Source organism: Solea senegalensis, unplaced genomic scaffold, assembly GCF_019176455.1.
Source record: "Solea senegalensis isolate Sse05_10M unplaced genomic scaffold, IFAPA_SoseM_1 scf7180000015355, whole genome shotgun sequence".
Lineage (NCBI taxonomy): Eukaryota > Metazoa > Chordata > Actinopteri > Pleuronectiformes > Soleidae > Solea > Solea senegalensis.
Window position 1 is genome coordinate 66303 of NW_025321306.1, and position 68922 is coordinate 135224.

Consider the following 68922-nt stretch of genomic DNA (forward strand, 5'->3'; position numbering starts at 1 on the left):
AAACCAGTTTAGGACAAGTACAGACAGGCCACTTCAGTTAGTGATCCACTTTATCAGACCAAGAGCTCACATCACTGGGTCATCAATGTGTAAAGAACATAATCATATATCAATATCATAAATGATCATGTGTGAGCACTGCGCGGTCTCATTTTGTCCATTTCACTCAGCGTTGTCCAGGGAACGACAAATAAATATACAGTGACTGTGTGTGGGTTGAAAAATGAAAAAGAGGGTGAGAGAAAAGTTCCACATCAAGTGAAAAACACGGTGACGAGAAGAGTGCGGCAGTGACAGATGCCAGTGTTCTCCTCTGGGATGAAAAAAACTTTGTGGCCTCTGCTCCCTGTCTCTCAGCCTCCTCTGTTGTCATTTCCCCTCTTTGTCACTCACATACTGTAATGTGTTCCTCGTCGCTACTATGCATCGGTCTTGCCAAGCTGTTCCTCTCATACAAACAGAGCGGAGTGAGGGTATCCCTCCTCCTCCTCCTCCTCCTCCTCCTCCTCGCCCTCGTCTGCCTCTGCTCCCGGTGATGGGAATGCCTGCCCTGTCAAAAGTGTGTGTCTTTAATGGCTTTTCGTGCGATCTCGTGCAGTCTCTGACCAGAATATGACTTAAAAAGAACAGATAGGAGAAAAGTTGAAGGAGAAATTAGCAACAGAAGGCTAGAAGAGCCATTCTAGGGAGGAGGTGGGGGTGAGTGAGGGGGTCTGACCGGGACTACATCGCCCAGCAACTGCACCGCAATGTGGCTCGTCCTGATGAATTATCTGTTCTGTTGCACGACCAAAGAATCCCAGTTCTAACTTCTGTATATGCAATAACGTTCACTTGGTTACTGTCTGATGAACAAAAGATAAAAGATATATTTAATACGTGCAGCTATGATTCATCACCATTCACTCCTGTCTGGAGAAATAATCCTGTGCATATTCCTGAATTGTAACATGCGTTTGTTTGTATATGTTACATTTCTACATCTGTCTTCCTTTTATATTAAGCTAAAATAATACCATTGTTACCACTGCTCCTGAGCATCAGCTACTCGGTCCAGCTACATTCTCTGTTATAGGTTTTAAATTTGGTTGTGCAAACATTGTGCAACATTTCGACGTTTTAAAGGAAAGGATAAAAACACATGGGGCTACGCGTGCATTTGGTTCACTGGCCACATCTGTTTCGATCTACATTTGGACATAATGATTTTTATTCCATCAGGATGTGTTAGAAGTTAGACCAAATGTCTACATTTGCAAGCCCATCCCCACAGTGAGACTTTTGGTCCGGTGGAGGGAGAGTGATGTGGTTGGACTGTGGTTGGATGGCTGGCTGGTTGGCCGGTCAGGCTACACTGGAATGCGGGGTCTTTTGTTTGTCTGAGAGAGGAGTGGGTCAGGGGGAGAATGCCATTGATGATTGTAGAGAGGAAGAATGAACCTCCAGGAAGTGTTTCTCTCTCTCTCTCTCTCCCCGCTCCCCCACTCTCATTCTCTATCTTTTTCTGCGTGTGAGAACCTTCACCGTGTAGAGCCTCTCTCTGAGGCCTCAGTCCCCAGGCACAACCACTGCTTTGTCTTGCCCTGTGAACACACACCCCTCCTCTACTGGGCGCCTACGTTTGCCAGGGCCAGTGAGACACAGGGCCACTGGTCCTATTCTTATCCACACCGCTGCTCCTGCATGGGTAGCATGTGTGTGTGTGTGTGTGTGTGTGAGAGAGTCACTGCTGAATGGAGATTTACTTTATAATAAATGTATGCATTTGATAATAGTTTACTCTGTTTGGTCTGTGTGAGTAGAAACTGTCAAGCAACACTATCAGACCTGACTGAGGTAGTGTTTGTGTGTATGTAACTGCAGCACAGGTGCGGCCACTTGATGCTGCTGTGTTTGTTTCATTCCCATTCTATTCCAGAGTCTGATTAAATTTGACCTGTTTTTTATTTAACTCTTCTTTTCTTTGAAGGACGGTGACTTTGATTTTTTCAATCCCAACTTCCTCTGGTGATCAAATAACTCATTCATCTCTGGAAATTAGTCAAAATATTTATATTTTTTGGGTGAAATTATAAATAAACTAAAGGGAAAAGCAGCACCTGGGGAGCACTCAAACCAGCAACCCTCCAGTTACAAGCCACGTTCCCTTTCCACTGGCCCATAAAATGCTTTTTATTTTATTTTTTTATTTATGAAGTAGAATTCTTGTGACTCTTCTCAGGGCCAATTCTCTGTGTGTTCACTCGTAGTACAACCTGTGTGCAGCTGTTTCTCTTCACAAGTGCACACAATGCGGTAAGACAAATCCGTTCCTGCTCAATTAGCATTGTGCGGACTCATTTGAAATGGTTTAAATTTAATGGACATTTTATATTAAACCCTTTAAAGCCTCAAAATGTCCATCTGGAATTGTTTTTGTTTATCTTAACCAAGAAAACATCCTGTAACATAAGTGCTTTTGCCCATTTTTCCAGAACTACGTTCAATATCTGGCAGTTATTTTCAATTTACTGCATGTTCAAGTAGTGCATTAATAATTTAAAGTGCAGAAAAACCAAAAACCAAAACATATTTAAAATAACATTTGGTTTACTTTGTCTCAATGTGCAAAAACAGGGCAAAACATAAATGGAAACTTCTTTATGTACAGGCGTTTTATTCCAATTCTCGTGACAAAGACGCTGATTCGCCGGCTTCCTGCGACAGCGTGAGTGAAATTACCGTAATAACCACATGTTGGCGTTTGACGTGCAACTTCTTAGCTTTCAGAAACCACTGGAATTCCACCGATGGCACAAACGTAATTGCGATAATGCAAACGTGTCGTCTGCAATACGCTCGGTGATAAAGGGTTAAAATGTACGCACTACAATTTTAAGTACATTTTTATACCAAATAGAGACGATTTTGTTAAATTTAAACAGGATGCCACTGTGTCTTACTCATGCTCATCTGGACACGACATAAGAGTGCAAATATCTGTCTACCCTCTCTAAGGGTAACAGCCGGACTAAAAATGGAATAAAGCAGTAAGTGGATAAGAATTTAGCCAGTGGCCTCCTCTGACCAGTGGCTGCCGCCTCCCGTCACATTGCTCATTCCCCCTCTGTGTCAGAAGGCTGCGAAGAGCTGCAAATGGCCCTTTCAAAACACACGACAGCTGGAACACAGGGCAAAGGTGACCGAGGCAGTTGGGGGAAGCACAAGGAGGGACAAGGGGAGGGAAGTGTGTGTGTGTGTGTGTATGGGGTGTGTGGGGGGACATGAGCAGCTGCAAACCCGCCCCTGTTTCTCTGCACTGTGCCACCATCTCTAGCTTTAACAATTAAAGAACAAGCTCTCAGAACTCTCTGTGTGTGTGTGTGTGTGTGTCCCTGTTTCTGAGGACAAATTTAGGTTGAAAACAATTGCTGGGAGGACATGTTTGCAGGTGCTCATAACTTTTAAGGGCATTTTTGAGGGTTAAGACTACACGTGTACCATTCAAACGATTCAAGGTATGCCTCAGTATCTCAGCTGAAAATCTTTATTGATTGATACAAACTGTCACCAACCTGTCGAGGGGCTGGATGGATTCATAATCGCAGAGGAAAATCGAAGGCTGGGCCGTTTAAGTGCTTCGTTCATTTTCTGAGCGGAAGTAAGAGGCTACGGGGAATGCATTAGGTCCACTAATGTGCGTGTTATCAAATGTGTGTCTTTTGAAATGAAAACAAATAAATCTTTTTCTTCTCCATTAAAATCTCACAGTCTGAGGACAAAAAAAGGGGGCTCTGGTTGATTTGGATGGTGGAATTGGAAGAAGAGCAGCTCTGAAATGTTATCAAGATGCCCTGGAATTTATCATTGTTTTATGCGTCATGTATGCAAATACAAATTTTAAGTAAAAAAAAGAAAAAGAAAAAGTATTTCTTTCATCCATAGCTGCAGCAAAAACCACAGGCAACATTTTTTCTTTTTTAAATAAAATTAATCCCATTTTAAAAGCTGGATTTGAGCCTAGATAGGAGTCAAAGTTTGTTTTAAATGCTTACAAATAAGTAGTAGTGTGGGTAAAAGTTTAAAAGTTTGAATAACAACAGCTTCTCGTGTCACAGGGACAGGTGTTTTACAGCCACTCTTGATGTGAGTCCCCTGCACTACTACTCTGCTGCTGCTGCTGCTACTTGCTGCCGCTGTGTGAATTCACGCAGTAGTGCCGAAGTTGTGGCGGCGCGCTATCGCGAGACTTGGGCCATTATCAACCTGCTTGACACACAGCAGCAGCGGCAGCGCTGAGTGCAGCCTGCTTTGCCAGGGTCGGACTGGAGCTCAAGAAACGGCGAGGAGAGAAGCGAACATCTGGACGCACATCATGAAAGGAAAGCCGAGCTCGTAGAGAAGGGGGCGAGAAACGGACGACGATAACGGGCGGAAGTGAATGTAAGTGTCGCGTTTTCTTTGATGTGAAAGAACCAGGGAAGCGAAAGTTAAAGTGTTCTAAGCCTCGCCGCTTCGTTTCAGCGCAGTTTTTTTTTTCCTGCTGTGCGAGTTCCTCCGCTGTTTAAAAGGATCCCAGTAATGCGTTTCCCAACACGGACACGGAGCTCGGTTTACTGCGCCCTCGGCCCTCCTTGTCTCCTGATAACAAGCACTTTTCTTCTTCTTCTTCTTTAGTCCGATAATCGAAAATGCTCCTCGCGCAGTAAGCGACACATACTTTTTTTAAAATCTTTTTTTTTTTACACCATCAAACTTAAACATTCTTTTTTTTTTTACACCTTTAAACTAATCCGACACAGTTGTTGTGTGCGTAAAAAGTCGCTGTACTCACACCCGTAGATAAACTGATTTTATTATTTATTTATTTTTTTAAAATATTTTTTTTTTTAAAGTTCTCATACATGTGGACGTGTGATGTTTTCAGTGACAGGTCGTGTGAGTTTTTGGTGTCTTTTGTGGACCCGAGTTAACATATGGCATTAAGGGTAGCACAGCTGGAGGTAGCGTTTCCATTGCGGTGATGTCAGAGCAGCTGACTCCACAGCTTGCAGTGTAATTAGCAAACAGAGCAGCAGTTTACTCACTCCGTCTGCGCGGCTCTTATATTTTTTTTTTCTTCTTTCACGCCGGCCTCCCTCCCCTCTCCAGCGGACAGGCTGCTGCTATATCTAGTCTCGCCTGCTTGTTCTGTAAACACCGCTGCTGGTGTTGGTGTTGCGCTCGGAAACGCGCCGGTGCGTCGACAGCGTTGGGCTACATTTTGGAGTGAGAGAGCGAGAGCGAGAGGGAGAGAGGGAGAGAGAGCGCAAGACGCGGACTTCTTCCAAAAGCGAGCACTATACGTGGACCAGCGGATCCGTTTACACCGGGACACACGATGGGTGGGTGAGCAGCAGCAGCAGCGTGTCCTGCATCAATGTCGGTGCACGCAGTGTTTGTTCTCAACTTGGATAAAGTTGTTGGTGTGAATCGATCTTTAAAAACCATGTGATTTTTTTCTTAAACACTCGCTGCTTGATGACACTTTAAAAATAATAATGTTGGCTGAAGTTATTTCTCCCATTCTCTGTTGTGTTTTTCCGCGACTCGCCTTTTACCCCCTCTCTCTCTCAATCTCTCTCTCTCTCGCTCCACTTTGCTCATCCAGTATCCTGTTTTTCCTGTTTTTGGTCAGGTTATGAAGGAAGAATGGAGTTCCCGGACCATAGCCGCCAGTTGCTGCAGTGTCTGAGTCAGCAGCGTCACCAAGGTTTCCTCTGTGACTGCACTGTTCTCGTCGGAGAGGCTCGATTCAAAGCGCACAGAGCCGTGCTGGCCTCCTGCAGCATGTACTTCCATCTCTTCTACAGGGACCAGCTGGACAAAAGGGACGTTGTGCATCTCAACAGTGACATTGTGACAGCCCCTGCTTTCAGTCTGCTCCTTGAATTTATGTATGAGGGGAAGCTGGAATTCAGCACTCTGCCAGTGGAGGATGTCCTGGCAGCGGCCAGTTACCTCCACATGTATGATATAGTGAAAGTGTGCAAAGGCAAGCTTAAGGATAAGGAACTTTCCTCCTTGGATGAAAAGCTGAGCGAGAGTTTTGGACTCAGCTGCCTGGACAGGGAGAATTCCTCAGACGGGGAGCTGCACAGTAAGCAGCTCATCCGGCGACTGCCCCAGACTCAGTCTCCGGGGCTGCACAGGCCCCTCCCTGCAGAAGACTTTGACATGGACAACAACGAAGTCGGACTGGCTGTCACAGACTGTGATAGGTCTACAAGGAGCAGGCAGAAGGCGAACGGTCACTCTGGCAGGTCCCCGGACCTTGTAAGTGTCAATTATGTGTCAGCAGAGGCCGAGCCCTGCGTCCAAACAGCTGGAAAAACAAAAGCTGATGTCAGTAGTTCCACCGTATCACTGTCCCAGAGGTCCCGGGCTTCAGATGACATGGACTGTGCACTGGATTTGTCTTTCAAGCCTCTGTCTAGCAGAGATCCCTTACACCCCTCCTACGTGGCGGGACAGCTGGCCCTCGACAGCCAGCAGCAGGGCATTGAGCCACTTGTTAAAGAGGAACACGACTTGCTGTCAGAGCAGGAGGACAGTGAGCCGACGAGCCCTGAGAGCCAGCGCTTTGGGAATAGTGCCAGGGGCTCGGTGGTGACAGGGTTCGCTGCCCTCTTCCCAGGCAACAACGGCTCCACAGCCGCCCTGCTCTCCCAGGAGGAGGACCTGATGGACGAGGAGGGGGAGGCCTGCCGAGGGAGGGAGGGCGCCGCTGGCAGGGAGTTGGAGGAGAGGAGGAGCAGGCTGCTGGGGGACAGCGAGGAGGAGGAGGAGGACGACCTGGCCTCCTCGGACATCTCCACCTCCAGCGGGGTGCTCCTGCCGCCGGGGCAACAGGTGTGCGTGTGCCCACTCTGCAGCAAAGTCTTCCCCAGCCCCCACGTGCTGCAGCTGCACCTCAGCTCACACTTCCGCGAGAAGGAGGGCGCTCGCTCCAAGCTGTCCCCCGACGGCTCGGTGCCCACGTGCGTGCAGTGCAACAAGACCTTCTCCTGCATGTACACGCTGAAGCGGCACGAGCGCACACACTCGGGCGAGAAGCCGTTCACCTGCGGCCAGTGCGGCAAGAGCTTCCAGTACTCCCATAACTTGAGTCGGCACGCCGTCGTCCACACGCGCGAGAAGCCTCACGCGTGTAAGTGGTGCGAGCGGCGCTTCACTCAGTCCGGGGACCTGTACCGCCACATCAGGAAGTTTCACTGTGGCCTCGTCAAGACTCTCTCCATTGGATAAAAGCGCTCTCGCCCCGGTGCCATGGCATAAATGTCTTCAGCACACACTGTTAATTCACTTTTTTTTTTTTTTTCTGTTCGTGCGCACACACACACACACACACACACACACAAACACGTCTGTTTGCAGGAAACATATCTCCTGGATTCTACCCCGATGTGGCATTTTCTCAAGTTAAAGACGTAGCAGCTGTAAGACTGGAGCTGTTGTTGTGTGGTGTCTGTGCTGGAGGTGCACAGGCTGTTCAACATTAACATGGGTGCTGTGAAACTCAAGCTGGATCCCTGTGTGAGTGTGTGAGCTGTGAGGAGAACAAATCAGATGATGCACTTGTTTGTTTTCTGTGTCAATCTGTTTCTTTGAGTTTATTTGAGGATGAAGTATACGCTGGAAGGGGAGGAGTAAAAAAAACAAAAACAAAACAAACATCCAATGTTTCGTAGCCTCCGGGCGAACGAGCGACGACTAACGCTAACATATGTTAATACAATCGTTAGAAAATGTGTGCACGTGGAAGATCAGAACCGTCCGTGAGTAGCAATATGTGATTTTCTTTTTAATACTCCTACATCATTATTATTATTATTATTATTATTATTATTATTTATTTGGGATTTGTTTAGTCCTTGAGTAAACTTATCGCAAGGCAGCAAAAGTAATGAAGTCTGACTACTGGAAGTATGATTATTCTTTTCACAAGAAGTAGAAGTTTTGTTTGGTTGAAATGAAGTTGATTACATTTTTGATGTTGTTTATATAACACGAGGCAGGCAGATCATCATGACATCACTGTTTCTTTCTTTCCTTCTGTGTCTCGGGGAGGAGGAGAGTCTCCCTCTCTCCCTCGCTCCCTCTCTCTCTCTCTCTTAAGTCGCACATATCGATGAAAACAGCCTGGCAATAACTACTTAAGAAAAGTTGGGATGGGGGGGGGAAAAGTAGCTCTAAGCTGATGCCTGTAACACTGGTGCCTCATGAAGTTCTCAACACTTTTACTGAGTGAACTCACTAAAAAAAAAAAAAAAACTGGGACGTTTTGCCACGCCTTCTTCTCAAATGAGTGACTTTTTCCTGGCCTTAAATAACACTCCCACCTGCCAGGTCATAACGAGGGTAATTGAAATACTTCACAGGGATGTCGTAAATGTGTTTAGTCAATTAAACGTTCATTTAACGACTCGTGTGGTTTAAAGCAAACGGTGACCTTGTTATTTCCTGGTGTGGCGTTAAAGGGCACACGCTGACGAAACCCTCCGCAGGAAGCGAGGAGAACAGGTGGATGTTCCAGTGCTTTGTTTATCTGTCCAAGCCGTGCCATTCGTCGCGTGATTTTAAACCTTTTTTTTTTTTTTCCTCCACGTCATATCTTCTTATTGTACGCGTGTGTACGTTACTACTGATGAAGCTGGAGCCTTTTAGTGATGCTGTCCCTGACTGGACAGGAAATGGGACTTCCTCCCTGTTGTCACATTCTCTTCGGGCTAAAAGTTCACGATATATTATGTCTAATCTGTCCTGAGAAGACTTGATCAGAATTTATTTATTAGTTTGACTTGGTTCAGGGGTTTTTACCGTCGTCGGTAGGTGTCGCTCTTATTCTACTTTAAGCTTGAAGAGACGTCGTCGGTGTCTTGCCTTGCGATCTTGGTACTCATTAACTGTTTTTTTTGGGGGGCTGCTGTCTGTTTTTATTTTCTCTTCTGTGCAAATCAAGTTACTGTAATTGTATTTTAATATGCCGTGTGTGTAGAAACCTCTATGGAGTATTCAAGATTTGTCACATGGAACATAGAGAAGCACTTGTTTTTGTTTTGTTTTTTGGTTAGCATGCATTATAGTTTCATCACGATTGTCTAGGCTGCTATTTCTTACTCTGTGTATATTTAATGTATATATATATTCTATTTATCAGACAGTTTTTTTGTTGTTTTCCCGTGTTACATCGCGCGTAAGAGTCTCCGCCGCGAGTTCTCACGGTTCCTCTTCTTGACTTGATTGGACTCCACCTCACTACAAATCAGAGCGGTTCTGCCACGGGGGACAGTGGTTCTCAAGCACAGCCACACTGATACATCACCGGCCTACCTATAGAAACGAGACAATACAGGCATTGTCGTTCGTCCCCACCTCCACCTCCACTTCCACCACCAAGAACCAGGTAGTTTCAAGGGAGCATTGTGTATCTCCCTTCTAGCTGTGGGGAGAAAAGCCAGCACAAGTCTCTCTTTGCACTTTTCTGTATTGAATGGAGCCCCCGGAATGTGAGAAATGTATGAAGCAAAGGGAGGAGAGAGAGGAGGAGACTTTGTTTGTAGGCATCAAACTGACTCACTGATTCCTTACCAGTAAAATAAATGAAACAAATTAAATGTGGACTTTCAAAAAATACAGAGCCGGAACAAGGGGGTTATTTGTGTTTCTCTTTTAACTTTATACATCGAGTAAAAATCACCGCAAATGATTGGCTAAGACACAAACTGTTCGCGCTGTACTACTGAATTACAGTGGAGGAAAATCAGGGAAAGACGGATGGAAATGGACAATGGAATGGTGATTTGACCTCATCAGGCCCTCGACTTTGACAGTTTTTAATTTCGAGTTTGACACCTCGGAGAACAGCACGTGTGAGCGTTTTCAAAAGTGCCAGACTTAGAACAAATTTATGGAAACTGTCAACTGTGACGATAATAAGGAGGTTGGACGTAGGTGTCGGTGACCTGTCCATTTCAGCGAAGACGCCCCCTGAGGTGTTTAAAACATACATGTTGGGGTTGGTGATGGCTTGTGCAGATTTAAAATGGGAAAAAAAAAGTCAAATCAAAGCGTTTCTCGTGGAACATCTTGGAAATGAAGCGCCAACGAAGCGCACCGTGACTCGGCTCTCTCGTTTACTTGCACAGACACTCGCCGAGCCTTTCACAGTGAACCATTTCAAACCCGAACCATTTCTTACGAGGTGTTAAAGTTAAAATCCAGAGGGTAGACAATAACCAACCAACGAACGAGCTGTAATTATTATTTCCCTCTCCCTTTTCATTCGTCGCTGTCTTTATTTATAGCTCCAGGATGATCACCGCATGTGCCTTGTAGACACACGGATGGGTGTTGCATCTGGAGACGGCCTTTTTCCAATCGTGTACTCTCTTGCTCTTGACTGCGGTGTTCAAAGTTCACCGCGGCTGTTGTTCCTGTTTTTTCTACCATTACGGAAAACATTTAAAAAAAAAAACAGACGAACCAAGAGTTTGAAGTCAACTCTGTCAATTTTGCTGCTCTGCAAGAGATTACATTGACCTTTTTTTGAGATTTATTTGACCATTTTTTTTGTCTGTTTTTTGTTTTTTTGGAACTGAAGACAAGCATTTCTGTGTTTAGGCTGTTTTAGTAGCCAGTGCTACTGGGAACTAACTGGATGTTCCTTTAGTTATTGTCACTGTTGAATGTGAAACACTGAGATTTTGATTGTTGACTTTTGATGGAAACAGTGGAACTCTTGACCGAGGGCTGCGTCTTCCTAACTCGTGCTGTATGATCTAAAAAAGTCAAAAAAAAGAGAAAAATACGACTTTATGGCTACTGGAATTCTGTCCTCTGCAGGATACAACTGTGAAATTGTGTATATTCATGAGAAATATTTATTACTGCATTGGCTTCTTGTGCAACATTTGACTGTCTCTTCATTTTAATTTGGTTTAAAAAAACAAAACAAAAAAGAAAGGAAAAAAAGCTTCTAAATGTCTAATGAAAATTTTTTAAAATAGAATTTGTAGAAGTGCCATTAGATTTTAATATAATTTTTTTAATAAGAAAGGTATATTTTATAGTAATCAATTGCTTCAGTGTTAGAGGTGTAGAGATTAGAGGACAATCTTTATGCAGAGTTGACATTATTGCTTAGAAATTGAGGCGATTTACGTTGATCTATAAAACTGTACGTGCATTTTCTTTGTTTTTCTGCGCTTTCGGAGTGTGCTTGTGTGCGTGTGCTGTGGAAATGTGACAATCTTGATTTAGGTCCTTATTAAGATTATGCATAGAAATTAAAATGGAACAACTTTCTCTCCGTGTGTGGACTTCATTCATTTGCATCTGTCGTTTTCAGACACACACGATCATCAGTGTAAGATTGTTCTGACACACAGCAGCAACAGTATGTGTGTGTGTGTGGGGGCAGCACTGCAATGTGTACAGAGACAACAGAATGTGATGATACTGCTGGTCTTGCAGGCTCTATCCCTCTGAAACCATAAACTGAGCTCAAGGACGGAGCAATTTCAAGATGGGCTCCCATTGTTCCCCTGACCTGATGCCAATACACTCTGAAGGAGATAAACCTGAGGGATAAACAGCCGACCCACTTCCTAATGTAATCATTACCCTTAAGTCAACTTTGCGTCAGCCTCTGCAAAACCCCAACTTGACACAAACTGGAACCTTTACCAAGTGTGCGAGTCTAATTTAGGCACTTAATGCCAACTCACTGGACACTTTCAACGGGGGGGGGGAGAGAAGGGGGGAGAAGTTTTAATTATTTCCCCGCTGCACCATGAAAGAAATCCAGCTGCTCTGCGACGTGATCCCAATGGGGATGTGCTTGGGTTCCCACCCCCCGATATAGACATGGGCCGCATCCAACTGCCCCTGCCCCCATCACTGCAACCTCCGCCACCCCCCCCAACGCTCCCCCAAAACCATGGCCCCAAAAACTCAGCCTCATCCCAGCACTCTATTGTGTGCGTGGGTAGTAGTTCATGCAGGCCATTGTCTGGCCCGGCTCCCCTGCACGTACTTTATGCACAAACAGACGACACAGCGGCGCTAGAGCCGGGGCGGGCAGCTCCGACATAAAGACAACAATGTCCTCCCTCCCCAAGATCATTCACAAATAGACCTGCGCGGCCAATACAGCGAGCTGTACACATGGTAAATAAGGGCTCCACTGCAATGGTGTGGTCACATCACACTGCTAAACATCCACAGCAACATCTCACATCTGTGTGTGTGTGTGTGTGTGTGTGAACTCTGGACCAAAACCTTCACATGGAAAGTTGGGGCCATGTGACAGGGCTTAGCTGCAGGGCGACGGGTGACGAGCTGGGATATGTGCAGGGTAACTGGGGTGGTGTAATAAAGCATTCCTCCCCGAGGCTCATTTGAGTGATTTTGTGCGTATGTCGTGAACAGTGTGTGTCGGTGTGTGTGTCTCTGGAGGTACTTGAGAGAAGTTGAGAGCAAAGTTGTAAACGTCCACCACCTCGACAGGGCCAGCGGTGGGAGCCCTTGACCTCTGAAGAGACGGACTGCCAGGGACAGCTGGTGTGGCCCGGGCGCTTATTTATTTATTTCTTAACAAAAGACAGGTGGTCACACTTGAAAAGGGCACACAAACACAGTCACATGTGCGCCTGTGTACACACACACAAACAGGTAGTGTAGTTTTCCCCTCCTTTCTCCACATGAACACACACGCATACGTTACCATCCACTTAATTTCTGAGGAGCCGCTCGTTTGACTTTCAGACAAAGCCCAGTGTCGCAAAAGAAGGAACAATAATTAAAGTGAATAATAGAAGAACCACATAAATAAACGCACAACAACCAGTGCTCCCGTGTCAGGGTTTGCCTTTTTTGGAGCGGCTCACACTCGCTGTCTGTGTCAAGACAGCGTGTCCTTGGTCCACTGTACAGCTGTCACTTACTCACAGTCGTTGCCGCATATTTATAGCAGCAGCATCACTGGGCCTGACACACTCAGACCACAGCTGGTCCCCCAAAAGAATGGGTGAAAGACAAAGCCACGTGTTCCCGCTGGTCGGCCGCAGTTGGTCCTGTCTGGAGCGCCGTGGGTGATTGTGTGGGCCCCACTTCTCCTCGCAGACACCGTGGCCATAGATGTACCGGGCGGTGAGGAGGACCATTCATGGGGTGGGGTGGAGAGAGAAAGAAAACACACCGTGACCCTTTTTTTTCCCCCCTCCCTCTCCCTCTCTCCTCTGGGTGTCACGGATGGGGATGTACTGAAAACCTTGGCAGCTGCAGCTGTCTTGTTTTTCCAAGGTGCATAAACACGTCACATCGTTGTTAACAAAAGAGCAAAAGGGGGAGGATGGGGGGCATCGGCATCCTTGGACCCTAATAAGTGTGCAATCGATAAACATTTTAGATGACTCGCAGGAATGTCATGCCTCAATCACCGGTGTAATGTCCTGTATCTGGAACTTAATTGAAAATGCTTTGCTAATCCTTCAGATTTAGGAGGAGTTAGAACAGTGGACACTTGTCCTTGGATTGATTGATCAAGCTGAAGGACGGGGGGAGAGGGGGGGGTGAAAGGGCTTTTTGTTTCGTGAGGTTATTCTGCCCCAAGGACTCAAACGATGGCAAACTAACAATTTCTCACAACGTCACTCATGATATAACAAATTTGCCTCCTTGGGACAAGTGCTCACAGGACGCTCCTACGGTTATTGGTGCAGAGGAACAACGATTTGTAGATGAAACTGTTGCAAGTCTACTTTAGTTTTTAGTTCTCGTGCAGTTTTGGGGACTCCAAACAGAGCTTGATTATTAAATGATTCTGTAACATGAGTTTAAAAACACAAAGTTGTTTACTCGCAGGGAGTCTCTTAAAAGTCTTATCAAGAGCCGCGCAGACAACGCGACGCCTCACTCGCCAGCAGCTGCCAGAAATCTAGCGGTGCCTTCGGACACCAACTGCACAACTCTTTCCCCCAAAGACCAGACTGCCACAACTGGCCCTCCAAACCCCCTCACCCACCCACCCCCGCTGGAGCGCGAGACGACGTGACTCAACAGCTCTCACACACACACACGCAGCGAGCTCCGGGAAGTGCACTCATCCGAGCTAATGTCCAGAAACACCACACGGTGTCATGCGACTGTTGGTTCCGTGAAGACTTCTGCCACCAAGAACAAAAGCACTCAGTGTAGAAGAGAAACCCTGCGTGGTGAGCGCTCACCGGTGATGAGCTGCTGCAGCCAAGAGGGAAAGTGAGGACTACGCGCCAAGGTCACGTCCAACAGGGATGATGACTGTGACCGACGAGAATCCCTGGTTTTGTTCAACCTCTGGGTCACTTTCTTTTAATTAATAAACTTGATAGCAGACGCCCAAGGTCAGTGCAGGCGCACTGGTTTGGAATTTCATTATCATAGCCAAGCGGAAAACAAAAAAAAAAGTAAAGTCAACTAAATGCTTAAAAAAAGCAGCATAATAGTGTTATTCATTCACAGAAATCACAGTTTGTGTTAGAGTGAATGAGACGTCTTAAAAGGACGTGATGGTTGAAGTGTGCTGCCATCTGCTGATGTGTCCAAACCATGATCAACTTTTTTAAAATCATTCAAAAATAAAAGCATTTTCGTACGACACTTAAACACGGTCAAGAGTGGTCATAAAAAAATTAATTCAAGTTTATTTCAGCTACTTTTGAAAGACAATACATATATACACACAAGAAAACATGAAGGAAAAAAAAAGTATAAAATGTAGTGAGTAATAATTCATATACAATTATGTTCAAGTGTCAACTGACCCCGCCCCCCTCCTTTGGTGCCTTTTCTTTTATGTCGAGCAACTGCAGCACAGCACTTCATCATATTGTCCACTGTAACTGTGGTAAAAAGACAATAAAACACAATCAGGTCACTTTTACCATCAAACAAAGACTTGATACTGTTTTAGTTTCCTACTTGAGGGTAACGTGTAGGAATTAGCGACATCTAGTGGTTAGATTTCACAGGTGCAACCATCTGAACGACCCTCCTATCGCCCAATAAGCACGTAGGTGGACCAATGATGGCCTTCAGGTAATGGAAAAAATGTAACCTTCTGCATTATCGTAATTACGACGCTTTTTTAATTAAAGCATCTTTGTTACCAGAGAGGAGAGGGTAGGAAAAACACCTCTGGCCTCTTTTTGGACATGGAGACAAAAATAACTCCAAAGGTTACTTTAAATATGTTTTATACGGTTCAAATTTAACACAAAAGCTTGTCTTTTTTTTCCTCCTTTAAGAAATAAAAATCGAGAGTCGACAAAAAAAAAAGAGTCTCTTCTGTGTTTTATCTAAATAAGTGTCACCTGTCAAATGTGAGACGATACAAGGGCCTTTTTTTTTTTTAAACTGGTTGCATTACCCACATGCTTAGAACTGTGGGTAATTCCACCTCAAGCAAAGTCTGCAAAATGCGAACTTATGAAAAGTTGCCATAAAGTGCTCAAAATGGCCACTAGAGGGCCCCCTCACACACTCGATCATGTCACAGTGGGACAGGCCTGAGTCCTCATTGACCTACTGTCAATGAGGACACACACCGAGTATGTGAGGGTGGAGACTGGGACAGGGCCTTGGTTTTTGTTTGCTTTGTCCATTACGAGCTACTGTAGAAACACTGTCGATAAGTTTGTGGGAATTAAACAAAAACAGAATTCTGAATGTGATATTGAATTTCTTTAGATGGAACCTACATACTGGACCTTTAAAATAGAAAATAAAAACCAGTTAATTGCAGTTTTAAAACTTCTTAAGGAGCAAAAAACAGACACTTGTTGAAGAGTGAAACAGTGCATAAACATAGATATATATACTATGTATATTCCATATTTAAAAAAAAAAAGCATAATTTACACACCACCTGAAGGCATGAAAGATGTGCGACTCATCAACAGATATATTCTTTCTGCTGCCATCGCCTTTTTCATTATTTTACCGTTCAGTAAATTCACTTTTGGAACTCTATTTTCAAAATTCACAGCACACTTCAAAGCCAAAGCTCATAAAGAACTGACGAGGTTCAGGGTTGAGCGGCGTCACAGTGTCACTGATGCATATGAAAGTGTAGAACACTTCAACAGCTTTAATTACAAGTCACTTTCCAAATTTTACACCAAGCACGATATGACGGATTGTCAAAATACAACGTGGCTTAAGCGTAAGACTGTGGTTCACGGGAAAGAGAACAGACGAAAAGCAGCTTGTGTTGTTTTAACACATGTAGTTATTTTCCAGCTGACATCCAATTAACCTCAGCATGAACTGTCTGTCAGTTTAGAGGCATCTAATGACAGTTCCCAACTGTGATGTTGAAGGAAAAAAAAAACAAACACTGCAGCAAAAGGAAAAATTCACCCAATGTTTAAAAAAACAAAACAAAAAAGGACAATATTCTCCTGCCTGGATTAGGCTGGACACTATCTAGTGTCTTCAAAAACATAGTTACTTGCTCATTTTAAATTATTTTTAAAGAAACACGTAAGACTTCCTTTTCACAGCCGTGTTTTTGATTTTAAACTTACTCTATGATGGTGCAGACAGAGCAGCAGAGGCTGGAGCAGCTGGAACACTGTCGGGTGCAGGAGGAACACGCGGGCCGGTCGCACTGGGAGCACGTCGTCCTGGAAGCCGGGCTCTTCTGACACACACAGCAGCCTGCAGGAGCCGCTGGTGCACCTAAACACAACACAACACAACACACACTCAGCTGAAAGAGCTGGCCATCCTGATCTGTGACTACACCGACATCTGCTGGTGAAAAATATGAACTGAACCTATGCTTTCAGATCAAAAAGTTTCATTATTTGTAATCTGAGAAATTCAGTCAGTTTCTAAAAAAAGTTTTCTGATTTTTCAGCTTCTTAATTGTGAATATTTTCTGGTTTCTTCACTCTATAACAAAGAAATAATTCAAAACTGAATCATTTGAGAACATCATCTTTTCCAGGTTTGAGAAACACTGATCAACATTTTATGGACCCAACATTTACTCGGTTAATCGAGGAAATAATCGGCAGATTAATCGATTCTGAAAACAATCACTAGTTGCAGCTCTAGTGTGCACATGGCAGTCCTCAGAATTAATTATCCATTTGTGCTAATTGACAGTAAAGTTTTGTAAGAGACCATTATTGATGTATCAGAGTGACACTGTTTATTTATTTTTGATCACCATTAGCTATAAATCATGGGATAAAAAAAGAAATTGACAATGTAAGCAGCTCAAATAATGACGACTAATCTGTTTGAGTGTTTCTTTTTTCAATTTCTCAGTCTTAAATGTGAATATTTTCTGGTTTCTTTGCTCCTTGTGACAAAGAACTGCATAATTTTGGTTTGTTGACGAACCAAATAACATAATTTTCAGGTTTGGTAAACACCAATCAGTGTTTTCTGACAACAGGAACTTGATTCATTCATCGAGAAAATAGCTGACAGCTAACTCCGATACTTCACACTCCACTGAGGACTGCACACCTCACTTTTCTTTCATTTACGGTCATTTAAAATTAAAAGCGTTACTAGGAGTGTGTGCAGCTACTCCAACACATACGAGAGGGGGGGAATAACTTAATATTGAACCAAGATCGATCAATTCACTGGGATGTTTTCTCCGCTCTCCCATGTGTAAATCCTGCTTTATTCTGATTTATTTCAGTTTCAGTGACTGCATTTTGGCCTTTCATAGACGATAAACATCCCATCAAGGCCTCAATGAGATCTAGTTGTGTGTTTCTGCAGGAAAAAGGACACACTTGAGTCCAGGCCTGCAACTCACAATGATTTTCATAATTGATTAATCTGATGATTATGTCCTTGAATCAAGTAATCGTTTGGTCCATAAAATGTTAGAAAAAGTTGATCAGTGTTTCTCAAACCAAGAGGTTGATGTTCTCAAATTTCTTTGTTTTGTTCAAACTAACAAACACTATTCCGTTTCAATGGTTTTTTTGTTACATGGAGCAAAGAAACCAGAAATTCACATTTAAGAAGTTGAAAAATCTGAAAACGTGTTTTAAGTCCTTTTAGGACTCCCCCCAATTAGGGCGACAGCTTGTCCCCAAGTACAGAGAAAGAGAAGAATGTAGTTGTTGTAGTCGTCTCTCAAGTTCCCAAAGATGACAGCGGTATTAACTTCTATTTCCATGGGGTCATTCATGGTTGCCCTTTTATATTTTGGACTGTAGTCACGTTCTCACCTGGAGCAGCGTTTGTTTTCGTCAGTCTCCCATCATGTCCAATCAGTGTCTGTCCTCTGAGCAGGTTCTGTCTGCTCGCAGGTGTTCCTGCCGAGGGTCCACTTGTCTGCGGCTCTGCACATTTCTCCTCCGCGGTCCAGAGTTTATCCATCACAGATTTGGCCCCGTTAAAGAGCAGGTTCTTCGTCTTATCTGTGGATAAACAAAAGTGGTGTGAAAACACACGTGACGTCACTCAGGAACACATAAATAACATTGAGGGGAGTTCAGGGACACGGTAGACAATGTTTACTGATCAATAACAGGTGCAACAAACGAAAGAACAGTGATTTTACTCGTCTCGTTGTTTGAGGGAAATAAACTTATACTAACCTTTAACCAATACAACAATATCAGGCACGTTTTAAGAGATTATTCAACAAGTGGAGCGCGTGACGCAGCCAACACACGCAAGCTAGCGAGCACTCACCGTAGATTTCCTGTCTGTATTTGTTCCCAAACACGCTGAAATTGTTCAATTCCTGTTGCCCGATGTGTATTTTGTATTGTGAGGAGAAGGTTTCCGGAAAAGGACACGTTCTTTTCGGCATTTTAGCAGCTTCGCGGCAAGTCAACCTACAAACTTCTCACTTAATGTCGCGGGGAAAAAACGTGAAGGAGGCCAATCAGACGCGTTCTTTATGGTCACGTGAAAGCTCAGAGCCAATCAAAACAACCGCTGTTACTGTCACGTGATAATTGCGCCCCGCACTAAACTTCGCCCACCTTGTGCTGCGTTCAGGGACTGTGGGTATTTTCTGTTATTTCATTTTATTTATTTATTTTGTCCACGTTAAATCAGTAGATGTGCATGAAGTATGTTCTCATGAACTGTTGTTATTATTTAAAGTAGTTTTAATACAATAAACACATGTATCAACTCATATTTGCAAAAAGATCTCCAGAAGTTATAATAGTCAAATAGCCAAATATGGGATGAGAACGCACAATGAAGACAGATATTTAAAATAGTGACATTAGTGAGTTTATAAAATGTTTTGCTTGATGACTGTCTGTGATTTTATAAGTGGCCATGTTTTAATAAGGGCATTTTAACCCAGTATTTATGTTCCTGCCCACACTATGAAAAATAATCTACAGAGAGTTGCATCATGAATCTATTGTTGTTTATTTGAAAACGTTTGTGCTGGTGCTACAGACTGACAGTTGTAGTATAACTACATCAACTCGTAATAATAATAATAATAATAATAATAGTGGGAACAAGAATGTTTGGCAGCGGCGGCAACAACAACAAAACAAACATAGCCAACACTGCTCAAAGGCTAAATAACATGTTTTTGTTTATTAACTCATATGAAGATGATCCTTTTAGGTGATGAAGCGATGTCTTTGCCTGTGCTTCCATCGAGGGAAGGTGGCGGTTTTTCCTTTAGAACATCTGGATCATGGATTCTCTGGACTTTCCAACACCAACCCACTTGACTAAAGATGGAGAAAAAACAGAGAGGAGAGATCAGTTGACAGTTATTATTAAGGCTTTTGGACCTAAAGGTCAGATGTTTTTGTGTGTCAAACTCACTGGGAACTCCGATGTGGTTCTCAATGAAGCGTATGTAGTTTTGTGCCTTGACTGGGAGGTCGTTCCACTTCCTGGCTGCAGATGTGTCAGTCTTCCAGCCGGGGAAGGTCTCATACTCGACCTCTACTTTGTGCAAAACATCCATGTTGGCTGTGATGAAAAGAAAACAATCATGACCATTCATAAATCAACACTGGCACTTCATATTATTATTATTATTATTATTATACGTCTGTTAGATTACCTGGAAAATGGGGAATTCTCTTTCCATTGAGTTTATAGGCGACTCCCACTTTAATTTCATCCAGCACATCCAGAATGTCGAGTTTTGTCAAAGCAATGCTGCGGGTGAACATCACAACATGTGTTAATGTGCTTCACGGAGTTTCACAAATAAACACAAAATACCCTGTGATGAAGCGCTCCAGCCACTCACGCTGTGAAGCCGTTAATCATGTGCGCGTATCTGACAATGACGAGGTCCAACCATCCGCAACGCCGCTTCCTCCCCGTGGTCACACCCACTTCATGACCCCTTGTCTGCAGCAGCTCTCCTACTGCCTGCAGTAAACCAGAAAAAGAAAAAGTATCATTCATAACTTCAATATCAAATCGTTTTCAAATCCCACATGAGCCTAAAATATATAAGAGTACAATAAAACATGGCATGAGCTGGGAGAGAAAGTTTTAACATCTTGACCTATGTCTTTGACCAGTAATCTTACCCCTGCACACACAGTAAATATATCCCGAACCCAGACTCTGACCCTAAATTTATCCCTGTGAACATGTGACCTGCGTAAGAGGTAAAATGTGGTTGAGCCTGTCTCTCACAAAATTTGACAGCTGCACTCGGTCCGCAAACAAGAATCCCTGCTGCCTGTGTGTCAGCCCCTCGACCACAAACACGTACCAGTGAATTACAGAACAGGCCACGTGTCTCCGCCCGTGGTCACAAGTCATTTTACCAAACGAAAGTCAAGAGACGCTTACGTTGAGTTGTTCTGTGGGGAATGCACCAATTCCCACCCTGGTGGTGTAGGCCTTTGCCACGCCGTACACGTCGCCGATATTCAGCGGCGGGATGCCGAGACCAGTGCATACGCCACCCACGGTGCAGTTTGATGATGTCACAAAGGGATAGGTGCCTAAAGGTTAAGAAAAGAATTCAATAAACGTGATATTAAATCTAGCGAAATCCAAGAATAAGGAATAAAAACCTACCAAAGTCAATGTCTAGCAGAGCAGCGTTGGCCCCTTCAACCAGAATTTTCTTCGGAGGTCCGTGAAGAGCTTCGTACATGTAGTAGACGCCGTCTCTCACCATTGGCCGCAATCTCTCAGCGTATTCCTGCAGGAGACGTCAAAGATTAGAGATTATATCCTGCACGCGTGCTGTGAAATGTCTACCTTGAGTTTTTTCAGTTGGTCCTCAACGTCAACTGTCAGGGCTGGATACATGGACTGATACTGGTGGACAAGGTTCTTGAACCTGAAAAAAATAGAAAAACAAAAGGAAAATCACGACTGTGCGTGTGCGGGAAAGTGTTGTAACTATGTTTTCCTACATCTTCCATCTTCTCTACCTGGTGGAGAAGTCCTTGAAGTCACCCAGGAGGTCACATACACGTAGACCAGTGCGAGAAGCTTTGCTAGAATAAGCCGGTCCAATGCCCTTCTTGGTTGTTCCAATGCTGTCGTAGTAAAACAAAAAGGAGAATTTTAATATTTGTAAAAATACAGTTGTGTAAAAAAAAGCAGAACAGAACCCTTACTTCTTTCCATCTTGTGCCTGTCTCTCAGTTTCCTGTAAGCCATCGACAACCTGGTGGAAGTCAAAGACTGTGGGAGGGGAGGGGAGGGGAGGGGAGACAGTAAATAAATAACACAACTTTCACACACTTAAAAAAAATGACATCAACTCCACGTACCGATGTGAGCTCTGTCTGAGACGATCAGCCTCTTATCCCAGCCTTTAAGACCTGGTCAGACGATGGAAATCACATCCGTGTGAGACCACGCGACTGTCAGTTAACGTTAGTGCATGTGTGAAAGGTCCAGTGTGGATGAATGAGTGACATCTCAACTATCTTTCACATATAACCTAATGGCCTGGGCGATTACAGCGGCTGAAATGGTGAATTTCTGGCTGAACAGAGAGAAATTGAGCTTGTTCACGCTTGGGTCTAATGTTAACACGGGATTAAATGGGTTTACTGGGGTATGATGGTAAGACGACAACAGAGGACTCACTCCTTCCCCGTTCCCAGGGAACCACGGTAGCCTTCACATGAAAGAAAAGACTTCATTCCTCTTTAATAGCTCGGTAAATTTCTGCTGCCAAACCTCATCCAATCTGTGCTGATTGCAACGCCAATAAACCCTGTCAAATAATCTCAAACACAATGGACCTTTCAGCGAAAGTGTCTCTTGACATACCTTTCTTGTCATTTTTATCACCTTCCTCAAACAGGCCGGGTAGATGTATGACTACTCCGTTGCCTACGGGAAGCGAAGGAAGAGTCGACCGTTAAGATAAACACATGTTCTCTCTGTAAATGCTGCAGATTGGAAGAGGTTTACCAATTACCAATGAGTGATATGCTTTTGGTGTTGATGATTCCACTCGGGAGGAGGTGGAAGTCGTACTCCTTGCCGTCCACCACCACCGTGTGTCCTGCGTTGTTGCCGCCCTGCAAGTCAGAGGAGCAGGGGAACAAATAGGCCGTGACGATTCCACTGTTTTGAAAACACACTGTCATCATAGACATGACGGGAGACGCCCGACGGGCATTGATGAACTTATTTTGCAACAGTTCTGTCCAAGGCAAATGGAGGCCCACATGGCAACTGAGACACATGCACATGCCGGGTCTTATTTTTGTGAGACGGTGCTAAGCCAGCTTCTTCTCAACACACTGAGCTTTTAACAGACTTGGCCGCTGTTTCTGGGTTCTCCCGTCTGTTCCCCCCCTGGCTAAGACCTGGCCTTCTCACATATCAAGCCACCATGAGAATGTGACCTCTCTCCAGCCCCCCCGGCAGGGTGGGGCTCTGCTGGCTCTCCAGAACACTGGCTGCTGCTGGTGCTGTCAGTGGAGTGAGTACAACACTTGGCTCACTGAGAGTGATCTATGATTTCTGAACCAGTGGATAAAACCTGACCTGTTTTGTTGTTGTTGATTTGTGTGTTTATTAACTGAGTGCATCACAAGTTCTGTTATCTCTCTGCTTTGTGGTGCGAGGCTGTGATGAACTGATTCAGGTCTACGTGTTGCATAGAATAATAAAAGAATCATGTCATGTGGCAGTGACAGTTCACCCCGCGCGTGCACACGCAACACGACTATTGTTGTGGTCAGGAATCACACCCACACTTTTGTTTTCAAGTGTTCCTGAAGTCATAGCACAGGAGTTTCCACTGTGTTGCACCTGTTGCGCGCAAACGTGCCCACAGACTTTCCATCCCAGAATAATAACGAAAAACAACCATTTATGCATTCAACGACATGCTCCCCGACATGATGTTTACCTGACACCTGCAGACAACGTCCGCCTCAGTCGCCAACAAGTCAACGACCTTGCCTTTGCCCTCGTCTCCCCACTGCGCACCGAGCACCACCGTCGCTTTGTTCCCCACGTCATTGCGCGGCCGCTTCTGTGCCTGTCCACCCGTGGCGGGCTGACTAGTGTTTTTGTGGTCTTTCGCCGACCAGGTGTGCGACATGATGTCTCTGCTCTGTCCGTCCCGGGAAGACTACGCCGTGTGGACTGGTGCTGCCGCTGCTGCTGGTGCCGCTGGTGGTGGCATTGCCATATCTGTACGCTCATAGGCGGTGATGTCAGAGGCACACGCGCAGGAGTGTGGCTGCGCTCGCGGACCAGTCAAAGTCCGAGGCTGCGGGAGAGAAACAGGGGCAGTCACTGGGATGGACACTGGACACCGATAGAGGGTTACAATAAAGCATGTTGTGGCTGTGAATATAATTATTCAATAATAATTCAATAATCCTCACACAACACGTAGAGTAGCTGCAGCGTACACGCGACGTGAAACGCAAACGTCCACAGTTATCGACCGATGCCAGTTTTTCTATGGCCGATATCAGGTGAAAAATATATATATTTGTTTTTCTCTCCATCTTGTAAAATGTGACATTTTGCTAATAATAAATGTAATAATAGTAATAATAATAATAATAATAATAAATAAACACAATTGCTTCACTTAAAGCTGCAGTACGTAACTTTTGTTGATATTATTATGTGGCTCTTAAATGTGCCACATTTTCTTCACATTTCTTTGCTCCACGTAACAAAGAAATCATTAAAACTGAATCATTTTGTTTTCACAAACACTGAATAACTGATTAGTCGCTAGTCACTTGTTTCTGTCGCATGTAAAACAAAGTCATGGCAGTTTCATGTAGCCGTGCTGTGATGACTCCGCCCACGTTGAGGAGGTACTATATTGTAATGGAAACACAACCAAACCGCATACTCTCACTCTCTCTCTGGCATTTTGTGTCCCAACTGCTGCACACTCAGTGTAAATATATGAAACGAGTAATCAAAAAAGTCAACTCTGCCATATAAACATTTACATAAACTTTGAGGGAACTTAATCAAAGTACAAAAATATGTAAACATATTGAATAAATAGTCAAAATTCACTCTTCTTCTATTTATCATGTGCAGACTGTACCTAGTTAGTAGTTAGGCCCTTTGCCCCTGTCGGAACGTAGGCCACTGATGATATTCCTCCAATGGACTCGTCTCTGGGCCTCCTCTCTTAGGTCGTGCCAGTTGTTGCTTATTATACTCCTCATCTGCACTTCTGTGTTCCTTCTCCAGCTGTTTTTAGGCCATCCTCTCTTTCGTCTGCCCTGTGGATTCCAGGTAAGGGCCTGGTGGTGTGTAAATGCTGGATAGCGGCTTCCTAAATGTGCACCCTATCCAGAACCATTTCCTCTTGAGGATCTGGCTTCCAACATTGAAGCAACACATGTTCCTGCGAGTTTGTGCCACCTGATTGTTTGTTAGTGTTTTTGTTTACTGCACAGTGACCTTGGGTTTCATGAAAGGCCGCGGAGTGGGAGTGAAATATTTTTTTTTGGATCTGTGATGCCGCACTATCTTCGCTCACAACTTGGTACAAACACACAATTGAACAATCATTTTTATTAAAATATACTAAACATTAAAAGATACAATCCATTATATGATGTTAGAGACTTGAATCCTATATGCAAAGCAATAAATATATTTTCCCTATGCTATTTTGCTTCAAAGTGTAAAGAGAGTAAATGATCTCGCGCCAAAAGGCGCTGGAAAAGGCTAACGGAAAATTTGATGCATTATTACAACAACTATACAAAACATACAAAGAATATTCATACTTTTTGAACATTTACATAAAGTGACAAATGTTGACATCAACGCTGGGAGGAACCCCAGGTACAGAAGTTCTCTTCTGCATCCTCTTGAGGGCAAGTCAATATACAGTATAATATGTAGTCTCACAGACTAATATATATATATATATATACTGTAGTCCTTCTTCCAGTTCATAACTTATAATTTTCTTTTGCCTCTCGATCTCCGTTTCCTGGAGTCACCTGTGGGAAACAAAGGCTAAAGTGAATGCATGGAATAAAAGGTACTTTTAATATGCCATCATTAAAAACTGCATAAAACTGCTCTTATGGCAGAGGCATTTATTCATGATTGTTTGGCATGCAGATATGACTATTTAAATGTTTTTTTTTTTTAATGTATTAACAGCACATGTAGCATCTCTCATTACAGTCATGTAAACAAAGCACGCTTTACAGGAAGCACATGTGCGTGCGTGTGTGTGTGTGTGTCTGTGTGTGTTGTTAGAGGATAAAATAAACAACACAAATAAACAAAACAGTCCCAGTTGCTTATTTAGGGAATGGACAGGGAAATATGGAAGGAAAAAAGACACCAAAAGTGAAAGCTGTCATGAAACAACTCAGTCCACGATGACTTCACGAGACGCCACACACTGCAAGGCTGCTTGAGGTCAGAACACTGATGTTAGCTCACGGATAAAAGAAGATTAATCATATATATATATAGATTAAAAATAGTTTCCCCCGCCCCCCCCCAGGTTTCATGGACATTAGAATCACCTCAAGACATGTGCATTGGCTCAAATACGGTTCGGGGTTTTTTGTTTTTTTTGGGTTTGATAACCACTGCGTTAGAAAAGCGTTAAAGAGAGAGTGAGAGTTAAAAGCCGGACAACACAGACAAATGAAGTCTAGATTCCAGTTAGATCGACAAATGGCGTGTTATTTGTGACAGAGTCGGCGGTGGTTCGAGGTTTTTCGGCAGGATGGTGGTCCTGCTTACTGCTCGCCATCCCATCGATTTGACCTACCTCACTGCAAAACACAGCCCTTTTTATGTTTAGTGTGTCCTTTCCCACTGTTACCTTGTGTGTCAGAGAGTCAAAACGGAGAACAGAGCATTCAAACACACGGACCAGAGACTTCAAAATCCATTCAGTATTTTTCAAACATCTGCAAAATCAGGCTCTAGACACTGCGCTCGCACTCTTTAATAAAAAGGCATGTAATTATGTACGTCTAAAATAGCCCATGCATAATAATAATTATAATGATAATAATAATAAAAAACACAAAAAAATGCAATAAAAACAAAACAAATATAGATTCCCCTTTAAGAGAAGTCAAGAGACTAGCATTCCAAGCATGAGGTTTATTTAGGTGAACTGATCGATTACCTTGTTTATTCTTCTTTTTGTTTCTTTTAAAGAAACTGTGCGATGTTTTGACGTCGGCCTGCGAGGGCTGAGGCACCACTTCAGACACCGGCGGCCCGTCGTGTTCTTCCAGTCCATCTGGGACGTCGCACACTTCGTTGCCCTCGCTCAGTGTGATCACATTACTCTTAGGGCGCGAGTGCTTGAGACTCGTCGCCTCTTCTTGGCTGTACATTCTGGTAATAATGGACTCCCGCTCTTCTCCATTGTCCCCTTTCTCTACAGTCTCGGTCAAATGGCTTAGTTTATTACTCGTCTCATGTCCTTTTTTATTGCTTTCACTACTCTGAGCAACGTCTGTATTTGGTAAAGGACCGCCCTCGACGGTGATGTGAGGTGGCGGCTCGTGCACCGGTGTCTCGGGCAGCAGGCTGGCGGTGGCGTCCAGCAGGTCGGAGTCTGAGAGAGAGGATGGGCTGAGGACGCTGGTTTCAACGGAATCGGAGGAAAAGCCATTTGCGGTGGAATCCCCTTCAACCTGAGGCAGAGGTCGTGGCGCCGCAGGCTCCTCCGGGCGTTGTCCCGTCTGCAGCGACGCAGGTCGCTCTGGGTGTGCCTGGCTCGTGAGGGTTGGCTCTTCTGGGAGTGTGTTGGGAGGAGCAGCTGGACTGTCGGACACGGAACTCTGCGGCACCGTTGGAACCTCTTCTGGTGAACTGATGAAACCGTTCATTTCGCCCGCGCTGACCTGGTGACCCTCTGTCTGAGGCGTGGTGAGAGTGGAGCTGGTGGCTGATCCTGCGGCTTCTCCTTCTGCAGGCTTGACACTTGATCCTGCGCGGGGAGAAGGCAGACATGAAGACAATTACTGTTCCAAATGGGATGATATTTTTAGAGCGAGCAGCAATGCTTGACATGAAAAACAGCTTATAAACAGAGGCTAAGAAAAAAAAGCAGCAAAGCGATTGGGCAAGCTTAGCGAGATTTAGGTGGCTTTAACATGCAAAGAAAACGGCCTCAATAAAAGCAGCAGGGCTGTGCTGTGGCTCGCAGTTATGTGTCTCAGGAGCGGAGCTGGGAGCTGCAGATGAGGGCCACAGTCTCTTGTCCTTACCAGGTGGGCAGGTATCCCTACGCATTTCACTAGAAGGGAGGCTTTCCGAATCGCACCTTGGCCTGGTCTTTCTTAGGCTGAACCCTTTCCTGATATCTGCCAGCAGGTGGTCAATGATGCAGCCGTCGTCCTGTGGCACAAAGCCTTTCTTGACTGGTGGAAGAAAGGACAAGAAACACGCGCCAATCATCATGATGAGAGCGTTGTAGTGCAGCGAGAGAAAGACAAGGTGTTCGCCCACTTACTTATTTTTCCATTCTCTCCCTTCTGTCTCTTGGACTCTTCCTCTGCCAGCTGCTTCTTTCTCTTCTCAGCCTTGGCTGCCAGCTCCCTCCTGGTTTTGTTGTCCTGTGATCATGAGACACAGAGCGTCACTCGCTGCCAAGTACAAACTGTACAAACAGAAACATTAACATTTCCATCCAACGAGAACGCCACCGCCGCACAAAGTCACAGACGTCCGACAAAGCATCCTGCCCTGACCTTCAGTGCTTTGATGAAAAGCTCCCGGAAAGTCCTTAAGGTTCCAAAGAGTTCCTCGAGCGACAGCTGACTCGCATCCTCACACAAGTAGACCGCCAGCTCACTCCTCTTCTTGTCAATCTCGGCGAACCTTTCGCTGAATGCTCGATACGCCTTCATATTATCCTGGCACAGAGGGAGGGAGAGCGTTCAGGACGTCAACTCAGCTGCCCCAAAACATTACAAAGCAATGCACAAAGCAGAAACTAGAATCCTACTTCAAGGATTTCGGCATACTGCTCCTTGACCTCTTCAACCGAGTTGGAGACCTTCTTGGCCGTGTCGCTCAGTCGTTTGAGTAAGGTACTTGCTTCAGACTGCAGGGATTCCAGATTAACTCTGGGGACAAAGTGTGCACATTTATTATAATGCGTCGGCTACAGACCACAAATGCCATGAGCTGGAGAGGATGCAAAAATATTTTCCTGTACCCTGCTGCTTTTTCACAGATCTCCATATCGTCTGGCAGCGCCAACAGCTCCGGGTGGTTCGCCTCTGCTTCCTTTGGAAAACAACCCACACAATAGGGTAACTATCAGGTTAATGATTCAAAGTATTGGCAGCTGCCAAGCGGAACAGTACCTCCAGGATGTGATGAAGCAGCGTAATGCGGCTCTTGTTGGCCCTGGTCTCTGTGAGTTTGAGCAGAGAGCTGATCTTGAACCCCTCTGCATTCCCCGTGTGACTTCCCTGCAAGTAGAACGAGGATTAAACATTTCTTTCCAGACGTCAGTTTGAGCAAAACACAAATGAAAGGGGGGGAAAAAAAGAAGAAAAAGAGGCATAATTACATAATTGAGAAAATTCCCGACGTCAAGGATGAGCCTGCAGAAACTGGGTACGAGCGTGCTCAACCTAAGAGCTGAGAAACATCTGGTTAGTTTTTTACTGCAGATTTAGTCGCTGAGGATCTTTGCTTTACTCACACTGGCAGGCCTCCTCCACCAGCTTGACTTTTGGCTTGAGTATGTCCAGCACTGACGACGTCTCCTCGCACAACAGCATGCATTCAATCCTCAGCTGATAACTGCAAGGGAGCAAAAGGATCTACTGAGCCTAGAAGTATGCATCATAAACTCTGCGCGATCACGACAAACAAACAACAGCGCGTTACCACGGCACGTCGAGCAACGTGGTGTAGAAGCGGTCGACGTTAGCAAGCTTGCTTCTTTCTCCTTGGAAGGACTTCAAATTATCGATCTACATTTAAAAACAAAACAAAAAAACAAGACACACGATCTTTTTTTTTTAAAAGTGTAGATCATTTTTCATACGAACACAGACCGACCTCGTGCTTCTCTGGCAGAAGCTTCAGGAGTTGTTTCAACACCTCCACATCAAACCGAGTCCTGTCCCCTTTCTGAATCATGGCTGCAAAGTCCTCATTCGTACTGGACGGTGAAAAACAAAACATTAAAACGTGGAATCGCGACACTGTACTAAATAATCAAAACATAAATATAAAAGTGCAAAATCTCACCATTTGAACTGCTTTAGAAATATGTTCAGGTTCAAGTTTTTCTTTGGATCAATGAATGTGATCTATTGACAAAAGAGGGTACGTTTGGTGAAACGGCTTTGAAAAATCAGGTGTTTTTGCTCCTGAAGGAGCCGTGGTGTCGAGTGGTGACCAAGCGCACCTCTTTAGGCTCCTTCTTGACAGGAGCAGCTGCCCCCTTGTCTTTGTGCTCGGTCACCGGGAGACAGAACAGCTGCTCGATGCTGCTGTAGTCCGGCTCGCGAGGAGGAGGCTCTTTCTGAACCGAGGCCCACATGGAGGGACCATCTGTGTGGAGGAAGACGGGTTACCTGTCGCTAGCTCATGCGTCCGTTTCTATCGACATAACTCATTTAAAACACGCTGCAATAAATAACAACAATTCATGACACATTGGACTGGTTTAGCTTTCAGATGGAGAGTTACACTGCAATAACTCAAAATCCTGCCAAGTATACTTTTCTAACTTCTAGTCAAAATATCATCATCATCATCATCATCACACTTAATATAAGACAAAATCACCTAAAGAGTAAGATTTAAGTGAGATTAAAAAAGGAGCTTGTTTTTAGAAGGTGCATATTGAATATCTTGTTAAGTGGAACGGTCTTGAAAGAGTCACTGCTGTAACATGGAGGATTTTTAACTATTGAAAAAAAAAAAAGACTTAACGGGTAGATTAGTGTCAATACTGCGGTGGTACAACAAATTAATTGATTTTTGGTACATTTAACTCACATGTGTCAAACTGGTGGCCCGGGGGCCACATGTGGCCCTCCAATCAATTACATGCGCCCCCCGGCCGGCCCATCACTGTGCGAGGTGATGGAATAGAGACAGAATATGACTAAATGTATTTACCGGCAATATTTTTATAATAGTAATAAGACATTCGGTTTTAATCATTGCTTTATTGTTATTATTATTATTATTATTATTATTATTATCATCATTATTACTACACTCAACATGAAATTACATATATTTAAGCTGTTTTAATCACAATTATCCTCGTCATTATTTGCAAAATTTTAATTTAATTCTTTTTAAATTTAATTCTTAATTTTTGTAAATATATTTTTATTGTGAATAATTTTATATCAAAACAAGCACTTTTATTTTACAATTCTGTCTAATATCATAATGAATATCTGCCCACCGGCTACTAAATAGTTGTTTTTTTCCACTTTTTTTCCTCAATGTCGGCCCCCGCTTGACCAGACTAGATGCTCATTGGCCCCCAGGTAATTTAAGTTCGATACCCCTGATTTAACAGATTTTTGCAAATGTACAGTGAAACTGCAGCAGGTCAGTGGACGTTCTGTTATTATTATTATCATAATAATAACAACAACAACAACAATTTATCAGGAATAAAAACTCACTGAGATTAATAATCTATTTTGCAAGTGTCCTGGCTGAGGCAAGCAGCAGTAAATAAGGGTTAGGATAAAAATAACAACCATTGTTGTGCACGAGCGTGTATATAAAATCACAAGTTATTGAATAGAATCAATAAAGTGCATTAGACCAAACATCTACAGCCATATGTTTCTGCCTCTAATCCCTGAAGAGGACAGATTTAAGTTCATGCCAATGTAGTCACGTGTGACTTTAAATTACAAACTTATATTCAAAAGAGCAGTTGTTTTTTTTTATCCACTCACCAGTGACGGCTCGGAGTTTCTGCCAGTTGAGCTTTTTCATCCTGAGAGTGGGACATCGGTTTGTTTTCGCAGGTGCAGTGCAGCCCAGGAACTGGCTACTCTGAGCCACTATCATGCCCGGGGGAGGAGGAGGTGGAGGTGGCATGCCGGGTAAAGGAGGCGGCGGTGGTGGTCCTCCCATCCCTGGTAGCGCCGGTGGAGGAGGTGGAGGAGGAGGTATGCCTGGTCCAAAGGGCAGTGGCATGCCAGGTAAGGGAGGAGGTGGTGGAGGTCCACCAAACCCTCCAGGTAGAGGTGGCGGCGGCGGCGGCGGTGGTGGTGGTGGCGGGGGCGGACACCTGTTAGATGGTAGAGGTGGTGGAGGAGGAGGTGGTGGTGGTGGTGGGACACAGAGTGGCTTCTGAGGGGACGCTGCGGTGCATGTGTCTGGCTGCCTTTTATCCAGATCAGTTTGCACCGCCTTATCCAGTCTGACGGGTCGTCCGTCCACTTCATGACAAACTTCACGGCTCTTGTCTTTGGAGAAGAGCAGCCGCTGCATGATCCTCTCACACGACTCCATTTGAGCTGCAGCACAGATCAAAAACACAAAACCAACCCGCATGAAACAGCTTATAGGACATCGCTGTGGTCGGTTGTCTGAGATAAATCCTCCCCACTTTACACATTAAGAACTTAGCTTCTCTTCCTCTAGAATCGATCTATGGTAAAAGTAATGCTGCATCAGTGGTGACTCACAGTCCTGGGCCAGCAGGAAGGCTCTGTTGGTAATGGCCTCCAGAGCCAGCCAGATATCGGAGCGACTGGGACCCAGCACCAACAGTGTCTGCAGGATGGACAGCAGCTGTAGAGAGGCCGGCGAGCTGCTTACCTGAATACACACAGATGCTTATGGACAAATCCAGAAGTTACAGTTACAAGAAAAAAGGAAGAAAACTGTTTTTTATCCCTGCAAAGGAGATTATGTTTTCTCTAGTTTCTATATAGGGACAATCTCATTTCCAATCCGATCCAATCCAACTTTATTTATAAACCACTTTATAAAACACCAACAGCTGAAACAAAGTGCTGTACATCAGAGATAAATTAAACAAATAAAACATAAAAAAAATGCGCGACCTGAGTTCCAAAGCAGATAAGTGATAAAGTCAGCTGCACAGCCGGCTCTCACCTTGCTGAAGAGTGTCGTAAAGACCTCCAGGTGATTGCTCATGTCTATGCCGCCGTACACCCGCAGCAGCTCCTCCTCATCTTCAGCCATTGCCTCTTCAAATGCTTCACATTGAATCATCAAGTCTTCATCCTCCTGCTCCCTGTGCACCACACATCACATCACGTTTAAATCAATAAAAATCTCAAAGGGTCTTTGCTAAAATGACTGTAATTATTGAGAGGCAGACATTTTCTTCTTAAAAGCACCAGTGATTATGGACTTCTTAAATACAATATTTAATTCACTGTGTAAAGGACATCAACATTTGAACAACCGAAGGGAGGCCTCACCTTAACTTTGGCAGAATGTCAAGTAACTGAAGTCCTGCAAGACAACGACAAACACAGCTCTGAGTATCTCCAAAAACGGATCACACGTCTCTTTCCTGTGTCAAATATCACTTTTTTTCCACAGGTGAGTAATCACAGAGGAGGAGTGGCCAATCAGATGTCTGATTGGTCCAAGGTGGACCAATCAGCATTTTAGTGCACGTGAGGTGGTCTGTGTTTGTTTAGGAATCTATCAGGAGTGCCCACACTTCCACACAGATTGGTAGTTCAGCGGTTAACACCTGTAGCCCACAGGGAAGAGATCCTGATTTCAAGTCCAGGTTCAGGCTGATTTTTTTTTTTTTCTTCTAAAATCTAGCGACAGCACTGCTACAACAAACCCTGCCGCTGTATTTCAGTCCAGTGACTGTGGAAAAAGAAGTCAGAGCAGTTTCATGCAGCCGTGCAGTGACGACTCCGCCCACGTTGAGTAGGTACTATTTTGTAGTGGAAACGAGCTGCGACCATAGGTGTAAAAGGGGCTATAGAGGAAGAGATTTTGAATGAATGTTTACTGAGAGGACAAAGGGAGCACAAGAAAGGTGATCTCTTGGTCCGACAGTTAAGATGAAGATTAGATTAGAGAAGGGAACTGCCAATTGTGTGGAAAAAAAATCCGACAGTGTCTGAAACACAGGAAAATCCGACATGAGAGGAGAACGTCGCGTGACACGTTCTTCTGCACGACACATTTTAAAGCGCTGCGTGACAGAATCAGGGAATATTCTGCTAGAGAAAGCAGATGGACGCCTAGAGAGTTGTTTGCAATGGCATATCACTAATCAGTGTGATTTAATCAGTGTTAACAGCATTCTCTCTAAAACTGAAGGGTTGAATAGCCACTGATGATGTCTTCTACACTTTGTTTAGTTCTCCGGCAAATTATTAAATTAAGTGAATGAGGTCATTAGTCCTATTCTTAGACAGACCCAGTAGTTTGTAAGAAGTAGAGCTCCTGATGACTGCCTGCTTTCCCTCCTGCATTCACTTACAGCACAGTGGGGTCAGTGTCTATAATCGTGTGATTCCAGGCTAATGACCGACGACTGTGAAGCCGAGCAGCTGAATAAAAGGGGGAACCCACCGACAAACTCCTTTCTCATCTTATCTCTCTGCCTGAGGTCGTCCGATCCAAAAATGAGGGCGTTGATGACACTGAGGAGCGTGACCATGTAGGGGACGTTGTCCGTCGAATGCAGCTCGTTCATGATCACGCTGAAGCGATACTGCTGCGTCTTCACGCCCTGTGGGGGAAACAAAAAACAAAAAATCAGGGACAGCGTTAGGAACACAATGAGTGTGACTGTGAATCATTTGTTTCTACACATAAAACCGCCAGTAGAGGGCACTCTATTCTTCAAAAATATATGAGGTAAATCCACACAGCAACTTCTGTTTTTAAAGTAATTGCCAAATAATTTGATATTCTGACACTATGGAGGAGGAACTATGATCCCAACAGGACTGAAAACTCTGGTTTGTAAGTTGATAAATGCCCTTCTTTAGTAAAAGCTTTTATGAGATGACACGGGCAGGAGAGGAATGCCAAAGACAGCACTGCGCTGGACTTAAGCCAAAGGTTGAATGATAAAATGACAAAATGACTCTTCTTTTGCAGAGTCACCCACTCGCCTTATAATGGTCCAGGGCATCCAGAGCCAGCCGATGTCCGTCTGCTGAGAACATGCTCAGGGCTGCGAGGAGCTCAAACACCTGCTTCTTCACCATGGTGTTGGAAGTATCCAAGGCTGTGGGGCACCATGAACACGCATCATTAAAGTCCCGCATGCTCATACTCGTGTAAACTCTCTTGCTCTCTCGGGAAGCATTTTGCTCCTTCTCTGCTGCTCTCTGGGCCCAGACGAGATGTTTTTGAGTAACTCATCTTGAACTTTGCTCTCTGGGACGTGGTGTTTTAGATAAAACACGCTACATTTTTAAGGACGTGCCGAAACAACCCTAAATGAGTCATCTCTCTCTCTCTCTCTATGAAAGGGTGAGCACATTGAGAAGTCACAGAGAACAATGACACAAAAATGACCAATTAAATATCATGCATTTTCTGGTAAATGAATTATTTGCAAATTACTATTTATTTTCTGAAGTGTCTGGGCCACACTTTTCCCAAGCAATACTGTTCCTCTAACCCAGGATGAATTTGTTAACATTTCACACTAATTACAGTGTGAAATACTATATTTTACACTTCCAGATGCCTGTAACTAAATGTTTGTGCCTTCATAGAGCCACTGTGATCTGTCAGGTTGTGATGCACATATGTGAATGGTAAATTTAGACATAATATTGTTGAAATTGCACTTATTTTTCCCTCAAGAAACGTCAAAAAAGATACTTCACTGAATGTAGAACAAGGGAGTTCTTGTTGTATGTGGCCCCTGAACTAAAATGAGTTTGACACACCTGTGTCTAACCTCTAAATCAGATAAAGATTACATGATGAAATAATGTGACAGTGTTTTTCCTGACGCAAAGGTAGCCGACCTTGTGAGAGCTTCCGAATGTATCCCTCATTGTCTATAATGAAGTGAATCCCGGCAGAGGAGTTCATAACTGCCCGGACGCAGCTGACGCAAGTGAGCTGCAGCAGGGCGTCTGCAATGCGAGAGCATCCTCTCCCCGAGAGGCGATCCAGGGCCTCGAGGAGCAGATCCAGCCCACTCAGCTCCAGGAACTGGACCATCCATGTCTGGTCACTGCCTTCCAGGCGACGCCTCAGCCCCGAGTAGTTGACCACAGTGGGAACTTGCAGCAGTCTGATGCACAACTCTGGGTCGGCACTTTCCAGATTGGCCTCCTGCGGGGTGTCAGAGTCCTGCGAGGAGCCCAGGCGATCCCTGACTGCCGCCCACTTCTTTTTCCCAGACTTTCCCGACATGATGGTGGGTTAGGACTGCGAGGAAAAGAGGGAAAGAATGTTAGTGGTGAAGCTGAAAACAGACATTTTCCAGGCACCAGTCATCCACAAAAAAATGATGCCTAAATTGGACAGCAGATGGTGCCTTTTTTCACCCACATCTGCGGATTATTGTCCAGTATACAGCGTCGACATTGCTATCCAGACCACAGGAAGCAGGCCAAAACAAGACCTTATCAGAAAGGAAAACAGAATGGGGAATGATGGCGCTGCAGTTAGTGGATAATGGGATGTCAGCAGTCATCAACAGCGCTGTAAAACATTCCAACTAAATCCTGCTTGAAAGACAAGTGAATGACTGTCATCGGCAGCACAAAGCCAGACTCAGTGTAGCATGGACAGAGTGCATCACAATTTAAATCCACTTTACAGGTCATTACTAGGATGTCACCACTGGACAAAGTGCACATTCACAAGGCCCACGTGTGACACACAGCAGGCACGGACGCTTTCCCGATCACAACAGCATATGTTACACTCAATGGATGCACGCGCTGATCCCAACAAGTGCCCTTTGCTGGTGAATCCCCAGAGTGCAGCACTCTCCTGTACCGACCTGTCTAATGCCAGATGTTGTAAAAAACATCCACTGCCTTGTTACCAACAAGTGCAAGCATATTCACGCACTGTGGTATTCACGCACTAGTGTAGATATGGGCAACTCCAGTTATCTATTATCTATCGACAACTCTTTTTCCTCTATTACTATTATATACTATCTATACTATTTATTTTCTGAAGCGTCTGCTCCACACTTTTCCCAAGCACTACTATTCCTCTAACCCAGGGGTGTCAAACATATGGCCTGCAGGGACAGAACCAGCCCACCAGAGGGTCCAATGCAGCCTGCAGGATGAATTTGTTAAAAATTTCCCAGTGATCAGAATCTAATCATAGTGTGAAATACCATATTTTTCACTTCCAGATCCACTGGGATCTGTCAGGTCGTGATGCACATGTGTGAATGGTAAATTTAGGCATAATATTGTTAAAATTAAACTTGCTTTTCCTCAAGAAATATCAAAAAGATATTTCATTGAATGTAAAACAAGGAGAAAGTTCTTGTTAGGTTATTATATTATTATTTTACTGGTCTGGTCTATAAAAGGTTCTGAGTGTAGATATGGGCAACTCCAGGAAGTCCAGTTTCCTACATCTACACTACTTTTTCCTGTATGCCGTATGTTGGGTGGGTCGCACGTTAAATGTGAGTGTCACAGTGTGAGTGGTTTGCCTGTCTCTTGCTGAATGTGATGACTTCATACTTGGCAAAGATAAGATATACACGAGGCATTGAGTGATGAATACACGGCAAACACAATGTTTTGATTAAAAAGGTCATTCAGAAAGACGCCGACTGGACGGAATCTAAACATTTATCGCATTCTGCGTGGTGCACGGCCCCGTTTGGGTATAGTGCATCTTCGCTGCTTCACGTATAGGTTCTACATGTCGTTCTACAGCTTGGTAAACAAAAAAAGAAAAGAAAACATTACAACCTGTAATTCAAAGAGAACAGTGGTGATGATTTGTGGAAAAACCTGACGAATTGGGTTTCTATTCAGTCTGAGTAGACTAAAGGGTAAAATGACACTTTTCTGCTTCCACAGATTCTGGTGGTGTTTGTCAGCTGTGACGGCCACATTTAATCCTGCTCCCTGTATGAGTGTGTTACCGTGGCAGCAAGCAGGCAGACAATGGTGATGTTTTTTTTACAATAGGCTTTTCAAAGGGCTATATTCAGAGAAAGGATGGGATGCTCCCTGCCCCCTTTCGGTCTAGAGTAAGAGTTATGCTCGACAGTGATTCAAACACTTTCTGATGTGGGAGCACATTGTGCTGCCATTGTCAGTGCAAGCAGGGGTGAAACGCTGCAAGTCGGCGCTTGTGATCTTGAGAAATCTCACAATGATTAACAGTTATAGAACTATCGGGATGAAAATGCACTGTGAATTCGACTTCCTGTGAAGAAATAGACTAATGACTAAGACACTTGTGGGAGTGTGCATTCAATTTTCCGAGGGAAGGAAAAGGATTTCCTGGGAAAGGAAACTTGGCCTAAGAGAAGCATGCAGTTGTGGCAGCTCATGTTCCTCTTTTGAAATGTTCATAAAGGTATGGTCTTCATGTCGAGGGGTAACTGCGTTCACGGTTAAAAATCTGCGCACATAGACTTGTGTAACAATGTCAAAGATCGACTTTAGAGTGAAAAGATTTGCTATTTCTTTTGTTCCCTCCTTTAATGAAAGCAAACTTTCACCGGTGCACAAGGTCTGCCAGAGCTCCCACATGCACTGCTAATAACAGGCTGATTCACCGCACACAGGACAAGCCTACTCATCTGTCCTTTGGCTGAGCCTCCCACACAACTGCCCACTCCTACTGTGTACAGCGTCAACACTTATGAGCAAGCAGAAACATCGCCACTGATTTACTTCCTCTCGAAGCATATGCACAGGGAAATTGATTTGATTTTTTTCCCTCTACAAATCCACTTTCAGCAAAGCCGAGATGAGATGATAAAATAAGGAAATCGGGTCAGGGCGGCGTACGGTGAAAAAGTGGTCACAATGAATTGATTGTGGTGAATTACCATTACAGTGGTAATCTCCGTGGGGAAAATCATTAATGTTTCAAAGTGCCCTAAGGGGGAGTCTGCATCTTCCTAGTTATTCCAGGAATCTTCTGATTGATAATAATTAGCGGTGGTAATCACAGGCTACCTCACGATACGATGCAATACATGGTCCACCATACCAATAATATCCCGATACAACGATTCTGTGATCGTCAAATGTGTGATATAACATAATGCAAGACAATCCTATAGCGATACATCGCGGTATCTGTCTAAACTGAAGAAGACAAAGCATCTGTGAAAGGTTAAAAGTGCAGGATTTCTCTATTTATTCACAACATAGAGAACAAAGTGCATAAAGTCTATTGCCGTGTTTCCACTGGCTCGGCTCGCCTCGGCATGGCACAGTTAAGTTGTGTTTCCACTAGCATAGTACCTGTTAGGTAAGCTATCCCTAATGAAAAACACTTAAACACACTGGCTATTTTGGCAGTTCTGGCCCACAGCCTCTGCAAATAACATATTCTAAATCTCAGAAAACCAAACTTTCTTTTGTTTTTCAGCAATAATACACATGTGGGAGTCATAGCAGGTCTCACTGCCGTCTTGTAGACCTTCCCTTTCAATTTTGCTGCTGTCCTTCTGTCACACATGACCACTGACAATCCATCCTGTCGTTGAACCAGAATCAGTGAACGATTAAATAACATCAAGCCTACATCTGTATGTTTTGTCTCGTATTTGTATTTTGTAACGGAACTGAAAAATGAATTTCAGTGAAGACTGACAATAAAGTTGCATCGTATCTTGCCCGCTCACTCCACCCTGTCTGCCCTCTCGGCTTCACCTCTTGTGTGCACTGTCCACTGCTTTGAATGGTTGACCCGAAGTATTTTAACTCATCCACTTTTTCTACCACCTGTCATTCACACAAAGGTATTCTGTCTCGCTCCTGCTGACTTCCATTCCTCTTGTCTCCTGTGCAGACCTCCACCTCTCCAGGCTCGCTTGCTCAAGTGCCTCTTACTCTCATTAAAGATTACAATATCATCTGCAAACAACATAATCCGCGGAGACGCCTGCCTGACCTCATCTGTCGACCTTTCCATCGCCATTGCAAACAAGAAGGAGCTCAGAGCTGATCCCTGATGTAATTCTACCATCAGACACTAAAACTCATTTACATCCTGCACCACCTTCACATACTTATCTGCCACTCCCGACTTCTCCATACAATACCCTGACCATACACTGCTTAGCCTGAGTAATAACCTAATACGGTATTTGCAGAATAAATATAATAAAGAACATCTGCTACTCATTTTACCACCCTCCAACATTCCCCTCCATTGCTGTGTAAGGGAGTGACCACAGTACAGTGTCTGCAAAGTCTACAAACACATTTTTGGAATGTATTAGTTTTGGTTTACTCCCACAATCTGTAAGGATGTCTTCACTTATAAGACATAAGTTCTGTTCCAGCTGCACGTTGACGTTGAAGCAGAGGTGACGCTCCATATGGTCCCAGGCAGCACAGACTTCATAAAAACTGCAACTCTGCAGTTCAAGTGGTTTTTGCAGCACCGTTTCCCCCACCCCCACCCCCCCTACCCTCACCACAGTCGAGTTACTCCCTTGTTTCTGTCCAGAGCTTGTGTATCTCCACGATGGATCGACAACACCGTGACAGTGGGGAACTGTTATCAGGCTGCTTAATAAGACATATGCCCACCGTGATGAAACAGGACGAGACACTAGCGGAGCAATACCGCGACTTATTAGAGCTGCGGTTGTCCCCCACCGCCCCGTTCACATAACCGAAAAAGACACGTAATGACAACACTGATAACCACGTTACTACATGTCAACTATGAATAAATGCACTGTCGCACCGTTATAGATTATCAAGACACTGAGTGTGATGCCTCACCTGGTTTTAGTCCATAAATGTGCACGCGTCCACTGGTGTCCTTCAGGTGGACCGACACTCTGCAGTCATCTACACTCAACCTGCCGACAGACGACACATGTGGCAGATCACAGGTCTGTCAATGATGCAGGCTTTCTTTCATTTGCTATGGCCCCACAGCTTTCCCACTCACTTGTGAGGAGACGGACAGCGTCAACGTAGCGTTACTGAGCTAGCAACATCCGGTGAAACGTTTCAGAATAAAACACAAGCTTTTATGGCTCAAGTTCGGTTCTCAAACTGAACGCTGCCAAAACAAATAGTATTCAGTAATTGTCGTCGCAAATTAAATTTAGAAAAATAAGACTACATTCAACTGGTGTATCGAATTTGCAAGATATGAGGACTCAGCTTACTAGCTAAGAGAAAACCCTCCCAGTAATAAAGCTAACACTCCTGAAAATAAATGACAGTCAATGCAGCATTAAAAACACAACAATAGTCATAAAAACACAACTATAATCACAAAAACACAACAGAAACACAGAGTAAAAGCTTCATGAATTGCTCAACAGAAGCTAGCTAACACTGCCCCAAACAAGTTAGCTTTCGAATTGCTAAATTAGCTTAATAAATTAGCTAAATTAGCATTAAAATCGCACTTACCTTATCTTGTGGGAACAAGAGATTAAGAATATGTTTCTCCCCTCTCTCTGACAGTTGTGGGGTTCCATCAGACAGTTAAATTGTCATAAATTGTGACATCAATTGTTAAACTAATATTTAAATATAATAAAACTAACAAAACCTTGACCATAGTATAAGTAAGGGGCATCAGTAGGTATCAAAAAACATTATATTTATGTGATTAAACGTATCGCAAGTATTATTTTCTTTATTTTGTAGTTAGGACCGCCCAACTTCCGGTTTCACGTGCCTGTTGTGGTGCATTTTGCCACTGTTTGTGATGCTGTAGAATGCATGCAGCCAGTGGATGGGCCCTCCTCCTCCTCCTCCTCCTACTCCTCCTCCACACTCACTTCCCCATCCAAACAACAACTGCATCTGGACTCAGGCAGATAGTCAGCCTGCTGGAGGGAAAATAACTTTTATGATTATTGTCGTCTATCGACCACAAAATGCCCGTCACTAGAACAGAATACAATCCCAGCATACTCTTGAATTAATTTGGCTTTAAATACAAATGCCTCCAGGTTCTGTTTAACTGTTCAACTCTCCTCTATCTTTCTCCTGACACACCTTTATTTTCAACTTCCACTTTTTCTTGCAAAATCTTGCAAAAAAAACCAAATGACCAAATGCCAAAAAAAAAAACACATGAGCTGACAGTTTAAAAAAAATAAAGGGTCATAAGTCATAAGTCATAAGACAGAGTGACATAGAAATTCAGCTGTGTTTTTGGAGTCAGAATGTGCCATTATGGAACTAATTTTCCACATACTGTGAACTCTGAAAGAACCATAAAAGTCTTTACTGCCTTAACTGTGTTTACATTTCCCCTTAAGGACCCTGAAGATAAGCAAAAACAGGAAATGTATAGTTATTGTGTGTCTTCTTAAATTGTTTTAACATTTTTTGTTGTTGTCTCTTATCAGCATACTTTTTTATCCAGCTTCTCCATCACGTGACATTTCCTCTCAGAATATTCGTATTTGTGTTATCATCTCCCCCATGTGACATGGTGCTATTTAGCTTGAGACAATATGGTGATTGTATTGTTGGGCTGCGTTCGGTCCCCTGTGCCAAAGTGTCACCACCATAAGACGCTTTGTTCCACGTGAAAAGAACCATGGGGCCTTTCACAGGAGGACCACTGAGAACCAGTAGCAGGGGGTTACTTATGTTACACCTCCAAATGATATACATTTAGGTTAACGGAGAATATGCAGACGTTTACATTGACAGATAATGATTTCACACAAGACTGTGTGACAGGCAACTGAGCAAATATGAGCTCACTGTAAATACACCACAATCCTCCAGCTGAGCTAGTTGAACAGGATCACAAAGACCATCAGCTGAAAGCAAACATTCGGTCTTTAGAGTCAACACCCTTATCCCATTTCCATTTATTGCCCTTCTGTTTATAGATTCACACTCAAGTGATTTTCAGCCACGATTCTAGGCCCAAACAGACTGTTAATCCATGTACTACTGCAAAACCAAGTGTGGCATACATGTACAGGACGTGTGTCTTCTGCCAGTGTTTACAGTAAATTTAAAATAAATGAAAAATCATTCATTACACGCAGCAGCCTATAATGGGCTGAGCATACACCCTCTATAGGAGGCAGTGACACAGCTCCTTAGGAAAACGCTGCCCTGAGAGATTTCAGTTTCAGGAAACTGACTGATCATTGCATTTCCAAACAGTTTACAATAATAATAACCACTAGATTCCAGAGAAGGAGAGACATGTCCGGACGTGTCTCCGTTTCTCTTTCTACAGGACATGCCACAACAATTAATTGTGTTGATCTAATGTTTTTCTTGGTGTGATAACAGTGTTAGGGGAATCTATTTGTTCCTGATCATTTCTTCACACAAATGCAAGCCATTACACGAACATGTTGTTGTGTTTTCAGTCAATGTCGTTAAAGGTGTTGCCAACACTACTCAAACAGGGCAAACTGTGATTCAAATGTAAACAGAGGTGGCACCCTAGTCATATATGTTATAATAATTACACTGTATGCATTATAATAATCTAATGCACTAAAAATAATACATAAATATGAGTGTGATATTATACTACAACTACTATTCATATTACTATTTCTACTACTACAATGATGCCTTTTAATACTATTACTACTAATAATATAATAATAGTAATAACAGTAATATAATGACAATATCCTGTGTGTTAATTCAAAGAATGCTATGGATTTTTAACTGGTTGACGCAACAAAACTGGTTAATGGTCATTTTAAATATAAAAGAACTAAAGAAAGACAACAGAAAAACACTACGTTACCCAGGGATCCTTTGTGCCATGTCCAAGAATTAAAGGCAGTTGTTTTTTTTACGATAAAGAGCTTTGAGTTGAACTGTGATTAAGAACTACGACTTGTAGAGGGCAGCATTACACCTCTCATCGTACAGCCTGTCGGAAATGATAAGTAGAAGAAGAAGCCTGCCGGAAGTTGTTATTAGTGGGAGAAAAAAAAAAAGAAGACGAATCCAACGATAACATTGCGTTTACAGTCGTTGGAATTCTTCTGTATCGGCGCTGTTTGTAGACAGACATGTCAAAAAAAGCCAGCGATATACTACAAATGGACCTGTACGGTCTACTTGGCGTCGAAAGCACCGCTACAACCAAACAGGTGGGTGAAGTAGCTAGCTATCAAGTTAGTCAGATCAAACCAAGGCAGTTACAGCCACAATTAGCTGTTAGTTAGCGAATGACATGCTTGTCGATGTTGTTCTGTCTGCCCGTTTACCGGAGTGTTGCTAAATATAACGTCGTTCTGTGTGAGGACACATTAGTCTCACAGAAGGAGGCTTTGGAAGCTTAGCATAGCTTGCTACTATGGAGCCGAAGCTCATGTAGCTTCCGTAGCGTCTATTAATGCATTTCGACTCAAGGTACGGCTACATGAATCGCCCAAGGTAAAACTGAATAATTAATATTAAAATGAACGAGACTCCTAAGCATCAGGTTCGGTAGTTAACGGTATCAGACTGATCTGCTGAAGTCCAAGTAATTCACTGAAGACGCCACTGAGGGGCGATGTTGCATCAGTTTAGTCTTCCCTCACTCGACACTGACAATACATTTCTTTAACCCAGGGACATGATTAGTAATAATAAATAATAATCATAATCATAACCGCATCAATGGAATAGTTCATTAGAAACAAGCTTGGATATATGTGGATAGAAATGTAAGTTGGATGTACGGCAAGTAGAAAGTAAATGTGCAATTCCTTCACATGACTTTCTTGCCTTGATTGATAGGCAGTTCCCATAGGAACCTGCCTACAGCTAACGACTTTCGGTGGCTTTTGAATTATGTGTATGTTCGCCACTACAGTTTACGTGTGTTGATCATACCTGCACACTACAAACGGAATACCTGAATTACGTTTCGTGCCTGTATGGATTTGAAATGTATGAAGGGGAGACCGTGGAAATCTTCATCTTGTCCTGCAGTCCTTTGTTTTCCCCTACCACCAGAATTCATCACAGTTTCCAGCATGCCAAATCCACAGCACCGAAAGGGAAATTACATTTGCTGCAAAAATAAGGGAGGAAGTTAATTTCCTAATTGGATCTCAAAGTCCTGTACTCCCCAGAGGCGTATGCTGGAGGAAGTTAGTGGTTGTGGCTTGGGTAGAAATGAGACTCCAAAATACAGAAGGCTGGTTCTGTGAGGTCTGTTGATGGTCGACAGAGATAGTGATGGTTTTTGTGTGTGTTTGTAATGCACTGAGCTCTGAGGTTGGGGCTCAAAAATCAATCAAGTGTGAGGAGACAGATGTCATCAGATGGGCTACTTATCCCAGTTGTTTGGCCGCTGCTCCACCACCATTCTCAGACATGTTGTTTGTCCCAGAGTAAGGGGAAGCTCATCCTTAAGCCTGTGTGTGTGATCCTAGCCACAGCTTGTAAAACATTGCCTTGACATAGAGGATTTGCATTTGACATCTCCTTCTGGTTCTGTTTAGCATCTCTTTCTATTATCACTGCTGATGACCCTGGTCTAAATGGTCCTACAAATACTGTGCACATTGGCATATTAGTTATCATTAAATGACTATAGATGACTGGGGTTTGGTTTATCCATGTAGTGCTAAGGAGGAATGTTGCTGAAGGCTAGCCACCATTTAAAGACTTGTGCCCATGAATATCAGCAGGTCTTGGGTAATAATTGCCTATGTGTGTGTTTTACCTTCCACAGATCACTTGGTGAAACAGTCAGCTGCCAAGACCACACACAATTTATTGTGGTTTGTTAAGCTCACTTAAGTGTAGTGTGTATTAATGATGTGTGGCAGTGTGTGCCACAACTAAATGCGTTGAACAAAATAAATCAAACTGTAACATCATTTTGAAATATTCTTTTACAGGTAATGCTCATTAATTCATGTAGGTGTTTTTATGTAGAATTAAAAAATGTACAATTGCACATAAAAGCAGGCTGATGGAAACCCACCTAATAATGACTTATTCCTGTATAGGGTCTGTAGGTTATGATTGTCATTGCATTATTGCACAATTATGCATTCTGAGGCCACTGGATGTTACGTGTCAATATCGGACAGCTTTGATAGGTCTGAACAATTTTTATTTTATATGTAGTACTACCTGGTAACCAATAATTATGTCATATAAATAATTTCATGCAATGTAAAATATGTTAATGTAGGACAATACTGAATGAATGGATTCACAAACACGTGGGAAATCTATCAGTGTCTGACTACATCCAGTTTCTTGTCTTAATTTTAGCTCATTCTTTTCAGTTACTGTCCTCCTTGCCCTTGTCTTTGCCAATCTTCTTCTGCCTCCCACTAGTGCCTGTTATTATTTTCCTTTAGCTGATAATGGTCCACAAATAGCAGAGTGTTGTAATTAAGGAGGATGGGACTATAGCAGATCAGGCATCTAATCAGCTACGCAGGCTTGGGGCCTCACTGAGGCTGTACCAGGACCAGTTTGTCAACAGTAATTGGCACCAAAGGCTAGTGTAATGAAGACAAGATGTAGTTGTGCAGTTAGGCAGGCAGGACTCAGGGTGGCATTGAAAGTCTGGTTTAACCATTGATCTACTGTTGGTTAGTTGCATCAATATCAAAGTCGTTTCTTGAATTTTTTTGTTCCATCTTCCGCAAACGTTGGTGTAATAAATAGCTACGGTTTCTCCCATCCAAGGGAGGAAAAGAAAAAAAGGACCTGTCGTAATGCTGTGTGATTTGAATTGCAAGAGAAGGAAGATAAAGCAGAATTAAAGATATTTCTGCTCCCCTGTTAGCACAAAAGCGCCAGTTAATTTTGCCAAGTTTTAAATGGTTTTCTCTTTATTTGGTCTTACTCATAACTGATATAAGAGCCAATTCTAAAAGGTCACGGTAAGCTGCACAAAGATGATTGCTCCAGTAATTCACTGGATAAGTCCTGTAGGAAGATGCTACTTGATCTGAGAGTTCTTATCCACACATGTGCTAACCTCTTTAAAAGTTGGCTTGCTATGACTTCTAATTTAGGACCAAAGGACTTCAGGGTCTTCCAGCATCAAGGAAGGCTTGCGTGTCAAGACATTGATGGGAGTAATCATGTATTATTTAACAGAACATCACTGTAAGAGCAGTGGAGACAAGATATTGTGGAGAATGCTAGTGGGAGTGAAAGGGGAAAAGATACACAGAGAAGTATGAGACCAGGAGGTGAGGTAGTTAAGTGAAATACATAGGAGCATGTGTGTTAAATTAATCCTTGACTGAACTCAGCGAGACAAATATGATGATGTTAAACATGGCTGCTCTCCACCAAGATAGCGATGACAGGTTTTACTTGTCAAGCAGTTCAATGGGCCAGACTTTACACCTGGCAAAGTTAAACATCTGCAGTGTTCACAGCAGATGTGGTGACATGTTTATCTTGTCAGCTTGCTGCGGGTGATGAAGACCATGAGGCATAGAGCGAGTGTGAGTTCAGGACAGTGTCCTCAAGTAAGTCCGAAGACAAGGGATCAAGGGATAGCAAGGGATTTTGCGTCTTCTGTGCGACTCTATGTGATGATCAAACAGGGAAGAGTTTTTTTAGCGTTGTTTTTCAGTTTTTCAGCTGTGTACCGTGATACTCAATTTTACAAACCCAAATGAGATTTATTTTCTGAATTTCTTTATGGTAAATGTATATTAATAAATATATATTTATATAAACATCGATATTGTCTGATACTGGTCAAAAACACTGAATTTGATATTGAAACAAAGAAATATTCAATACGATCCATAAACCCATGATATAAATGCTTCACTAAGCACAGGTGACCTCCTGGAAAGAGAGTTATCAGCGTAAATGTCTAATTTACAGCTAAAGCATTAAGACTCGATCGGACTACTATAGGTATCGGCAGGAATTTATCATGGTGATCTCATTATCTGTGCTGGATGCAAACAAGTTATATCGAGTCATCTTTAAAAGAGAGAAAGCAAAGCTAGACTAGGCTGTGTGTGCCAAGCAACACAACACAAGACTAAATATTCCATAATAATGTCTACTCTCTGCAGTAGACCTCTTTCCCATTTACAGAGGGAAAATAATGCGAGAAAGGAGCTGTCTGAGCCGTGATAAGCTTAAAGCTTTTTGCAAAAATTTGTGAAGACTTCCTATTCCTTGCTCTTCTAGCTTAATGTGTCCATGTTGATTGTCACACTGATGGATTACTCCATTGTGCTTGGTTCCGCCGGAGTGGAGTTTTGTTTTCCTCCCTTTCCTCGGTACAGTCAGCTCTGTATGTTTTGACGTGCAGTCTAGCGCTAAAATTGTACAAAACAACACACACGGACGAGGCTTCCAATGCAAAAACGTTTTCCAGGCTCGAAAACGGGCACTCCTTAATTCTATAGCCCGTAGCATACTGGCAGGAGTTTGATTTGCACTAAGGGGGTTGTATGTGAAAACACGCAGATTGTTGGCATGTCTGATTAAGACTAGTGAGAAAGTGTGTCTGTCAGTAAGTGTGTGTGTGCGTGTGTGTGCACGCATGTGTGTTTTTGGCTCAGCTTTGACATGTGGGGGAAGCGTGTGCCAAATCCTTAGCATGCAATGCATATATTTCAGTGTGTGTTCTTGAGGTTGTGTGCAAAAAGCTTAATCGCCACACTCTGCAGCCCCCTCTGGTCTCCACAGAAAGTTTTCCTGCTTCTCCTCTTTCTCCAGAGGAGCAGAGATCTAATGAAAACCATCTTGTCATTAACTGGTCCCTAGAAGGACAAATGAATATATAACATTCCAAGCAGTGACCTGGAGTTAAAAAACAGCCACAACTTAAAGCCTCATATGACATTACAATACTCCAAAGTATTGTTTAGTTTTTCCACTTTGTTTCTCTTAACCCCCAAAAGGTTTTAGCCAACAGCCTAAGATATTAATTGCATCTTTCTCAAATGTGTCCTAGACAATGGCGCTCTGTTTGCGTTATTGTAGTGCTTTTAAAAATAATAATAATAATAATAATAATGATGATAATATTAATAATAATAATAATAATAATAATGATGATAATATTAATAATAATAATAATAATAATAATAATAATAATAATAATAATAAAAATGATGATGATAGAAAAGGGTTAAATAAAGATGGACCAATACCAGGCTGCAGCTCAGGCCACATTTGTCTTTCAAACGGGTAATTCACTCGATATTTTGTTTATTTATATATTTATAGGTTCCATTAACAACATTTCAAAAGGACATAAAGCAGAGGAGCAGCTCAGGTGTTGATTCGATCCAAACAATATAATGTCCTAATTCTTTTTAAATGCAGGCCAGTGCTTTCATTTTAAGCTTTCACTGTGACATGATTAAAATGATTGCTACAGAGAATAAGAAATTAACTTTTGCTCTGCCGAAATACTTGCTTAAGTGTAATCTACATCGTCCGCTCCAGATAACTAAAGGGCTTCTTCTGTTTCTTTTTTAGATCAAGAAAGCGTATCGAAAGAAAGCTTTGCAATGCCATCCAGACAAGAATCCAGACAACCCAAAAGCAGGTAAGTGAGCTAGTCGGTGTCTTTTTCTGTGCTTGCGTCCATTCACCATTAGTCTCTTAAATTTTTGAGGAACTGCAACAAAATGTGTAATTTGTTCGTGCAATCTGGATTGTTTTTTGTAGAATTATGGGTAATCGTCTAACTGAGCAGATGGCCATGAAGATTCAGGGAAAAAAAATCCTGTAGACATTAGACAAGCGTTCACAGCAATTTAAACCCTGTGAGACAGCCTAGCCACAGGACTGTGTAGGATGTCTCCTGCTGCTCTCATGCCAGACAGGACCAGCCAAACTCCACCACCACCGCCACCAGTGTTACCACACTCCATCCCTCTGCTTGGGTTTATGAGTCCTCCTGTGGCCTGCTGCCAGCTGACATGTCAGCAGTTGGACCTGGAATTCTCGATGTAGCTTTTTGTTGGGAGGGAAAAAAGGCACCTTGGACAAAAGGCTGGTCGTGAAGCATGTTTTTAAGTGAGGTTTGTGTGGTTACTGGATGGTTAAGACGATTCTTGATTATATCAGGGGAAAAAAAACTTGGAAATTGGAGTGGTTGAGGGGGATAATGCAAAAGCAGGGGGTCGTTTTCCCAGAAATGTAAAAGAAGTGGTTTGGAGGGCCTCAACACTTGAACCCGTGCATGTACAGACCCAGTCTCTATCGCACGAGAGCCGAGCAAGATTGGGGACTTGTTTCCCCTGCAGGGAAGGTTGCACGCATGTGAGAGGTGGCTTGAGGGTCAGGATTCCTCAGTTACTGAAGACACCCCGGCTGTCCTTCATTTTCCTCAACCCCCCATGTTGTGACACTCTGAGCTGCCTATTGGGCATGGCTGTTCCCCACCAATTGGATTTGATCTCAGCCCATTACATACATGTAGGTAACCTGAGTATCTCTGCTGGTAGCATGATCTCTAGAGTCTCCTGTTAGTGTGCATTGCCAGTCCCTCCAGGGAGTAACAGTATCGGTTTGTCAGGCCTCCCATAAGAGAGTGATTATGCCTGGCTAGTATAATGCAGCAGTGTGGCGGTTGTATGTGGGGAGAGGGATTGTGGTCTCCCTGTGTATATTTGTGTGTGTTTTAGATGACAACTGGGGGGTTAGAATATAGCGTGGCATTGGTGATTGCAGCGGTGGCCCCTTTGGGGAACTCTAATGGAAGATAGATTGCAGAGGCCAAGAGTTTATGTGTGTGAATACATGGCTGTGTCTTAAAGGAAACAGGTTGTGTGAGACTTGCATATTATATCCAAGTCTGTCTCAGACGTGCGTATCATAAGGGCATCATACTGAGTTAACATCACAGCTTTAAATGGTGTGGTATATGCCGCTGGTTTATATTATGTACTTGACCCGAGCCTGTATAAATAAACTAAACTAAATTAACTTCCTTGCTTATTTTTATTGCTTATGTTGCATATTACCTGTTGAAGACTGTAAAATTGTACTGTAGCAACTTAACATTTTGTGGGTTTATGTGTTTGTGGGTTTCTTTCTCATGACTTTTCTCGTCCCACTTTGTCCTAGCCGATCTCTTCCACCAGTTGGCTGAGGCTCTCGAGGTGCTAACTGATGCCGCTGCCAAGGTAAGATCACAGATGATTCTCAACTCTTGTGAAGAATTCTGTGCCACTTGGTAGAAAAATGTAGTTCTTTAGTTCTGAACGTGAATCATTCACTTTGAACCTTTTAAAATTTGAAAAGATTCTGAATAAATTTTAAAAGAATCTGAATAATGACATTTAAAATTGAATGTATTGATTTGTAAGTAAATTGCAATTAATTTGAAATTGTATATCATTTGGTTGTAAGATTCAGCTCCCTAATTTGTTTTCACTAGTGCGGTCAAACGATTAAGATATTTAATCATGATTAATCGCATTAATGTCATAGTTAACTCTCAATTAATCCAAAAAGACCAAGGCCAAAGAGAACGTTAATCTCGCGATAAAAAATTCCATCGTTCAGTTTCACTTTTCTCAATAAAAATTCTTCCACTTCGATTTTTGTCATGTCGGTGAGGCAAAGCTAATCAAACACCGATGGAAAGAACTCTGTTTTACATCAGCGATGTGTTCGCATCAATTTTAAAAGCAATCATTCACATTATTCAATTCAGGTCCAAACTGAGTGATTCACATTCCGATCAAGAGAATTCAATTTCACAGAATTCGTCTAATATGATAAAAGATACAATTCCTCCTGATGTCTGTTCTGTTTTCAGGCCGCGTATGACAAGATTTGCACTGCCAAGAGAAAAGCAGAAGAAAGAAACAGAAAACTAGATGATAAGAGAAAGAAAATGAAGCTTGGTGAGTGATTTTCCAACTCTTAGCGTGCCTTCAGGCTTTCCATTGATGTATTTTATTGTGAGTGGCTTTTGTATTGGTAATGTCAAGGGTTGTTTTGAATTAAATTCTTTTGTCAGACACATTTCTGGATTAGCAAAAAAAAGGGCTGAGGTTTTTAATGTGATGGGGGAGACACATAGATTGGCTAGTAATAAAGAAATTAAATATTCACAGCTGATTTAAAAAAAAGGAGCCATTTAGCTTGGTTTATCTGTTTTACTAGTGCATCAGAGATTCACAGTGTGTGTGTGTGTGTGTTCATGTTACTACAACAGAGTTGGAGACCAGAGAGCGCGATGCAAAGGCTCAGGAAGAGGAGGAGGAAAACAATAGAAAACGTGAAGCAGAGGTAAGAGAATTTATAGAAACCATATGAGTGTTGAGGTTGCATCGCACCTTGCCCAGAGAGAAAATGAAAAATACAATTTTTATTGTGCAGCCGGCCTCAGCTGTGCACTGGAAGCAAGGTATTGGGTGCATCCAGGAAATTCTGAAGCACACCAAGGTGCTTTTATCCTGTTTTTGTCTGATTGAGTTGAAATCAAGCAAATACTTGGACCAGGGACAAAGGCTCTGTAAAAACTCATTAGATGATATTGCGTGACTTGAGCTTATGATATATAAAAAGGGTGCACATGCTTCCCTGTTAAATCATAACATGTGCTTCATGTGCTTAATGCATAAATATGTGGCCATCTGCCTTGGACATAGAATGTAACCAGTAGATGGCACTGCTCCACTCTCTGTCTCATCTCAAGGTGTCTTAACTGATAAAACAACAGGGCCTGCACATTCTCCCCTCAAATACCAGAGAGGGAGTTTTTGAATAGGGGAGCCGTGCTCGTGATAACGACATCAATACTTGATGAATAGTTGGGATCACTTAAAACCTGTATGTCTGTTATGGCGTATTACTTATTTTTTAATTTTTTATATTTTTCTACTTCCAACAGATTGCCCGTTTAAGACGGGAAGGAGAGCAGATGCTTGCTGATGAACAGCATCGCTGGGAGCAAAAGCAGCGGGAAAGAGAAGAACAGTGGCAACGATTCCGCACACAGAGAGGTATGCCCACTTTCAAGATTTAGCCGAGTTCATTCTGCTACAGTCCAGGTTAAACGCACCAGTTCAGCACAGACCCCGTAAAGACTGGATAAATCCAGTTTGATTTCGTGAAACCTCTTTAATGCCCTTCAACGTCTGTTGAATTAACCCCCATGTTTCCCAAACCGTCACAGTCTCAGTCTGACCACGGCGTCACCAGGCACCCTGTGGTCGAGCAGATCTTTTCACATAAAAACAATAACAATAGCTGAATGTATATTTGAATTTGAAGTTTATTGTTTTTTGTTTTTTTTGTGTTTTGGCTGCGATGAAAATTGGCAGGTTAAAATAGGAATGTCAAACCTCCCCCAACCATCACACTTTTAACCTTTTCCTAATGTTTTTTTTTTTTTTTTTTGCATAAAAATCATTGAAATCTCAATTGTGGAGACATGAAAAAAATAGCTCTGGATGTGTAGCTGTTTAAGGGAAGTACTGAGTATTTGTGGCTGGATATGACTCATGTGTAGTCAGCATGTCTTTAGAGTATCTTCCATTTGCACGCCGTCAGCACCTCACCAGCTCTCCCGTCTCCAGAGAAACTCAGTGCATCCTCAGACTGTTGCAAGAGCTATACATTTACCATGTGACAGCAGCTTTTACATCGCTGTCCATCTGTTAGTCACTTCACTGCTGTCTTGAGTGCCATCTTTTTTTTCTTGAGCAAAACAAAACAATTATTTGTCTTTTTTACTTTACACTGTCTAATCTCACCTCATGTTTTTTTTTCAGACTCGGGTTTGGCGGGATGTTCCAGTAGTAGTGTGACCCCTAAACTGAAGGTAAGGCTTTCGGGCTATGGGGATGTCAGTCAGTGGCTGAGTTTGGGATGAGGTTTGCTTCTCTTGGAGCATAACGTAGGAAGATGGGGGCGGTTATTCAGCAGGAAGTTCGCCATCTGAGTGAAAGTGCAGGCAGAGCCTCAGCTGGGATTTTATTTATTTATTTTAGCATTTTAACTCTCCACTGAGTACTGAGTAGAACAATCATATCTGTACATACATTTAAATACATATATATATATATATATATATATATATATATATATATATATATGTATATATATATATATATATATATATATATATATGTGTATGTATATATATATATATGTATATATATATATATATATGTATGTATATATATATATATGTATGTATATATATATATATATATGTATATATATATATATACAAATATATACATATATATGTATATATATGTGTGTGTGTATATATATATATATATATATATATATATATATATATATATATATATATATATATATATATATATATATATATATATATATATATATATATATATACAGTATATATATATGTGTATATGTATGTATGTATATACACATATAGACCTAAGGGCTGTGTTAGGTCTACTACCAAACAGCTTGTCCAGATGAACTAGCGAGGGTCACATTATAAGTCATGTCCAGGTGCCTCATACCACATGGGATAGATCAATTCTTCCTAGATCATCCCAGATGTCATGAAAAACTGATTGTTTGCCTTTAATAACACATGTAATCTTTTCCAAGGGCAACGTTGTAGATAACTCAGAAATCCATTTACCTGTCCTCGGCCTGTCCACCTCCTTCCATGTTAATGCAATGACCCTTTTGGCCAGGCACCTGGGATGTTGATTCATACTGAGACATTCGTAATTCACTGTTTAGAGACCACATACACTGTCTCAGCAGAGGTCTTAAGCATATTCTTACAGAGTAGGCCTGACGTCGTCAGGAGACCTGTAACAATGTCAGAAGAGGGCTTATCATATTAACTCCTGGATACGGCCAAGCCTATGGATATTAACAGACACTGGGGATGTTAGCTAATGTGTTTAGACTTTGTAGACAAAGCTGGTTTTAAACTTGATAGCCATCTCGTGCAGCTGTGTATTAGCTGACATTTGTGTGTTAACTTAGAAAAACAAACAAGAGTCTTGAGACTGACGGTGTCAAAGTTCATGTTCCTGGACAAGACACATTATGTCATATGTTTTTTTTTTTTATTTCTAGTCCCGTCTACAGTTCAATTGTATGGTTTTGTGATGTGATATGATGTGTATTGGGAGATGTCAAAAGCAGAAAGCCTCTTGGTTTGTTTCTGTTAATGCCCTTTTTTTGTGTGTGTATTTATTTATTCTACAAAGACAACACAGCAGTGTGCCAGTAGACATCTCCTCATTCAAATATCATGTTTTCCAAAGAATAGCTAAGACAGTAGACTGCTCTTGACAGAAGAATGTACATTTTCAAAAGTAGTTGTTGGTAAGAGATTATGCAGACATGGAAGTTCCCAGAAATCCTGTTTTTTTTTCTGTCCGTGAGCAGAATGCTGGCCCTGAAACAACATTTAGTGCTTGTCATTTATCATTTTACTTTAAGCAGTTAGTGTGATTTTGGCTGGACTCTACTATGCTTTGTACACAGAGCTAAGACGTTGCACAATATCTCTCTTTTTAGGAGTACGGGAACTCACATCAGCATTTAGTGACAGGACTCCAACCAAGTAAAAACACATAAATTACCTTGGATGCGCTTGTGGAAGTTTCTTCTCAGCAGAAAAAATGTGCACAGTAATTTCTAAAACAGCATTTACACAGCACAACATTGCAACAATCACAGAAATGCTGTTACACAAGCAAATAGGTTAACCACAGTTCAGAGTGAGCCACGAGAAGAGAAGAACTGCCCCTTTCTGAGTGAGCACCTTGGGCACTGACTTGCTTTGGATTACTTGGTCATTATTGTGTCTGTGGTTGTGCTGTATTCTATGGAGGTGCAGTTATGCAGGTGAGTAACCGCTGCTCAGGAGTCCACTTGTTTCACTCTGTCTAACTGTCAAGCTAATGGACACGCACCTCTAGTTTTCACAAGGCTTAATGTGCAATAACAAGCTGTTTTCTTTTCTGTCTTCTTTCTCTTTGCAGCTGAAGTGGAAGTGTGCAAAAGACGATGCAACAAATGGCGGCTACTCTCAAGACTCTCTCTTGAAACTTCTACAAAGGGTAACAATCAAATAAAATTTGAATTGCAGTATATTTTAGTACAGCAAAATACTTTCTTTTTGGTAGTACCCTTCACTTTGTTTTCAAAATAAACCCTTACATCAGTTATAGGTAATAATATATAATGTAATGGTACGATTTTATCCTTGCATCATCACTTCCCAGCTACAAACCCGCTCCCTGAGTTCGGCCATAATTTGGGTCTGCATGACATCAGCGCTGTAGATAGTTTTATTCTCGTCTTTAAACAAGGCCCATTAAGTTTTGTTGCAGAGAAAGTGCTGAGGGCCATGTTGTAGTGCCCTCTTAAAGCCATGCACGCTAGCGTTTGTGCCCCTCTTACCAGGTGATTAAGCAGTGCCAAGGGAGGCATTAGGAAATTTGCTCTTCTCATGCAACCTAGGACCACTTCATGTTATGATCCATCACAAGGAGGAGGGGCATGGTTTTGCCTAAGATGTGCATAGGGCAAGTGTCACTGACGTCAAGCTATGCCGAAATAGGCTTTTGAATTTCTTCTCCGCACGCACTCAATCAATATAGTCCCATGCAGGAGGGCTGTGTCCGAGTAAAAGCTGGAAAAAAGTGTTGTTCCTTTGAGCAAAAGGGAACAAATCTTTAGGAAAAAAAGTTGTTTGAGATGGCAAGCTCCACTGTGTGACAGTTAATGGTTTGGGCAAGTAGAAATAGCCACTGCTGTGTGGGAAAGCAAGTATGTGTATACTTCTCCATGCGTACGTGTGTGGACTTGTATACTTTGGCCGCCGAAAATAATACATCTTCGTTTGAGTGGGGAAAAAACATGTTAAGATATTTATATTTTAAGAGACGGAGGCCTTTTGAGAGTCTCCTTTGTCACTGTTGGCTTGGTCCTGAGTGTCCTAAGCAAGAATCAGCTTTCCTGGACTTTCCCCTTCCCAGAAAGCTACATTTTCACAGAACAAAACTGTCAAAGGCCATGTCCATCCTGCCTCTTACTGCCAAGCTTGGGAGAAGAGAGGTTAATAACCAAATATATATATATATGTGTGTGTATATATATATATATATGTATATGTATATGTATATATATGAACTTGCTCTGCTAATGACTCTACTCCTCAGCAGAGATCAGGTTTTTATCTCCCCTGCTAAAACATGTTTCTAACCTTCCTTCTCCTCCTCTTCCATTTCCTTTGGACAGAGACAGAGCTCATAAGAAGTTTGTCAGAGGTCAGGGAATGACTGAGATACTCCTAGCACAAATCCTTTTTGGCCAAACTTTCCTCCCTGTTCTGCCATATCTACTTCCAGCCTCCAAAATGGTTGTCAAATGTCAGTGTACAAGGAGTAGCTAAAGCGTTTACATAAATTATTGCCTCTAGTTTCTTTAAAAAAAAATCCCAGATGTCTCAGATTTGTGCATGGGGTTTAGTGAATGCCCTTGCAGTATTACTGTCTCAATCTCAAAGAAATGAACCCTGTCATTAGAAATTAGCTTTAATAACAAAACATATATTAATTCCTATAGCCTTTCCCCTAGAAGTTTGTTTTATTCTTTAGTCTGCATATGTTTTGTATTGTCATGGTTATAAGTTGTGCTGTAGAAGGAAATACTGATACTAATTGACTGTTTTTTGTCTTTTCTTACATCTAGTATGGGGATGTCTTGACTGTGGTTATTTCAAGTAAGAAGAAGGGAAGTGCTCTGGTTGAGTTTGCATCGGCAGCAGCAGCTGTAAGTACCTAACCTAATCTACCTACCTAATCTTGTCCTTTTCTGCATTACTCGTCACTTGTTTTAATGTTCAGGACACGTGGTGAGTTTGATACTTACTGGGAGTGACACCTGCCATAGTCTTCACCCGCCCAGGGACAATCTCTGAGACCTAAACTGATGTTTTAGTCACGCTGCACTGTTGAGAATTGAAACCATCAGACAGAAGAACATGAGCTCCCTCATTGTTCCCCCACTGTCTGGATCCTCGGGCCCTTTGTCTTGATGGTGTACTTTTCTGTTGTGGTTTCCTCACCACAGTGTGTGGTTTCCCTTCAGGGATTATGTCTGCCAGTCTACCAGAACCTGGGTACAGGGTCTGTGGTCTCTTCCTAACCAATTTTGGAGTTGTTTTTTTTCTCTGGCAGTTGGCAGAGTTAATTTGTGCATGTCTGCATGTGTTTTTCATATGTACTGTATACTATACCAACTGTCCTTGTACAAATCCCTAGGTGTAAGATGAGTTCAAATTAAATGTGAAACAGACACGCACAGAATGAGATTTTTGTTTTTTCTCCTTTGCCCAAATATCATGGAAAAAAATAATCTCTGTATCCATTGACACATTATTTTATGTCTATAGGAGCTGGCGCTGAAGCATGAAAAAGGCCTAAGCGGAACCCCCCTGAAGATTTCATGGATTGAAGGACAGCCCACAGCTCCAGTATCTCAAACTGTCCAGTTCATGTCTTCACAGGTACTGGTATAAACCGATGTTAAGCATATTGCCCCTATTTTAGAAAGCTCTTACCACATTACTCCATTTCTAACATGAATCTAGTTGACTAAACACTGCCCCACAAAGAAAGCTATGTAAACCTTTTAAGGTTTTACTTTCATATCAGTGGCATACATTTTGCCCCAGTGCTTGCACTCATCCTAATCTTGCCTAGAACAATGTTTTTTGGTTTATTTGCTTTGGAGTGGTGAGGCGCTGGCCTGGTGCTAGCCCACAGTCTCTGGTTGGCCGCTCATTAACAGGCCAGACCTGGGAGAGCCCAGGAATGCTGTGCTTTACATAGCAACCCAGAAGAAACAGCGAGGAATAATGGTAGACTGGCACGTGAGACCACCTAAACGGTTGCAATAGGGAAAGGAATTCCGTGTGTATTCAGTATATTGATGTTAATGACTAATAAATTAGACGTCATTCATTCATTTTGATCGTTGTTCTATTAGTGGGAGTTTTTAGTGGAATGGATTTATGTTTCGCAGAACAACTATGCTATAAAATATGATTTCTACAAAGATGTTTCCCAGAATGCAACAGTTTTTTGTTGCCATCATTATTTTAGCTTAAAGGAATGTTTTGTTTCCATCATAACCATTTTACCTCTCTCTCTAATGTTGTGATCTGCTCATGTGGCAGCTTGCCGATCAGTAAAATCACTCCTTCAATTTGTCTGCGCCTCCAAAGCCGCTGAACTGGATTTCACCCTTCAGTTTGGTGTGATGTCTCAGATCCCTTTGTCAGTGTTAGCATGTGAGGCTCAGCCTGCTCACTGGGACTTGTCTCACTAATCTCTTCAAATGTTATTATGGTAACCCGGGTTGCATTGCAGATATTCAGAGGCGATTGCTTCATCTAGCACCTAAGAATGAAAACATTACGACGACTGTGTAATTTTCACATTAGCCCTCAGCAAGAATACTTCTACCTAAACTGAGCTCTGATGACATAATGGGTGAGCCAGTGTAGATATTAGCATTTTAGAAAAAGAGATAGGGCTAATTAGAAGCTCGAGCCTTGGAGGTCCATCTCTTTGGACTAGAATGTAAAAATCATATCCTTCTTCTCCTGTCTACCTCTTGATCATTCCCTCATGTTATCCAGCTGAAATCACATAGGAACAGCTTGGCCGAGGACTTGCTTCTTTAACCTTGTCAATCTAAATGGTGCTTGGAGAGTCAGAGTCTCACTGCAGGGAGCTCAGGGACACGCACACAAATTACTTTAGCCTCAGCTTCAGTTCCAGCATTGGTGGGCTTCATAAATAAATCTGGGGCCAGTGTAAGGGGCCTAATAGAGAGGGGGCCAGATGTCAGGTTCCAGAGACCTTCAACATTACTGACTAACTGTACTGTGTAGGGATTTTAGCCGCTCTCACTGAGACTCTGACAAGAACTGTTGCACTGCTGGCTCTAATTTTGTTCTGCTTGTCTAGTTGTTCGTCTTCTTACCATAGTTATGAAAACCTTTCAAAAACGGGGATTGGCACATCTTCCACAGCGTGACTACTGACTTGAATTAGACCCCCTTCCCTCTTTAGACAAAGGATCTAGTTTAATCTCCACACTAGACACTATTCATTGTGCATAGTTGCACATCTCTGAATCCTGAATAGTCCTTATAGCTGTATTTTATGTTGCTTATATTGTGGCATGTCCCATAACAGTACAGAAGCTGTGCAAGTGCTGTGTTTTTCTTGAGATTTTGTAAACATTCGCTGTATCGGAGTAGCATTTCACATCTGGTCAACTATATGGATTCCACAGTGTCTGACTAATATTTCACATCTCACTTCCCAGACCGTCTCGGACAAGGAGCTATGTAACCATCTGCTTTCTCCCTGCCAGACGTGATGTTTGCGTCTCAGGAGATATGATGCCATCATTAATCACTGTGTCTTGATTCACTGTTTATTACGTAGTTTATCATACCGTATTATTTAAAGTGAATCTATCATAAAGGATTTAAATTTGAGCTTTCTGCGCCTGCTCCTTCCATCTAGAGCCAAAGAGTCGTCTCAAGCCTGTCACGACACAGACCAGATGCAGCAGATCCTCTATTCTGGGATTGTTTTTCCAGCCTGTCGTTTTGCAAGTGCTTAAAAAGTACACTCTCACCTAAAATAGCCCCCCCAAGTCTGGAAGAGATACACTGCCATACTATTACCATATCAAACCCTACCAATAGGATCTGTTTTTTTACTATGTTCAGAATGAAAGGCATTATTATTACTATTGTCATTATTATTAGGGTTCGAGCAACAAGGTTGCAAGAACCCTCTTGAAACTGGAAGGATTATTAGGGTTCGAGCAACAAGGTTGCAAGAACCCTCTTGAAACTGGAAGGATTATTAGGGTTCGAGCAACTTGGTTGCGCAAGAACCCTATTGTAATCGTAAGAGTTATTAGGGTTCGAGCAACTTGGTTGCAAGAACCCTATTGAAACTGTGAAGATTATTCTTATTATTAGGGTTCGAGCAACTTGGTTGCAAGAACCCTATTGAAACTGTGAAGATTATTAGGGTTCGAGCAACAAGGTTGCAAGAACCCTATTGTAATCGTAAGAGTTATTCTTCTTATTCTTCCGCCTTCCAAATAAATCGCGTTTTTGAGGCCCTGAACATGCCCCAAAACTCACCATTCTTTGCAAGTGCATCAGACCTGGTGTAAATTTACGTTTATTAATGTTTCGGGGAATGTGCGTTAAAAAATGAAAGTGGGCGGGGCAAATAACTGCTCCACCCCATAAAACTTGTGGGCCTGAGGAGCACGTTTAATGTACATGCACGAAACTTGGTACACGCGTTCTTTAGGTCGGGATGGTCAAAAAAGTCAGCGTAGCCTATGCTCTAAAACGAACAGGAAAGCCGCCATCTTGGATTGAAAATTCATTTTTTGCCGATTTTGGCCATATCGCACCATCGGTATTTGAACGAACTTGTCCTAGAGCTTACATGGGATCACGTTCAAACTTGGTGAGGTCACTTTGGACAAGTTGAGGATCTAAAGTTGCTAAAAACTTTTTAATAAGTATCATGGTGTACGAGAAAGGGGCCGGCAAAGTTGGTGAAAATTTTTATTTTTCGCCACAGGCAACAAAACTCTTATAACTTTGCGATAGAAGGTCACTTCCCAACCAAATTACCTAGGGTTGATGATGGACCATTGCTGAAGAAGTCTGTGGAAAAACTGTACATTTTTAGCACAGCGCCTCCTTGTGGTAACAGAAAATACAACAAATACACAATTTCGGTAATAACTTTTACATATTTAATCGTATCAAACTCAAAATTTGTGACAACATTTAAAACACATGAAAGATGATGCGTGCTTATTATGATAACAAATGGCGCAACGGTGTTGCCATAGCAACACTGCAAAGTCAGATATTTGTGACAAAAAAACAAACTGCTACAACTTTGCGAAACTGAGTCCAATCTGAACCAAACTTGCTAGGATTGATGATAGTCTGGCCCTGAAGACACCTATTTGAAAATATTCACTTTCAAAAACAGCGCCCCCTTGTGACAGCAGCCACTATGACACCTGATATTTGAATGAACTTGTCCTAGAGTTTTTGTGCGATCACCTTGAAAATTAGTGAGGTCACTGTGAACAAGTTGCCGAGCATAAGTTACTGAAAGCTTTTTAAAATGTCGCTCGGTGTACGAGATAGGGGGCGCCAAAGTTGGTGTTCATTCATATTTTTCACAACAAAAGGCAAAACTCTTACAACCCGTAAAACTTGTCCTCCTGAGGAGCACGTTGAATGTACATGCACGAAACTTGGTACTCACGCGTTCGTTAGGTCCAGACGGTCAAAAAAGTCAGCGTAGCCGAACCTCTAAAACGAACAGGAAAGCCGCCATTTTGGATTGAAAGTACATTTTTCGCAGATTTTGGCCATTTCGCACCAATGGTATGTGAACGCACTTGTCATAGAGCTTTAATTCGATCACCTTCAAACTGGTTGAGGTCACTGTGAATAAGTTGAGGATCTAAAGTTATTAAAAGTTTTTTAAAATGTCACATGGTTTTTGAGATAGGGGGCGCCAAAGTTGGCGTTCATTCATATTTTTCACAACAAAAGGCGAAACTCTTACAACCCGTAAAACTTGTCCTCCTGAGGAGCACGTTTAATGTACATGCACTAAACTTGGTACTCACGCGTTCCTTAGGTCAGGACGGTCAAAAAATTCAAAGCAGCCTATGCTCTAAAACGAACGGGAAAGCCGCCATCTTGGATTGAAAGTACATTTTTTGCAGATTTTGGCCATTTCGCACCAATGGTATGTGAACGCACTTGTCATAGAGCTTTCATGGGATCACCTTGAAACTTTGTGAGGTCACTGTGAACAAGTTGAGGATCCAAAGGTATCAAAATCTTTTCATTAAGTATCACGGCGAACAAGAAGAAGGTCAGGAAAGTTGGCGAAAATCACGATTCCTCGCAACACACAACAATCTCTTATAACTTTGCCATGGAAGGTCAGATAGTAACCAAACAAGTGACAATCGATGATGGGCCCTTGCTAAAGATGTCTATGCAAAAACTGTAAATTTTGAAAACATCGCCTCCTGGTGGTGGCAAACACTAGGAAGTCTGGTATTTCGCAACACACAACAAACTCTTATAACTTTGCGATTGAAGGTCAGATCTTAACCAAACTTGTGATGATCGATGATGGGCTTTTGCTGAAGATGCCTATGCAAAAATTGTAAATTTTGGAAACAGCGCCACCTGGTGGTAACAGAAAGTACAAGTTCACAATTTCCCTTATAACTTTAACAAATGTCCTTGTATCAAACTCAAAATTTGGGAAAACATTCCAAACACATGGTAGATGATGTGTGCCTAATATGATAACAAATTGTTCAACAGTGTTGCCATGACAACACTACAAAGTCAGATATTTGCGACAAAAAACAAACTGCTACCACTTTGCGAATGCTATTCCAATCTGAACCAAACTTGCTAGGATTGATGATAGTCAATCCCTGAAGATGCCTATATGAAAATATTCATTTTCAAAAACAGTGCCCCCTGTTGACGGCAGACAATATGACGTCTGGTATTTCGCTACAACAACAAACTCTTATAACTTTGCGATGGAAGGTCAGATCTTAACCAAACTCGTGACGACCGATGATGGGATCTTGCTGAAGATGCTTATGCAAAAACTGTACATTTTGAAAACAGCGCCTTCTGGTGGTAACAGAAAATACAAGTTCACAATTTCCCTTATAACTTTAACAAATTTCATTGTATCATACTCAAAATGAATGAAAACATGTAAAACACATGGTAGATGATGCTTGCTGAATATGATAACAAATCGTTCAATGGTGTTGACATAAGAACACTGCACAGGATCCACTCTACTGAGTGGTTCGTCAGTGCAGTAACCTTTGTTCGCCACATGATGGAGGCATTTGCCTACAAATCTATCAAATCTAACATTTACAGTTTCTCATGCTGCTCTGAAAGGGAAAGATGGGGCAAAAGGTACTGCAAGAGGGGCCAAGGAAAAAAAAACAGGGAAAATGGGAAGAGAGAAAAAGTAACAGAGGGAAAAAAGAGAAAATGCACCCTAAATTCTTATACCATCAGATGTTCTATCACAAAAATAACTAGTTATTTCTAAAATTCAGCTTCAATTCTGATACCATCAGTTGTTTTTCACAAAAATAACAACTTATAGATGAAATCACACTGTTAGACCTCAGACCCGCCCTGAACATGTCTGTAAAGGATGACCTCCTTACAGGAAGTACAACTCCCGAAACAGGAAGTAAAGTCTGACATTCTCCGATCCACACGAAACTTGTTATGTAAGTCAAGGTACCTTCCCTAAACACGTTTACGGACACGCCTTTCACCCAACAGGAAGACGGCCATTTTAAAAGGACACGCCTGACATTGCGCGGGGATGCAGCTGAAAATAACCTGTACCACAAGCGGTGAATGAACGGAAGATGAGGAAGAGGACTCGCGCTGCGACGTGGACGCACAGGGACTCGCGAGCCGTCAAGCTCGAACCCGTCAATTACCGCTTGCGGTACTAGTTCTTCTTATTCTTCTTCTTCCGCCCGCCAAATGAATCGCGTTTTCGAGGCCCTGAACATGCCCAAAAACTCACCAATTTTTGCAACTGCATCAGACCTGGTGTAAATTTACGTTTATTAGTGGTTCGGGGAATGCACGTCAAAAAATGAAAGTGGGCGGGGCTAACGACTGACGCAAAAAACTTCTATTAGGTCATCTGCTCTCTGGTTTAACGTACATGAACGAAACTTGGCACACATGTTCATGAGGTGGGGACGGTCAAAAAAGTCGATGACAACTTCCCTGTGAATCCTACAGGAAGGCCGCCATCTTGGATTGCACGCCAAAACAGAGGCGATTTTGGCCATTTCGCACCATCGGTATTTGAACGAACTTGTCCCAGAGCTTACATGGGATCACGTTCAAACTTGGTGAGGTCACTGTGGACAAGTTGAGGATCTAAAGTTCCTGAAAACTTTTTAATAAGTATCATGGCGTACGAGAAAAGGGGCGTCAAAGTTGGTGAAAATTCACGATTTTCGCCACACGCAACAAAACTCTTATAACTTTGCGATAGAAGGTCCGATCTTAACCAAACTTGTGGCGATAGATGATGGGCCCTTGCTGAAGAGGCCTATGCAAAAACTGTCAAGTTTGTAAACATCGCCTCCTGGTGGTGGCAGAAAATTAAAAAAAAAAATTACTTTTACAATTTCGGGAATAACTTTTACAGAGATTATCGTATCAAACTCAAAATTGGTAAAAATCACCATAAACACAAGGTAGATGATGCATGCTCAATATGATGGCGTAGAGTTACATGATGTTGCCATGGTAATGATGCAAAGTCGGATTTTTGCGACAAAAAAACAAACTGCTACCACTTTGCGAATCCTTGTCCAATCTGAACCAAACTTGCCATGATTGATGATAGTCCGGCCCTGAAGACACCTATATGAAAATATTCACTTTCAAAAACAGCACCCCCTGGTGACGGAGACAATATGACCTCTGGTATTTGAATGAATTAATCCTAGAGTTCTTGTGCGATCACCTTTAAACTTGGTCAGGTCACTGTGAACCAGTTGAGGAACTTAAGTTATCAAAAGTTTTTTAAAATGTCTCATGGTGTACGAGATAGGGGGCGCCAAAGTGGGTGTAAATTCCTATTTTTCACAACAAAAAGCGAAACTCTTATAACTTTGCGATGGAAGATCCAATCCCAACCAAACTTCCTATGATTGATAATGGGTAGTTGCTGAAGGCGACTATATTGCCGAAAACAATACATTTTGAAAACAGCGCCTCCTGGTGGTGGTAGAAAATACAAAAAAAAAAAACTGTCACAACTTTGCCAATCCTGGTCTAATCTGAGCCAAACTTGCTAGGATTGTTGATAGTCTGGCCCTGAACAAACCTATGTGAAAATATTTCAAGTCAAAATCAGCGCCCCCTGGTGAAAGTGGACGGGCCAAAAACCTGCTCCACCCCCTAAAACTTGTGGTCCTGAGGAGCACGTTTAATGTACATGCACGAAACTTGGTACACGTGTTCCTTAGGTCGGGCCGGTCAAAAAAGTCAGCGTAGCCTATGCTCTAAAACTAACAGGAAAGCAGCCATCTTGGATTGAAAGTAAATGCTTTGCTGATTTTGGCCATTTCACACCAATGATATTTGAACAGATTTGTCCTAGATCTTTCATGGGATCACCTTCAAACTTGGTGAGGTCACTTTGGACAAGTTGAGGATCCAAAGGTATCAAAATCTTTTCAATAGGTATTATGGCGTAAGAGTAAGGGGCCGGCAAAGTTGGTGAACATTTTAATGTTTCGCCACAGGCAACAAAACTCTTATAACTTTGCGATAGAAGGTCACATCCCAACCAAATTACCTAGGGTTGATGATGGACCATTGCTGAAGAAGTCTGTGAAAAAAACGTAAATTTTGAGCACAGTGCCTCCTTGTGGTAACAAAATATACAAAAAAACACAATTTCGGTTATAACTTTTACAGAGTTAATCGTATCAAACTCAAAAATTGGGAAAACATTTAAAACACATGTTCGATGATGCATGCTTAATATGATAACAAATCGTTCAACGGTGTTGCCACAGCAACACTGCAAAGTCAGATATTTGTGACAAAAAACAAACTGCTACAACTTTACGAATCCGAGTCCGATCTGAACCAAACTTGCTTGGATTGATGATAGTCCAGACCTGAAGACGCCTATATGAAAATATTCACTTTCAAAAACAGCGCCCCCTGGTGACAGCAGACACTATGAAGCCTGGTATTTGAATGAACTAGTCCTACAGCTTTTGTGCGATCACCTTTAAACTTTGTGAGGTCACTGTGGACAAGTTGAGGATCTAAAGTTATTAAAAGTTTTTCAAAATGTCCCATGGTTTTCGAGATAGGGGGCGCCAAAGTTGGCGTTCATTCATATTTCTCACAACAAAAGGCAAAACTCTTACAACCCGTAAAACTTGTCCTCCTGAGGAGCACGTTTAATATACATGCACTAAACTTGGTACTCACGCGTTCCTTAGGTCGGGACGGTCAAAAAATTCAAAGCAGCCTAAGCTCTGAAACGAACAGGAAAGCCGCCATCTTGGATTGAAAGTACATTTTTAGCAGATTTTGGCCATTTCGCACCAATGGTATGTGAACGCACTTGTCAAAGAGCTTTAATGGGATCACCTTCAAACTTTGTGAGGTCACTGTGGACAAGTTGAGGATCCAAAGGTATCAAAATCTTTTCATTAAGTATCACGGCTAACAAGAAGAAGGGCGGCAAAGTTGGCGAAAATCACGATTCCTCGTAACACAAAACAATCTCTTATAACTTTGCCATGGAATGTCAGATATTAACTAAACAAGTGACAATCGATGATGGGCCCTTGCTAAAGATGTCTATGCAAAAACTGTACATTTAGAAAACATCGCCCCCTGTTGACGGCAGACAATATGACGTCTGGTATTTCGCTACAACAACAAACTCTTATAACTTTGCGATGAAAGGTTAGATCTTAAACAAACTAGTGACGATCGATGATGGGATCTTGCTGAAGATGCTTATGCAAAAACTGTACATTTTAAAAACAGTGCCTTCTGGTGGTAACAGAAAATACAATTTCACAATTTCCCTTATAACTTTAACAAATGTCATTGTAGCATACTCAAAATGAATGAAAACATGTAAAACACATGGTATATGATGCTTGCTGAATATGATAACAAATCTTTCAACGGTGTTGACATAAGAACACTGCACAGGACCCACTCTACTGAGTGGTTTGTCAGTGCAGTAACCTTTGTTCGCCACATGATGGAGGCATTTGCCTACAAATCTATCAAATCTAACATTTACAGTTTCTAATGCTGCTCTGAAAGGGAAAGATGGGGCAAAAGGTACTGCAAGAGGGGCCAAGGAAAAAAAAAACAGGGAAAATGGGAAGAGAGAAAAAGTAACAGCGGGAAAAAAGAGAAAATGCACCCTAAATTCTTATACCATCAGATGTTCTATCACAAAAATAACTAGTTATTTCTAAAATTCAGCTTCAATTCTGATACCATCAGTTGTTTTTCACAAAAATAACAACTTATAGGCAAAATCACACTGTTAGACCTCAGACCTCAAACCGGCCCTGAACATGTCTGTAAAGGATGACCTCCTTACAGGAAGTACAACTCCCGAAACAGGAAGTAAAGTCTGACATTCTCCGATCCACATGAAACTTGTTATGTAAGTCAAGGTACCTTCACTAAACACGTTTACGGACACGCCTTTCACCCAACAGGAAGACGGCCATTTTAAAAGGACACGCCTGACATTGCGCGGGGATGCAGCTTAAAATAACCAGTACCACAAGCGGTGAATGAACGGAAGATGAGGAAGAGGACTCGCGCGGCGACGTGGACGCACGGGGACTCGCGAGCCGTCAAGCTCGAACCCGTCAATTACCGCTTGCGGTACTAGTTCTTATTATTATTATTATTATTCCTCTAAATGAATCGCCTTTTTGAGGCCTTTCCCATACACGAAAACTCACCAATTTTTGCGAGGGCATCAAACCTGGTGTAAATTTACGTCTGATAGTAGTTCGGGGACACTGCGTTAAAAATTGAAAGTGGGCGGGGCTTACGAAAATGAAAAACAGCTTTCATCAGGCCGATTTTTCTCGTGTTTCACGTACATGCACGAAAATTGGTACACGTGTTAAGCATGTCAGGACGGTCCAAAAAGTCCGTGCTAGCGCCGCTGTAAGTCCTACAGGAAGGCAGCCATCTTGGGTTGAACAGCCATTTTTGGCCTATTTTGGCCATTTTGCAGCAATGGTATGTGAACGAACTTGTCCTAGAGCTTACATGGGATCCTGTTCAAACTTTGTGAGGTCACTGTGGACAAGTTGGGGATCTAACGATGCTTATGGTTAGTTGAAATGTCGCATGGTGTACGAGAAAAGGGCCGGCAAAGTTGGCGAAAATTTGTAATTTCTCGCTACACGCAACGAAACTCTTATAACTTTGTGATGGAAGGTCCGATCGTAACCAAACTTGTGGCGATCGATGATGGGACCTTGCTGAAGATGGCTATGCAAAAACTGTCAAGTTTGTAAACATCGCCTCCTGGTGGTGGCAGAAAATCTAAAAAAAAAAGTTACTTTTACAATTTCTGGAATAACTTTTACAGAGATTATCGTATCAAACTCAAAATTGGTAAAAATCACCCTAAACACAAGGTAGACTATGCGTGCTCAATATGATGGCGTAGAGTTACATGATGTT

The 68922-nt window shown here is 42.5% G+C and overlaps 5 protein-coding genes across 8 annotated transcripts; 2 read left to right on the forward strand and 3 right to left on the reverse strand.

Annotated features, from left to right (window-relative positions):
- The first annotated feature begins 4182 nt into the window (after positions 1-4182).
- Positions 4183-9053, forward strand: zbtb42 (zinc finger and BTB domain containing 42). 2 transcript variants are annotated; one of them, XM_044017401.1, is made up of 2 exons: positions 4183-4422; positions 5657-9053. In XM_044017401.1, the coding sequence occupies exon 2, from the start codon at positions 5671-5673 to the stop codon at positions 7264-7266; it is 1596 nt and encodes a 531-aa protein (XP_043873336.1). In that variant the 5' UTR covers positions 4183-4422; positions 5657-5670; the 3' UTR covers positions 7267-9053. The 2 variants fall into 2 exon arrangements, with proteins under 2 accessions (XP_043873336.1, XP_043873335.1); XM_044017400.1 differs by lacking the exon at positions 4183-4422 and adding an exon at positions 5012-5363.
- A 5623-nt stretch (positions 9054-14676) lies between these two features.
- Positions 14677-18932, reverse strand: siva1 (SIVA1, apoptosis-inducing factor). The gene is made up of 4 exons (XM_044017385.1): positions 18733-18932; positions 18264-18455; positions 16587-16740; positions 14677-14900 (listed from the first exon to the last, which is right to left on the reverse strand). The coding sequence occupies exons 1-4, from the start codon at positions 18851-18853 to the stop codon at positions 14852-14854; spliced, it is 516 nt and encodes a 171-aa protein (XP_043873320.1). The 5' UTR covers positions 18854-18932; the 3' UTR covers positions 14677-14851.
- A 480-nt stretch (positions 18933-19412) lies between these two features.
- adss1 (adenylosuccinate synthase 1) lies at positions 19413-23708 on the reverse strand. The gene is made up of 13 exons (XM_044017399.1): positions 23378-23708; positions 22436-22538; positions 22285-22347; positions 21777-21827; positions 21621-21687; positions 21432-21539; positions 21256-21337; positions 21070-21196; positions 20839-20993; positions 20282-20406; positions 20090-20187; positions 19846-19995; positions 19413-19748 (listed from the first exon to the last, which is right to left on the reverse strand). Exons 1-13 carry the CDS (start codon positions 23570-23572, stop codon positions 19696-19698), a joined length of 1377 nt encoding a protein of 458 aa, XP_043873334.1. The 5' UTR covers positions 23573-23708; the 3' UTR covers positions 19413-19695.
- Positions 23709-25011: 1303 nt separating this feature from the next.
- inf2 (inverted formin 2) lies at positions 25012-40564 on the reverse strand. 3 transcript variants are annotated; one of them, XM_044017396.1, is made up of 23 exons: positions 40386-40564; positions 35445-35853; positions 34575-34690; positions 34027-34186; positions 32904-32937; positions 32572-32713; positions 32139-32271; positions 31401-31967; positions 29876-30021; positions 29716-29777; positions 29524-29626; positions 29350-29435; positions 29162-29262; positions 29027-29097; positions 28818-28925; positions 28667-28737; positions 28454-28574; positions 28197-28361; positions 27959-28061; positions 27714-27866; positions 26621-27433; positions 26255-26308; positions 25431-25463 (listed from the first exon to the last, which is right to left on the reverse strand). In XM_044017396.1, the coding sequence occupies exons 2-22, from the start codon at positions 35836-35838 to the stop codon at positions 26256-26258; spliced, it is 3702 nt and encodes a 1233-aa protein (XP_043873331.1). In that variant the 5' UTR covers positions 35839-35853; positions 40386-40564; the 3' UTR covers positions 25431-25463; position 26255. The 3 variants fall into 3 exon arrangements, with proteins under 3 accessions (XP_043873332.1, XP_043873331.1, XP_043873333.1); XM_044017397.1 differs by lacking the exon at positions 26255-26308 and having other exon boundaries at positions 25012-25463; XM_044017398.1 differs by lacking the exons at positions 25431-25463; positions 26255-26308; positions 26621-27433; ... (13 more) ...; positions 32139-32271; positions 32572-32713 and having other exon boundaries at positions 32900-32937.
- Positions 40565-43511: 2947 nt separating this feature from the next.
- dnajc17 (DnaJ (Hsp40) homolog, subfamily C, member 17) lies at positions 43512-58107 on the forward strand. The gene is made up of 10 exons (XM_044017386.1): positions 43512-43714; positions 49047-49116; positions 50643-50701; positions 51340-51427; positions 51742-51815; positions 52420-52531; positions 53303-53352; positions 55523-55600; positions 57237-57317; positions 57940-58107. Exons 1-10 carry the CDS (start codon positions 43634-43636, stop codon positions 58063-58065), a joined length of 819 nt encoding a protein of 272 aa, XP_043873321.1. The 5' UTR covers positions 43512-43633; the 3' UTR covers positions 58066-58107.
- Positions 58108-68922: the final 10815 nt, after the last annotated feature.

Excerpts from the sequence above, each read along its gene's own strand:
- siva1 (XM_044017385.1), bottom strand. The coding sequence starts at position 18,853 with ATGCCGAAAAGAACGTGTCCTTTTCCGGAAACCTTCTCCTCACAATAC. Across the intron at positions 16,741-18,263 it reads GAAAACAAACGCTGCTCCAG|GTGCACCAGCGGCTCCTGCA; the intron begins GTGAGAACGTGA and ends TGTTGTGTTTAG. Across the intron at positions 14,901-16,586 it reads TCTGTCTGCACCATCATAGA|TTACAGTGGACAATATGATG; the intron begins GTAAGTTTAAAA and ends TTTTTACCACAG.
- adss1 (XM_044017399.1), bottom strand. The coding sequence starts at position 23,572 with ATGTCGCACACCTGGTCGGCGAAAGACCACAAAAACACTAGTCAGCCC. Across the intron at positions 21,540-21,620 it reads CAGGCACAAGATGGAAAGAA|CATTGGAACAACCAAGAAGG; the intron begins GTAAGGGTTCTG and ends TTACTACGACAG. Across the intron at positions 21,338-21,431 it reads TTCAAGGACTTCTCCACCAG|GTTCAAGAACCTTGTCCACC; the intron begins GTAGAGAAGATG and ends TATTTTTTTCAG.
- inf2 (XM_044017396.1), bottom strand. The coding sequence starts at position 35,838 with ATGTCGGGAAAGTCTGGGAAAAAGAAGTGGGCGGCAGTCAGGGATCGC. Across the intron at positions 32,714-32,903 it reads GACATTCTGCCAAAGTTAAG|GGAGCAGGAGGATGAAGACT; the intron begins GTGAGGCCTCCC and ends TGTGGTGCACAG. Across the intron at positions 28,926-29,026 it reads TCGGGAATTTTCTCAATTAT|GGAAGTCACACGGGGAATGC; the intron begins GTAATTATGCCT and ends TTCTACTTGCAG.
- dnajc17 (XM_044017386.1), top strand. The coding sequence starts at position 43,634 with ATGTCAAAAAAAGCCAGCGATATACTACAAATGGACCTGTACGGTCTA. Across the intron at positions 55,601-57,236 it reads TCTTGAAACTTCTACAAAGG|TATGGGGATGTCTTGACTGT; the intron begins GTAACAATCAAA and ends TCTTACATCTAG. Across the intron at positions 57,318-57,939 it reads TTGCATCGGCAGCAGCAGCT|GAGCTGGCGCTGAAGCATGA; the intron begins GTAAGTACCTAA and ends TTATGTCTATAG.